The sequence below is a fragment of the Phocoena sinus genome, chromosome 7 (genome assembly GCF_008692025.1).
Source record: "Phocoena sinus isolate mPhoSin1 chromosome 7, mPhoSin1.pri, whole genome shotgun sequence".
Classification (NCBI taxonomy): Eukaryota; Metazoa; Chordata; class Mammalia; order Artiodactyla; family Phocoenidae; genus Phocoena; species Phocoena sinus.
In genome coordinates this window covers 62,505,001-62,577,089 of record NC_045769.1, presented here as the reverse complement: position 1 = coordinate 62,577,089, position 72,089 = coordinate 62,505,001, and the positions used below count along the sequence as shown (strand labels likewise).

At 39.8% G+C, this 72,089-nt stretch overlaps 1 protein-coding gene and 1 pseudogene across 6 annotated transcripts; one reads left to right on the top strand and one right to left on the bottom strand.

Annotated features, from left to right (window-relative positions):
• The first annotated feature begins 29,909 nt into the window (after positions 1 to 29,909).
• Positions 29,910 to 63,270, top strand: ERICH2 (glutamate rich 2). 6 transcript variants are annotated; one of them, XM_032636520.1, is made up of 8 exons: positions 29,910 to 30,224; positions 42,224 to 42,254; positions 42,463 to 42,511; positions 42,740 to 42,776; positions 52,153 to 52,340; positions 55,757 to 55,814; positions 62,349 to 62,420; positions 63,072 to 63,270. In XM_032636520.1, exons 4-8 carry the CDS (start codon positions 42,761 to 42,763, stop codon positions 63,191 to 63,193), a joined length of 456 nt encoding a protein of 151 aa, XP_032492411.1. In that variant the 5' UTR covers positions 29,910 to 30,224; positions 42,224 to 42,254; positions 42,463 to 42,511; positions 42,740 to 42,760; the 3' UTR covers positions 63,194 to 63,270. The 6 variants fall into 6 exon arrangements, with proteins under 6 accessions (XP_032492411.1, XP_032492412.1, XP_032492413.1 ...); XM_032636521.1 differs by having other exon boundaries at positions 42,740 to 42,786; XM_032636522.1 differs by lacking the exon at positions 42,740 to 42,776.
• Positions 63,271 to 69,131: 5,861 nt separating this feature from the next.
• Positions 69,132 to 71,800, bottom strand: LOC116756363 (annotated as a pseudogene).
• Between the last annotated feature and the right edge of the window lie 289 nt (positions 71,801 to 72,089).

Below are 72,089 nucleotides of genomic sequence, written 5' to 3'. Positions count from 1 at the left end.
CAATGTTAAGCCATTCAGTCACATGGATGCTTTCTAATGATTTTGTGTTTAGCATAATCTAAAACACGGATGAAAAACATCTGGCCCTTAGCTTAATTTCATCCAATTCACAAGGCAAGTATCAAAGCTAAATCCTCATTTATGCTTATGGTTGGGAAAATGTGTCTTAATTTGAAAAGTGTTTGATGGCAGTTTCCTAAAACTCTATGTAAGGTACCATGAAAGCTTATTTCTCTTATTTCTGTCTTTGTAAGTTTTATTCTTGTATCCTGTATGTCTCTTTACTTGTGGATGCCACGTCTTCGACATATTCGTGTTCATCTCTAGCATGGAAACTCGTTTTGTGTCGTGTGTCTCTCTTCCTTTTCTTGATGTATCTATGCCCATTATTTTATTTTGCTCCCTATAATGCAGGACTTGACAGGATTCTAAACTCCAATTATTTAAAACCTGTTGTATGTTTAACAGACACATATTCCTTGGTCTAAATTTTACCTGTGAGTGAGTTAAATTTAGAGTTCTATTTATAGATTCAAATCATGTTTTATTTATGCATTATATGACTGCTGTTTACTGTGGATTTCTGAACATCATTTTACTTTCAGTTGTCATGGAAAAAATATTTCCATGACAATTGAGAGTAAAACTGTAAAATATGGTTTGAGGTAATACCAGGTTGGATAGATTTTAATTAGTAGAAAGCATACAAAAGAAGTAGATTACCTAAATCTGTAAACATAGCCCTTTATTTATTGAGCTAAGGTTTTAATGAAGGGAATGTGAACTAAGACCTATAAGCATTTATCTATTTTTATTCCTTGTTACGGTTATTATATTTGATGGAGGTTTCTTTTTCTCTCAAAGCCTTTATTCTCCTCTGTTTGATCCTTGATGAAGTTCATGTCATCTCGCCATACCTCAGACAACTGCCAAGTAAGTCATTTTGGTAACAGATTTTGTACCGAGACTGGGTTTGGAGTAGAAAGTTGCTAAAGTTTTCTAAGGAGAAAGCACTCCCTTCATCGATCATGATTCAGGCTTGTCAATAGCAAGTCTGTGTGCCCTGAGTAGCTAGCAGCTGGAAGCTGCCCCCTTGCTTCTGTAGCACAGAGGTCTAGAAGTAGTGAAAAGGGAAACAGAACAGAAGGAATAACATGACCATGGGGAATAACAGACATTTGGAAGATCCTGTTTAGACAGGATGTTCCTAAAGGGGTGGAAATAGGGCCATTGGGTAGGAGCTGAAGGAAAAGGCTTGATCACTTTCTCAAGGTTAGAATGGACCCCTGGAAAGTGCCTCCCTCATCCCAGGTTGTTTTTTTCTTCCTTAAACCAAAGCTGAGTATGAGTAGGCTGTAGGGGAGATGCAGACCTTGACTGAGTTGGACTTGGAGGATCTTTATGGTCTCTTCAAAGCTGAAATGCTTCAAATCTAAAATCTGTAAATCAAAAAATCCAAATACATTTTATTAAAGCTACTAAAAATGCAACAGTTGTATGGATATTCCTGGCATTCTGGCATCTGATTTCAGAAATCCAGTTTGGGAAAATATAGTTTATTCTTAAATAGTTAAAGGTATTAAAGAGCAGCAGAGTAATGTGGGATAAATCAGCAGCCTCTCTGCAAGTAATATCAGAAGGTAGTCACATGATCTTAATATTGGTTTCTGAAAAGAACACTTCTGGGGGTGTCAGTCTTTGTAAATGCTGTACCATGATGCACATCACCAAGTCCTGTTTTTATGTATGGAAATTTCACAGTACAATGACAGGATGGAAAAGTATAGGTAACTTTTCAGTAGTTATATAGGTGTAATCATTTAGATTTACAAACTGTGGCCTAGCTAAATTTAAGGAAACCATTCTTTCCCCATACCCTCGAAGTCAGTCAAGTTGATATATATAATTAATACGTGAGCTGCATACTTAATTCAGTATTTGTTATTTATAATTATTAGATGCAGAAAACTCAGGCAAAGCAAATTCAAAACATGTATACATAACTAAATTCAATGCACCAAACATTTATTTGAGTTTACAAGATGTAAGGTGCATTGAGGATTCGAAGATGAACACGATGCAAAGAGCTCACAGTCATAAAGGAGTTAAGACGTATACACAAATGAATGTAATACAAGGCCTAACTTAAAACCCAGTAACGAAATTCCTATTATAACAAAAAGGAAAGAGAAATTACTTCAGGTAAAACAATGTTAAACTATTTTATGCCATAAATATTTCTGTCTTCAGAAACAACAGTCCACAGACTCCACCTGCAGCCTTCAGAATCCTTTTAGGTTTTTACATGGAGCTAAGAGTTCAAGACAGTGTGGTCCCTAGACCAGCAGCGTTAGCATCACTTGGGAACTTGTTAGAAATGCAGATTCTTGGGTCCAGTTCCAAGTTACTAAATCAGAAACTCTGGAAAGGGGCCCAGCAATCTGTGTTTTAATAAGCCCTGCAAGTGATTCTGATGCATACTAAGGTTTGAGAACCACTGGTCTAGGAAATTGTACCTTTTATAATGCATAAGATTAACCTATGGAAAATAAGCAAATTCAAGCCTAACACATTTCTCATAAGCTATTCTGGGGACATAGAGAATGGACAGGTCACTTGGCTGAAATCCCTCACCCAGTCAAGAGACCCAATTGAGAATCTTCTAACTCCTGATGAGAAGACAGCAATAGTCTTAATTACAGAGTGATTCTTCTGTGCATCGTCTACAATTATGTAGACAACTGTCCTTTTATAGTAGTATTTAATACACATAGAAGATTTACGTTTTTGAATCATCAATCATATTTTATGTTAGTGGAATTTTCCCAAGAAAGTGGAACAGTGACTTTTAACAACGTCTGTTTTCTTCAAAGGAGTGCTCAGCTAACTGAGCAGTTTGGATTTTTAGTGTCATTGGATGATTAATAACTGATTATCTTAGGGCATGTATAAACTCTACCACTAAGAGTGAGAAATACATGTACACTCAATGCTGCAGAAATACAATGATGGCACTTCTAAAACACAAGCACAGTTGCTTCAAGCCTTTGTTTTGCTAAAAAGAAAAGGACTTTTGAAACTGCTGATAGGGAAGTGCAGAGTCCTAGGGCTTCTTCGTAGAGGCCCAAACTTAGGAAGTTGTAGATATTTATCTAAACCCGGGGTCTTCAATTCCTCTAGTTTCACTGCTGTCCTCCTCAGCCCAACCCTCTCCTCCACCAAACCTTTCTTGCTCAAGGTGCATCTCAGGGCTGTTTCTCAAACCAGAGCATGATTTTGTAACATTTCTTTGAAAAACATTTTATTTCTGACCTTTGCAATTATAGAAGGGTGCTGGGAATTACCAGTACCAGGGAAACTTGTAACATAAATGAGAAGAGCTCCAAAATTTTTTCCAGTGAATGAACCTCTTCCTCTGCCTCCAAATCTAAACTATCCATCATTGATTTGGGGTACTTTAGGAGGACACTTAGTGAATGACAACAAAAATCTAGGTTGATGATGACTATGGCATATTCCCAAGGAGTTCCCCAGAGCCCTGAAAGATCAAGGGAGCTCTCTATGACCAGATAAATCTCCCCAACCAGGATTTATAGAAATAGAATTTAATAGGTTGGAGTTGGAGAAGACCTTTAAAATCATCCAGTTTGACCTTCTCATTTAACAGAGGAGACAACTGAGGGCATGCTTAATCAAATGAAGCAACCGTTATCTAATGTATCTATGATACATTAAAGAGTAAGTACACTCAGTAGAAACCCAGCAGCCTAGAAAAGGGAGTGATAGTTAAGGATCATGAACAGTGGGAGAAGACCCAGGGATCAAGACCAGGATCCCTTTCTACCCTTAGCTGTTTGGGTGGAGGTAGGGTGGTGGTCCTAGGAAGCTGCTAACTGGCTCCCTCTATCCCTCCCAGTATCCCGGGCCTCCTGCCTTCTCTGAGGCAATCTCAACTTCCCAATGCCTTAACAGTCATTCCCTTGCACGCCTAAGTCTCATTGCTTCAGCTTTTAAAGACATCCCCCCACCACAATCTTCCTATGTTATCAAAATGTAAACTCATTTAGAAGATTGTTAAGTGACCATTCAAAGGCCAAAAAAAAAAAAAAAAGCAAAGACCAGAAGGGCAGGGGGTAGAAGAAGCCAGAGCTAAGGAGAAAAAGAGAGCCTCTCTCATGGAAAAGAGCTGATAGTGGTATGCGTGTGTGTCATGTGATGGACAGATCTATCTGTCCATCAGATAGATCTGGGGACGTGGAAGGACCATACTTCAGAAGGAACAGGTTAAAAAGTTGTAAAAAAAGTCTAGATCCAGAGCTCTTGGCAACTGTCTCAGCAAAGATTCCTCTGTATTTGTTATCTTTTGTTGCATAACAAACACCACAAACTTAAAGGCTTAAAACAGCATATGTTTATTATCTCACAGATTCTGTGCATCAGGAGTCTAGGCAGAGCTTAGCTGTAGCCTCTGTTTAGGGACATTCATAGGGCTGCAATCAAGGTGATGGCCAGGACTGGGGTCTCATCTGAAGGCTTGACCAGTGAAGGATATTCTTCCAAACTTAAGTGGTTGTTGGCAGGACTTGGTTCTCTGTGGGCTGTTGAACTGAGGACCTCAGTTCTTTGTTGGCTGCAGTCTGGAGACCACCCACAGTTTCTTGATACATGGGTCTCTCCAACATGGCCACTTGCTTCATCAACATGCAAGCTGGGAAGGCAATAAAGTCTACTAAAAAGATGGAAGCTGGTGGCGCAGTGGTTAAGAATCCGCCTGCCAGTGCAGGGGACACGGGTTCCAGCCCTGGTCCGGGAAGATCCCACCTGCCTCAGGGCAACTAAGCCTGTGCGCCACAACTACTGAGCCTGTGCTCTAGAGCCCGTGAGCCACAACTACTGAGCCCACGCGCCTAGAGCCCGTTCTCCACAACAAGAGAAGCCACCGCAATGAGAAGCCCGTGCACCGCAACAAAGAGTAGCCCCCGCTCGCTGCAACTAGAGAAAGCTGCATACAGGAACAAAGAAACAAAGTAGCCAAAAATAAATAAAATAATTTATTTTTTTAAAAAAAAGAAAGATGGAAGTACATCTTTTGTAATCTATCCACAGAAGTGACAGCCTATCAACATGCTACTCACTTGAAGAAGGTTACTCAAGAGAAGATTACACAAGGATTCGAATACCAGGAGGTGGGAATCATTGGAGGCCATTTTAGAGGATGACTATCACACCTTGTGACACAGCTTGTCAAAAACAATAAAAATAATGGAGTCATGTTATGTAGACCATAAAGGTTTGGACAAAGAGTTTCTCAGCATCAGCTATGATGCTTTCTCACTCATGAGAGACTGTCCCCCAGCATCCATCTTTCCTTTCTTCCTTATTGTAATAGTAATCCCCAAATTTTAGGGAGGCATATGGCTGTCTATCTAGAGACTACATATGGCAGCCTCCCTTGTAGTTAGGTATAGCCATATGACTAAGTTCCCACCAATGGGCTGTGAGCCTGTGTGATATATGCCACTTCTGAGTGACATCCGTAAAAGAAAGTTGTATGCCCTCCCCTTCTTTTTTACCCCCCTTTCTGAGGCTGGAATGCATATATTGTGGTGGGCATCCAGTTCAATCATGTAGATAAGGCCAACACTCTGGAAGATCTTGGAAAAGTAAAACAGAAGGAATAGGAGTCCCCAGACCATCACTTGAAGCAGAGTAGCCCAACTTTCCTGGGCTGCCTACCAGCTGAACTTCTATCTAAGAGAGAACTAAACCATCTTGTTTAGGCCATTGTTATTTGCTATCTGTTACAGTAACTAAACCAGTATCCTAACTGGTGGATCACACAGTGCTTCCAGAGGCAGGTGTTAGCAGTGCTCCTGCTGAGTCTTCTTCCTGTGGCAGCTGTGAATTACATCGCTTTAAAAGATGTCACAATGTGTCACCTTTCCAGCTCCTCCTAGGCTATGTCTGCTGGAGTCCTCAAAATGAGTTCTCACCCCCAAAAGGGTATCCTTTTAGGATGCTGCTATGGAAAACTCTATCACTGCTTTCCAGCTTTGCCCATGCTCAGGTACCCAGAGGACTTCAGTGATTCATTTATTACACTATTTATGGGGATTTTCTCATGTGGCAGTCACATGAGCCTGGGGATACAGCAGTGAACAGGACAGACCAGTTTTTTGCTCTCAGGAGACTGACATTCTAGTAGGGCATTAAAGACACAATAAACAAATAAACCAACAAATAAGATAATTCAGGGAATCATAAAATAAGACAACAACTTGAGATTCATCTTCATTTACCCTACAAGATCACACAGGGAAACTGAGTCTCAGCCACATTGCTGGATAATTCACGGTCTCCAGCCTGAAGAATGGCCCCCAGTAATCCTTGTCTCATAACTGCCTCAGACTGAAGGAGACAAATTATTTCCACCTACCACCCTTTGGTGAGAATTAGTCCCATGAATACACCTATATGCATGGTGGATGGAAAATATAGAGATGCACATGGATGTCTGTTAAACACTAACAGTGTTCCACCAACATGCCCATCATAAAAATCCAAATAAATAAAAAACACATAAAGCAGAAAATAAAAGGGGCACTTTATCCTTTCCCTTCATAAATAACCACTGTTAACATTTTCATTCCTTCATTCAATCAACACATCTTTATTGATCTCCTGCACTGTTCCCGGCCCTGTCCTTGATGCTGAATATGCTGGAGATGGTTCCTAACCTCACGTGGCTTCTAGCTTGAGTGTGTGTGTACGTGTGTGTCTCCTCCTGGGTTTGTAAACTGCCTGTACCCTACCTAGCTATACGATTTCAGGCAAACCACTTAACTCCCGAAGGCTCGGTTTCCTCATGGGCAAAATGGGTATAAAAATAGTAGCTAATATATAGGGTTGTTGGAGGGGATTAAATTTGATAATATAGGTTAAATAACTTAGGGTAAGCACTCAGTAAAAAAAAAAAGCTGCTACTATTGCTATACGTATAATATAAATATTTGCTTTTATATAAACAGGATTATACTATTGATACTTATATACAACTACAGTCTACTCCTTGAACCCTTTCAGTGATGTTCCTTTTTCCATTTCAAAACATAGAAGGTGAAGTTCATCATTTTAACTGCTTTATGGTATTCTGTTGTCTGTATTTACATTTGTATATATATTTGGTGGAGAGATTGATGGACATGGAGTCCATGAATGGGCATTGTATGCCAAGTTCTTTCTTTCTTTTCTTTCTTGCCAAGTTCTTGATGTTCTTTTTCTTCTGGACAGTGGATACAAAACTTAGTTACGTGCTAAAATGGTTCATAATCCAAAAGCAGAGCTGTGATTTAAATGGGCCAGTGCTTGACTGGATCACATAATTTCACCTCTTTGTGCTCCAGTCCTTCCATCTGTGTGTTCAGTTTAATTACTCCTCTCTCTTTCCTAGAAATGTGAAAGCTTTCTAGAAAACAGGCAAAAACAGAAACATAGAGCCAAAACCAACAATTTTACTACGTTTAAACTTAATGATTTCATTTTACGTACCAGCTCCTCATTGGAGCAGAATTAATTGCCAACCTCTACACTTGGGTTTAGTTTAGACAACCCCAAATACCTTCCCAGCTCAGTCTTTAAAAATCTGAGTTTCTGTACTGTTTCTTCACAAGGCCTATTTCTTTTCCTCCATGAAATGTGTCCTCATTTATATTTTCCTCCCTTTGTATCCATCTAAAGTACGACTCTTGAGAAGATACATATGCTCCATTAGACCCTACAATTTAAAGCCGCTATCTATAAAGTCTAAATTTGTGATTTGAAAATGTACTCTTTGAATACCAGTGACTTTAATATTAAACTGCCACAGATAAGATCTTTAAGGGGAAAAATACAACTGCCCATTTTGATTTGGGGGGATTTTAGTCCTGAGATCCACACAGAGGCACCAAGACTTGTATGATCACAGACAAATCACTTCACTTCTCAGAGATCAGTTTCCTCATCTATTAATGGGAGGGAGCTTAAGGGGTTTCCAAATGTAATTCCTTAGCACCCCTGGTGACAGATGAGATGCTTCAGGAGTCTCGTAGATGAGATGTTCTCCTTCTGTTCCATTTTCTGAGCTCCTCTGATAACCACTAACCAGCTGGTTGATGATCTCTTCCACTCGTGTATGAGGCTGGACCGCATGAACTACAAGTATAACCATTCATTGATACACAAGGTTTCGATACATAGTGCTGAAAAAGGAAAATGGAAGAAAATAGTGGAGTGGGAGAAGCCAGGGGGAGGAGAGGGAAAGAGACCAGGGAAGATTGAGAAAGGAAGAAACAAGTTGGCCAGGCTAGTAATGTGACCCATGCAGAGGGCTGACTCCTTAGACAGGCCCTATGGGGAGCTTCAGCTGAAAGGTTTACCCAAAGCCAAGACCTTTTCCCTCCAGAGAGGTGGAACTTTCGTGAGGAGTAGCTGTTTCTGTCCCAGTCCATAGGTGACTGCACTGTATAATGGATTCATCTGTACTGCAGTGGAAGAGGAGTTCAGACTCTTGGTCTGCTGCTAACTAATGGCATGACTTTAGGCAAGTCATGTGATTCTGCGAGGGTCAATTTCTTTATCTGAAAATGGAAGGAGTAGGACTGGATGATATCTTGGGGTCCTTTCCTGCTTGAAAATGGTGTGATTCTTATGAACGCTTGTATATACAGCCAGGTATTCTGGTTTATCCATTGCCAAGTAGAACCACCTCGACATTTAATGCCATAAAATAACAACCATCATATTATGCTCACATATTTTGGGGGACAGGAATTCACCCAGGACGCAGTGGGGGTAGTTTGTCTCACAGTCTTGGGTCTCTTTTCTGAGAATGACTCGGTTGGCGGTAACTTGAATGCCTAGGAGTTAGAATCATCTGGATGCTTCACTGACATGTCTGGTCCCTGAGCTAGAATGACTTGAAGTCTGAGCTGAGTACTCCGTCAACCGGAGCACCTATTCGTGGCCTCCCCGTGTGACTTGGGTTTCACAAAACACAGCAGCTGGGTTCCCAGAAGGAATGTCTTGAGATTGATCATCCCAGTAGTGAGCCTTCCAGAACAGGCAGAAGCTACATGACCTTTTCAGACCTAGCTTTAGAAGTCACTTAGTGACAATTCTACCATATTTTGTTGGTTACAAGCAAATCACCAAGGCTAGCCTAGATTCGAGGGAAGAGATAGTAGACTCCAGATCAGCAAGTTCACGTTGCAAAAGAACCATCGTTGCTGCCATCTTTGGAAAAGTATGATCTGCTCCAGTCTGCACCCTGGTAATGACGGTTCACATGCCTCCCGAATACATTGCCTCATCCCTCCCTCGAGATCCCCAAAGTCTCATCCCCAAGGTCTTCAAAGTCTACATCAATTAAAATTCCAAGATCTTGGTATCTAGTCGGGTCCAATGCTGATGAGGTTTTTCAGTGCCTTTCTCAGGCACAGCCCCTTCACTGAAGTTCCTTGCAGTCTGAAGACTTGTGAACCAAAGAGACGAGTCTTCTAGTCTTAAGATACTTTAAAGGCCTATTATCTATCTGTCTGAAATGGTTCATGAGGCGCCATCTTAAATCTTTCTGAGGTCTTAAAAAAAGTATTTAAAATCACATCGTTGGCCTCCTCTTTACTCTGAGACCGTGTCTTCCTAATCAAACCCTTGATTCGACCTTTGCACTGAGTGCCTTTCTTACTTTGAGGATGCTTTGCTGATTGGAAAGACTGACTTGAGCTCGCTATACTTCTTCTAAATGTTACTGCAAAATTGAACATAGCCATATTTTGTCATCAGTAACTAAAAGAAACCAGTTGACACTTTCAGCTTTCTGTCAGGAAACCTCCTTAGGCAAATCCACTAGTTCACTTAGTATAGTTTCTATTTTTCATGTTACCACAGGTGACGGTGTTGCTAAACATTTTGCTGCAACTTAGCAAAGTCATCTTTTTTCCACCTTCCAACAATAATTTCCTCTTTGTCCCTCTAGCTTTCACTGACAGTCTTCTCAAGGTCCATCCAGGTTTCGCTAACTTCTAAGGCCATTTGACCTTGAGAAACTGAATATACAAACAGATAATGGCCAGATAATATATAAAAGTGGAACTCTCACCCACAGTCTGCAGCAGCCAGCCTAGGAGACTAACCTATTATCTACAGTAACCAGCCCAGAAAGCCAACCTACTATAAGACAGACTAGGAAATCAGACAGCTATCTCTAGCAACAATCTAGGAAACAAAACAATAGCTCCTGTAAAAATTGGCCCCAAATGACCAGGACTTAATTAATAACCAACTGCTTCCCTAATTTTTGTCCCCGTTCCCAACTTAGGACCAACCAGAGAAAGCCAAATATTCATTCTAACCAATCAGATAGGATTTCCCACTTCTAGTCAGTCTGCTTATAGTATCCCCATGCCAACAGCCTCCAACCAGGGCATATTTGAAGTCTTCCCCTTTTTTCCACTGTAAAACTGTCCCACTCCTCTGCCTGCCTTTGAGTGTCTGCCAAAACACAAGCGATGGTGGCTGACTCCCTTGCCATAGCAAGTTTTGAATAGATAGCCTTTGCTTATTCTCATTTGGTTGGTCTTCCTTTATTTCCACAAGCTTCTTCCTGCTTCCCAGTCAAAAGCTAATGGGTTATGGTTTGGGGTTTTGTTATGGGAGAATCCCATGTCCGGGTACCAAACTCTACTCTCGTTATCTATCATTGTGTAAAAACCACCCCAAAACTTAGTGGCATAAAACGACAGTCATCTTATTATGCTCACAGATTCTGTGGGTCAGGAATTCCGACAGGGTTAATAAGAATGGCTTGTCTCTGATCCACAACATCTGGGGCCTCAGCTGTGAAAACTTAATGGCTGAGGAAGGACCCACCAGGAGGCTACCTCATTCACACATCCTGATGCCTGAGCTGAGGTGACTTGAAGATTGGACTCAGGTGGGGATGGCAACCATTGGCTTAGGCTCTTCTCAGCTCTTCACAACCATTGGCTGAGCTCTGTGAGGGAGTGTCCTGAGATGCGCAGCCAGGCAGTGAGTGTTCTGAGAGAGACAGGTGGAAGCTACAAGCCTTTTCTGACCTGCCTTGGAAGTCACATGTGTTGGTTAAGTGAGTCACTCAGCCTGACCTAGATTCCAGGGGAGGGAATCAGGCTCAACTCTTTTTTTTTTTTTTTTTTTGCGGTACGCGGTCCTCTCACTGCTGTGGCCTCTCCCGTTGCGGAGCACGGGCTCCAGACGCGCAGGCCCAGCGGCCATGGCTCACAGGCCCAGCCGCTCCGCGGCATGTGGGATCCTCCCGGACCGCGACACGAACCCGTGTCTCCTGCATCGGCAGGCGGACTCTCAACCACTGGGCCACCAGGGAAGCCCCCAGGCTCAACTCTTAAAGGGGGAGTGACAAAGTCCCTCTGCACGAGGACACATGGGATAGGAGATACTGTTGCAGCCATCTTTGGTAACTCTAATTTGCCACTCCAGGCCACCCTCTTCCTGGCATCCCTCTACTCCTTCACTCCTACGTTACTTATTTTTACCCTGCTTCCTTTCAGAAAGAATTTGAAGACACTCAGAAGATGGATTGGTGGGCATGGAAACAAAACAAAGAAAGTTGGTTGATGTCAGGTGATCATCTCATACAGGTATTCATTTATTCATTCCATGAGTCTTTTTAAAGTGTTAACAATGGGTTCCACACTGGAAATATACGGAGGAGATGTGAGATGAGCAAAATGAACACACATCCTGTTCTCATGAAGTTTAAGCCCAGTGGGAGAGGCAGACATTTAAAAATAATTCCACTAGTACATAACCACAGGTGCTCTAAGTTCATAAGCATTATACAGCAATGGCCCAGGAGCTGTGTAAGTGCACAACACAGGAGCTTGGTCCTGTTAGGGAATGAGAGATTTCCCTGGGGAAAAAAAAAGGAATATTTAAACTTATAACTCAAAAATGAGAAAAAAGTCAGGTAACTAAACTAGGGTGTTGCAAAGCATGTTACATGGACCACTAGTGATACAGAGAGATATAGCATTGGCCAAAAAGTTCACTCGGGTTTTTCATAACGTCTTATGGAAAAACCCAAACGAACCTTTTGGCCAAGCCAGTATTATTATTGTCCTTGTTATGTATTTATTTTACAGTTTTGCAATTTATGACAGGTGATATTTGTTTTCCATTGCTGTTGGTAGGTAAAGTTTCCTTGTAAAGTGAAAGTTTTTAAGTTTAACAAAGCTATCAATTTAAGGTAAAATAATATGGTAAGCATTACATCTTGAGTTGGCAAATACCATGTAGGTGATATGTGGAACCTGAAGCTCAGTATAAAGACTGGAGTTGGTATGTTGAGAGATGGCATGGGGAGGGGGATCATGGGTAGTAAAGAGAGCATTCTGGTGCAAAAGCCCTGAGGTGGAAGAGTCGGGGGGTCCACGAAACAGAAAGGTGACCAATATGGCTTGAGCAGAAAGCAAGAGGGAATAGTTTACAGTGAGCCGGAGAGGCCTGCAGGCCCCTGAGAGTCAGGGACTTTAGTTCAAAACTGAAACTTCCAAAACTCAGCATGGGCAATTGCACTTTTTTCCTTTAAATATTGTACCTGTGTCAGGGTTAGTACAAAATCACTGGCATTTGAATAGTACATTTATAATAGAACAAATTTAGATGATACAGATATCAAGAATATTAATTGGCAGTATCTGAGAGCTAATGTTTCCTTTGGAAATACTTTGTTCAACATGTTTAACTATCCTACAAGCAATGGGGCGTCATTGAAGAATTTGGGAAAAGGGAGTGATAAAACCTAGTTTGTGAGGTTTTAAAAAATAATGTTTACAATGTAATTCATGCATTAATAAAATTGTCCAGAAGAGCTAATCATAATAAGCAACATTCTGCTCTCCAACCTCTTCCCCACCCCAGAGGGAACCACTTTAAATCTCTTCTGGTTTTATTCTTCTAATAGTTTCCTTCTTATCTCCAAAAAATGCTTATATCTGTGTCTCTTGATTTATGAGATTTGGGCATTATATCAGATATATCACATGTGCTTACTCAGATTTCCTCAGCCTTACCTTTCTCCCAGTCTCCCAGCTCACTCCACCCAGGCCATCCCAATGGTCACCAACTAAGTCTGAGCTTCTGTTTCCACTGCAGGAGGCCATCAGGCCACATGCCCAGATCTACTTCCCCAGTGGCTACTACAGGGCCCGAGTGACACAACCTGCATGCGTGGGAGAGTAAACTCTCCAGGCAGCAAATTTTGACCAGTGGAAGAGAGAAGGCAGAGACAGATGGGAGATATGTTTTCTCTTCCTTTTTCCCTCTGATGGATTGTTCTGGGCACAATATTTCCATCCAGCCTGTCCAAAGAGGTTCTTTGTGACTGAGTGGTCACCTGCTGAGGAACCAGCTCTGGTTATTCATGGCATTTTATGAAGCAATGACCAGTGCAGTAACTCATCACCTTGTACTCGCTGCCAGATCTTCTCTGCCTGTCTTCCTCCCTAACTCTCACAGAACTGGGGTTGTACCTCCTAATAAAGCATAAGCCCTTAAGCTTTGCCTCAAGCTCTATTTTCTAGGGAATTCAGGCCAAGATAGACATTGCCGATATTATCTGTTGACTTACAGCTGTGACTTAAGATCACCACTCGCATCTCTCTCTCATGTTCCTATAGTGAACTCATTGTTCTTAGTTCTTTTAGTTATGCTTCTAACTTTTGATTTTGTGCTTATAACTATACTTCTTTTTCCAACCACCAGAGAGAGTATCTCTTGGCTCTGATATTTTGCAGGATGGAGATACTGGCATCCCTTCCTTCTCTGTACTTCTCCTCTTCCTTCCATCCCTAAACCACTGCATCATACTTTCACATCCTTAAGGTTGACAGCACTTGCATTCTGTTCTGTAATCACGATTGTCTTCTGTTATCTTCCTAAGTGCTGATTCTATATTTGAAAATCAATGCATGTATATACTATGTATAGTATATACAGTGTGTATACTATGATGACTGTTCATTGAACAATAAGTTTCCTGAGAGTTTGCTGTGTCTCGGGCACTGTTCTCTAGGCTCTAGGGATAACACAGTGAACAAAACAGACAGAAATCCTTGCCCTCTCAGAACTTTCATGTCAGTGGAGGAGACAAACAATTAACAAGGTAAATATATAGAATGTATGGTATGACAGATAATGAAAAGTACTGCGAGGAAAGTAAAGCAAGGAAGGAGAATAGGAAGACTCAGGCCGGGGGTTGCAATTTTAGGTGTTCTGAGCAGGGAAGGCCTCACTGAGAAGGTAGCCTCCAGAAAACAAGGCAGCAAAACAAACAACCATCTAGGCAAAGGGAACAGCATTCTAGGCAAAGGGAACAGCATTCTAGGCAAAGGGGACAGAAAGTACAATAGCCCTAAGACATGAATGTGCTTACTGTGTTCGAACAAGAGCAAGGAAGCTCATGTGGCTGGAGCAGACTGACCAAGAGGGAGACTTAGGAACAAAGAAGTAATGGGGAGCAGATAGTGCAGGACTGTGTAAGTCATAGCAAGGACTTTGACTTTTATTATAGGAGAGATGGGAAACCTTGAGAGAATTTTGAGCAATGGAGTGACACAATTTAATGTACATTTTAACAGGACCACTCTGGATATTGTGTTGGAAAGAGACTGAAGGGGGCAAGGGAGGAAGCAGGGAAACTAGTTAGGAGATAATTGAAATAATCTAGGCAAGAGATGACAGTGGCTTGAAGTAGGGTTGTAGCAGTGAAGGATAGGAGAAGTGGTCAGAATCTGGATATATTTGGAAGGTAGAACCAACATGATTAGTGAATAGTTGGATGTGAGAGGGAAAAAATAGAGCCAAGAATGACTATAAAGGTTTTGAACTGAGCAACTGGAAGAAAGGAGCTGTCATATAAGTAGAAGGGAAGACTGGGAAGAATAGGTTTAAGGGGAAAGATCAGGGACCCAACTTAGGCAGTTTGAGTTGCTGTTTCAGTTCTCTATTACTGCATAACAAATCACCACAAAACTTAGTGGCTTAAAAAAAACAAGAATTAATTATGTCTCATGGTTTCTGTTGGTCAGGAATTCAAGGGGGGTTAACCAAACAGTGCTTGTTTAAGGTCTCTCATTGTAATAATCCCAGTTTTAGCACTGAAAGTCTTGTGTCCTGGGAAGCCCCTCCCAAGGATGCGAAAAGTTCTGGGTTTCAGTGATGGGTGAAGAATTGAGGAGTAGGGGTAGTACAACACCCGTACAGTGGCCAAAAATATAAGGACTGAAAGCAGGGCTGTTTTTAGTGTCAAATGGATACAGCATGAACTATCTGTCCAGTCGTTACCATCACTCACTGATTTTTCCCCTCACCACTGATGTTGGCAACCACGATTTCTAGTTCACAATAATGGGTCACCCATTGTTGCCTCATTTCCAGTGATGTGAGTTAGGTGTGCAACATAAGTGTGTGTGATCATGGCGTTAACAGTCCAAGTTTGACCTGGCCTGTGAATTAACTGTTGTGCTTTGAATTAAGACTATAGGGGCCACCTTGAATAATCAGGATAGATCCCCACCCCGAAATTTGGTTCGGACGTTACTGATGCACACGCCAAGAGGCTATGGAAAGATTTAATATTTACACCACTGAGGTCCCTGAGAAGGGCAGGGCAGGCCTCTCAAGCAGGTCCAGAATGCCTTGAGAGAGCTGAGGTAGGAGACATACTGGCTTGGGGTTTTTATTGTGGTGAGGGGATGGTGGGGGGTGAGGGTTCCCAGTACGAGTAGGGACTTGTGTGGCTTGAATCTCCGCCAGCACCAAAGGAGAGAGCGCTCAGGCTTTCTTAGCAGCTTGCCCAGATGTAGGGCTGTCGGGAAGATGAAGGGATAAGGTCTGAAGCTCTTGGCTGTCAAACATCAAAATGGAGCCACTCTCCTATTGCAGAGATAGTACTAGGTTAATTTTTCTTTTTTTCTTTTTTGGGGTATGCGGGCCTCTCACCGCTGTGGCCTCTCCCGTTGAGGAGCACAGGCTCTGGATGCGCAGGCCCAGCGGCCATGGCTCACCGGCCCAGCCGCTCCGCGGCATGTGGGATCTTCCCAGACCGGGGCACGAACCCGTGTCCCCTGCATCGGCAGGCGGACTCTCAACTACTGCGCCACCAGGGAAGCCCTAGGTTAATTTTTCTGTTGTTGTTAGTTTCTGCTTTATTACAAAGTGAATCAGTTATACATATGTTCCCATATCTCTTCCCTCTTGCATCTCCCTCCCTCCCACCCTCCCTATCCCACCCCTCCAGGCGGTCACAAAGCACCGAGCTGATCTCCCTGTGCTATGCGGCTGCTTCCTACTAGCTATCTACCTTACGTTTGGTAGTGTATATATGTCCATGCCTCTCTCTCGCTTTGTCACAGCTCACCCTTCCCCCTCCCCATAGCCTCAAGTCCATGCTCTAGTAGGTCTGTGTCTTTATTCCTAGGTTAATTTTTAATGTGAATATTGTGACAATGTTTTCTGAAAGTTCAGATCATGAAGATGGGAACTACTGTGACATCACAGGCATGACCCAGATATCACTGAAACAGGAGGCTAAATGGATTGAGTTTTTTTGTTTGTTTTTGCTTTTTGTTTTTTACATTTTGCCCATTCCGTGCAGCCTGTAGGATCCTTGTTCCTGACTAGGGGTGGAACCTGGGCCGCTGTGGTGGAAGCGCCCCTGTGGAGTCTTAACACTGGATGACCAGGGAAGTCCCAGACTGGGTTGTTTTAATGATAGAAAGAAGGACACATACAGCTGGATTAGGGAGGAAAAGAGCCGAACCAGAGCATGCTGTACAATATGCAGAAAATAATTTTGGATTGGACATGGCAGAGGAGGAGACTGTGAAGACACATATTTCACAAGTCTGGGATTAGACAGGGAAATACCTCTAAATTAATCAAACGGTTTTGTGGTCTCCCAAAGAAACACCAATGTTCAGTTGAAAATAGTGAGCACAGAATTAATTTGGGCTAACCACACGACCAACACGCATGATTGTATCACTCCCTTTGTGGCGCTGTGGAGCTGAGTAGAGTACCATATACTGATTCACAGGTTGGAACTAAAATGTCCTGTGGGGAAATTTGAGAACAGGTATGTCGGCCTCTGTATTAAGTTGCTAGGGCTGCCACAGCAATGTAATGCAAACCAGGTGGTTTAAAACAAACAAGCAAAAAATTAATCCTCACAGTTCTGGAGACTAGAAGTCCAAAATCAAGCTGTTAGCAGGGCCATGCTGCCTCTGAGGTTCTAGGGAAGAATCTGTTTTGAGCCTCTCTCCTAGTTTCTGGTGGCTCTGGCACTCCTTGGGACTCCCTGGCTTCTAGGTTCATCACTCCAATTTTTGCCCCCATCTCCCCATGGCCATCTTCCCTCTGGTGTGTGTGTGTGTGTGTGTGTGTGTATCTGTGTGCAAATTTCCTTCTTACAAGAATACCAGCCATATTGGATTGAGGGCCCACCCTATTCCAGTATGACCTCCTTTTAACTTGACCCTATTTCCAAATAAGGTCACATTCACAGGTTCCAGGTGGACATGACTTCTGGGGGGACACTGTTCAATCCAGTACAGCCCCTTATGGTGCAGAGCTCATTCTGTCAAATCTTACCTATGATCATGCTTTCTACAATATATAGAAATGAGTCAAATAACAGCAACAAAAAAATGTTTACCCACTCTTAGGTATTTTAATTTGAAAATGGAATTTCAAATCATTTTCTTGATTTTTATGAAGATTTTAATAAAACTGTAGAAAACACAAAATATTGTTGATATCTTGTCCAAATAAAAGCTAGAGTTTATCTGTCTGCAGATTCAGCAGTGAGTGCAAATGTAAATCTTGGCAAGTTCTATTCAGTCTATAAACTTCTATAATATGGACTTGATAATAGCAGAGCTGCAAGTCAAAAAAAATTTACATTTGACTGTATTCAGTTTTACCACTACATAAAAGGAAAAATGGATGTCTTAAAGGGTATAGGCAGTTCATAGAAATATTACTGGAAAAGAAAATAGAAAGATTAAGAATAACCTACTATAGGACTTCCCCGGTGATACAGTGGTTAAGAATCTGCCTGCCAATGCAGGGGACACAGGTTCGAGCCCTGGTCTGGGAAGATACCACATGGCACGGAGCAGCTAAGCCCGTGTGCCGCAACTACTGGAACCCGCGCGCCTACAGCCCGTGCTCCACAAGAGAAGCCCCCGCAATGAGAAGCCCGCGCACCGCAACGAAGAGTAGCCCCCACTCACCACAACTAGAGAAAAGCCAGTGCACAGCAACGAAGACCCAACACAGCCAAAAATAAATAAATAAATAAATGAATTTATAAAAAAAAAAAAAAATAACCTACTACATCATGAAACAGAAGAAAACATGTCATTGTTATTTTTTATTAAATACAGATAATATCTGTTTAATTAGTACTTTGTATTTATATTCTCCTTTTTTTTTTTTTTTTTTTTAAATTTATTTTTGCTGTGTTGGGTCTTCTTTTTATGTGCGTGGGCTTTCTCCTAATTGCGGCAAGTGGGGGCCACTCCTCATCGCGGTGCGCGGGCCTCTCACTATCGCGGCCTCTCTTGTTGCGGAGCACAGGCTCCAGACGCGCAGGCTCAGTAATTGTGGCTCACGGGGCTAGTTGCTCCGCAGCATGTGGGATCTTCCCGGACCAGGGCTCGAACCCGTGTCCCCTGCATTGGCAGGCAGATTCTCAACCACTGCGCCACCAGGGAAGCCCTATATTCTCCTTTTAAAATATGTTTATAGATCTTAAGAATATACAGTAACATAGCCTACAAAATTTAAATATCCAATATAGAGTATTTTAAAAAGATAAAATAAGTTGCTATATCAAAGGAGGACTATTAAAATATTGTTATATTTTTCTACATATATTTGTTTAATTATTCCTATTAATCACTTCTAATTGTCATTGCTAACTATCTTGTTATTGTTTATTTAAATAACAGCATTTATATTTATGTGCATATATTGATCTCTAACATTCTGTTTTTGAGAATAATTTAATTAAAATTTCAAATAAAAATTAGAAACAACTCCATTCATTTAATTAGACATCATAATTAGATTTTTCTATTTGTTTAACAAAATTGAAATGTATAGCCGGCTAGAAAAAAAAATTTTGAATCTAGCAACCATTATTTTAATAGGAGGTTAGACAATATTTAACACTTTAGAAGATGAGGATTAACTGTAATTGAAATAAATACTTCATGATATGATTTAATAAAATAGGTACTAACTACATTATTTAATAATATATACCCAATCTGGAGGAAATCACATAAAAGTTTTATCTGTAGCTTTTATCTAATGCATCTACTAAAAATTAGTAGTCCCAGAAATCATTCCAGTTACACTGTAAAGAATCAGTGTTATTAACTTACACTGATTTGCTGTTCAAATTCTTTCTAGCTAATGGCATGGCCCTAAGGATGAATACTGAGAAAAGCTAAAAAGATTTGTCAATACTAAATACATCTTAAAAGCCATTTTTAGCATTCAGTATTTTTCAGGAATCCTCTTTGTTCTCCTGAACTCCCCCCAAGAATGCTCTAGGATCTTGACAATAGTCCCAGGGGTGGAGGAGACTAGGTCTTTCAACAAAACCTGTCATCACTTCCACCACTCCACTCTGATATATTACACTGAAAACATATCAGTGTGGGCCAAAATACCCTATTTCTAACGCTAACCACCTTTAACTGAAATATACTTAGAACAGAGGAAGACAGACAATCCAACATGTTTATGACAACTTGCTCCATCATGAAAAATAACTGCCCTTTGGCTTGGCCCAGGAGGCATGTACAGCATGGGGGCCACCTCTGAGGTTTAAGGTGGTTGAGAGGTACGCCTTTCTTTTGTAAAGTGAGAGGAGAAGCAGAAACTTTTTAGGAAAGAGTCCAGACAGATGTTGAGCATCGGGGAGCCCATTCCCTTAACTATTCTCTTCTTGAAAGCAACCACAGTTTGAAGACCACTGGTGCAGGAGAGGGAGAGCAGATGGACATGTGGCATGTGGCATGATGGTAGGGCAGCATTGACCACCCCCTTGTGGTTAACCATAATGAATTTAAAGTGAATCTAGTCATGTGTTTTCCATTAGCCACAGTCGGCTGAGCTGATGCAGAGAGGAAGAAGGTAGAGAATTGGATTTAACCAGGGTTGTGGATTTAACCAAGCATGTAGTTTTGAGAATTTAAAGATGTGATACAGGCAGACAATGAACAACAGAAAAAAAAAAACAACAGAAAGACAAAAAAAAAAAAATTGTTCAAGAAAGAAAATGTAATCACAATGCACTACTAGATTCTGTAGCAGTACATTTTTCTATAGACTTTAGCTCCTGCCTCATCATACCCTCTAAGACCAGTCTGTCTACCCCCATTCTCTTTGTTGTGGATTTAGACCTTTTCTATTTTTATATGATCTTTATAAAGGTGTTGGCAAGAAGAGGTGATAAATATGTGTGTAGTTTGTCATCTTGAGCAAAAAGTTCTCAAATCACATTTTAAAAGATCACTCCGGCTCTTGGAGAATGGATTTGGTGGAGGAGACAAGAGTGGTTATAGTGACCTTAGGAGAATGTTGCAGTAATTCAAGTAAGGGGTGCTGGTAGTTTGGTCTAAAGTGGTAGAAGTAGACATGGATAAAAGCACATGGCGTGGAGAATTATTCAGGATGACATGACTTAACTCAGTTATGGACTAGAAATGGGAAATAAAAAAGAGGTATTTGGGGCTTCCCTGGTGGCGCAGTGGTTGAGAGTCCGCCTGCCCATGCAGGGGACGCGGGTTCGTGCCCCGTTGCGGGAAGATCCCACATGCCGCGGAGCGGCCGGGCCCGTGAGCCATGGCCGCTGAGCCTGCACGTCCAGAACCTGTGCTCCACAACGGGAGAGGCCACAACAGTGAGAGGCCCATGTACCGCAAAAAAATAAATAAATAAATAAAAGAGGTATTTGTCCAGGCTTCTTGCTGATGGTCATACTCACTAAGATAGTAAACACTGAAGTAGGATAACATTTCTGGAGGAAGATCACTACTATATTTTTAGAGCTGATGAGCTTGAAATATTATTGATATATCCAAGCGAAGAGGTTAAGGATGAACATGCTATATACGTTCAGAGGTAAGGTCTGGAAGGACACATATATTAGCGAGTTGTTGATGATGTTATCCATGGGTAATGAGCCAGATGAATGTACTAGCTCTGTTAGGAAATGAATACAGAGTAAGATTGTAATACACAGTAAGAAGGGGGTTGTAGTATAGTGTAAAAAAAAAAAAAAGGCCACATATTCCTCTCATCCTGGTTTGCATGACTCTTTACAATATGATTTTGTCTCCTATGAAGAGGTAGACTTTATTTCTCCAGATCTCTTAAAGCTGGACCAGCATTGTGACTTGCTTGGACCGATAGAAAACAGGGAAAGTAATGTTGGGGGAATCAGACCCTAGATATCAAGATGCCTTCAGCTTCCACTCTTCCCCTTGAGACTGCCATGTTTAGAAGCCTAGATGAGCCTTCTTAAGCACAAGTGACAATGAGAGGGAGGCTCAGCCAGCAGCCATCGCTAACCACCGCAAATGTTCGTAAGTTCATGTTCGATCAGCCAGGCCTCAATTTGCTATTAGATGACTTTTGCTGCCTGAGTGACCACAGGCAAGAGCAGCAGAACCCCCCAGCCAAGCCAGACCCAATTTGCTGACCCACAGAATCATGAACAAATAAAATATCTGCTAGGTTTATGCCACAAAATTTTGAGGTTATGCAGCAATAATAGATCACTCACTGATGCAGGAGCCCAGGAAAGAGTCAAGAAATTCTAATATTTAAATTTCAGGTAGAGAAACAAAAGCTGGTCAAAAGAAAAAAAGAGTGGTAGCTAGAGAGATAGGATGAAAATCAGGAAGGTATAGTGTCACAGCAACAAGGAATAGAACCACAGAAACCAAGAGGTGTTTTGTGAATAAGGGAGTATTAACAGTGTCAAATATGACCGAAAGGTCAAATAAGATGAAATGAAAAATTCCTGATGGATTTAATGACAGGAATATCGTGGTGACTCTGACATTTAGGGCAGAGGGAAAATTAATAAGTTCAGGTTTAGACAGTTTGAGATGCCTGTGGGATATTTAAGTGCGTCTGTCCAGCACATAGTTAGATTATATGAGCCTGAAGTCCAGTGGAAAGTTTTTTGTTTGTTTGTTTGTTTGTTTATTTAAAGTAGCCCTTGAGTTGATTCTTTTTTTTTTTTTTGAGTGCGTTGGGTGTTTGTTGCTGCGCGCAGACTTTGTCTAGCTGCGGCGAGCAGGGGCTACTCTTCGTTGTGGTGCGTGGGCTTCGCATGTGGTGGCTTCTCGTTGTGGAGCACGGGTTCTAGGCGCAAGGGCTTCAGTAGTTGTGGCATGCAGGCTCAGTAGTTGTGGCTCGGAGGCTCTAGAGCTCAGGCTCAGTAGTTGTGGTGCACACGGGCTTAGTTGCTCCTCAGCATGTGGGATCTTCCTGGACCAGGGTTCAAACCTGTGTCCCCTGCATTGGCAGGTGGATTCTTAACCAATGTACCACCAGGGAAGTCCCCAGTGGAAAGTTTAAGGCTAGTCAGCACGTAGGTGATAGAGCCATTAGTGTGGCTGAATCCCCAGGGAGATGATGTGGCGTGGGATCTTGGGGCACACCAAGGTTTTTAGAGGGTCCACACTGGCAGGAAACACTACAAAGAAGCCTATGAATTAGGAGAACTGAGAGAAAGATGTGTATGAAAGCTTAAAGATTAGAGTTTCAGAAAGTAGTGAGAAGTAACTGTGTCAAATGCAGCCTCTGCTCTAGTAAGGCAGGAACCAGAAGGTCCCTGCCCATTGAAGCTGGCACCTTTTACCAGAGCAGTTTCGGCAATGCTGGACAGTGACTGAAAATTAGAAGATGGATGCCGATGGGTAAGGAGACTCGCACAGAGAGGAGAGGGAAAGAGGGAACTTCCAAGGGCCAAGTGTCTTGGTTTTTATTTATTTTAGTTTGTTTTAAGGCTATTTGACTTAAGCTTGTTTATTGAGAGGAAAGAAGTAGTTTTAAAAAAAAAGAGGGTTACACTCTAACGGGATATTTTTTCCAACATCCACTTTTCCAGCTTTCATGAACAATTCTTCTACTTGTACTTAGTTTTTACAATATCACCCTTCCTCTTATAAATAGTTGGTTAAAATTCCCAGATTTGTTTGCTTTTTCCATTAGAATTTTAGGTTAGCTGACTCCTGATTGAGTTGGGGAGAGACAGGGCATTTTTCTCACTTGGAGCTATCTTCCAAATCACAAAGGAAGTATCTAGTATTCTAAGAATTCCCAAATGACACTAAGAAAAGAAGTGAAATTTCCTAGTAAAACTAATTTGAGAAAGGCTATACATTTGAAATCTCCCTCTGAGAGACTGACAAAGTATATTGGACTGACAAAGTCTTCCTCTGAGACTCCCTACATTAAGCAAAACAAACCAAAAAAACAAAAATAAAAAACAAAAAATCCCCACCCTGGTAAACAAACTATTTTCCTGGAGAATACTTTTTCTCTGGTTGTTATTAACACATCAAAAGAATTTCCCCTTAACACCAGTTAGGAAACCCTGCCACAGCAAATTGGTTCTATCTAAATTCTGTGGATTCCTGTAAGGTTTTTACAGTACAGCGGGTCTTCATCTTACCTCTAGATTTAGGGACTCATGTTACCTCAGGGACTTGGAGCCCTCTGTAGACTACCCACAGTGAAGAAGAGTGGTGTCACCACTAACTACCTTGGGGACCTTTTTGTAACAGCAGGGTAGGGTGTGGAATTAACAAAAGATTGGACTGAGGATAAAGATGGTCAAGGACAGGTCAGCAAGAGACAATGTCGTTAATTAAGGCTAATGAAGTTTCCCACTCTGTGAAAGGATTGGTCATTTATTACAAACCTTCCCAGAAGGATGTGAGTTGAAGACAGGATCAAAGTGCCTCCTTATATGTCTGGAGGAAACAGTCAACTAAACTACACTCACCTTAAATTAAGACACACAATTGGAGGTGATAACATATTTCGAAGTTCTGATGGAATAAAGAAGAATCAGGAGGGACTTCCCTGCTGGTCCAGTTGTTAGTACTCCGTGTTTCCACTGCAGCGGGCACGGGTTCCATCCCTGGTCTGGGAACTAAGATCCCGCATGCCTCACTGCGTGGCTAAACTGAAAAAAAAAAAAAAAAGACGAAGAAGAATCAGGACATAATGCCCATGGAAATGGGGTGATCCACCTTATGGGTTGAAAAAGGGAAATCTGTGGAGCACAAACTTGTCAGTGTGGCCACGTGCTGTCTTCAGCGTGACTCAGAGAAGAGCAGAGAACAATGGGGTTCAGGTTGGTTCCACTGTGAACTCTGATGGGGTCTAGCCTGAACTGGTGGCCAACCTTCCCCTTCCCATCTTATTGCAGTGATTAAGTACAACTAACCTTTAAAAAAGAAAAAGATTGCTATTTCACGTATATCCTAATATTTAAATTCATCCACACATCAAGAATTGGAAGACAATTATCATTTATACAAGACTTAAAATAACAACGTTTTGGCTCCAGGCTCCCTCTACTGTCTCTGCAATAATTAACAAACATTTTATGGCACTCTCCTGACTAGATTCCAACATTTATGAAAGTCAAAGCAAACATAATCTTGTACAATAATAAAGGATATCCTTAGTATCCTTAGTATGGTAAGCAGGAAGTTAACTATTTGGAGAAAGCTGAAAAATTACAAACTAGTTAATGAAATATTTATATAGACAGAACCATATGAAGTTGGTTGACAATTTTTCATTCACAAATGGCAATTTCATAGGGTTCAACCTTATATATGAACACTTAATCGTCAAAGAATAGTAGGATGTGTGTGTGTGTGTGTGTGTGTGTGTGTTTTGGGGGGGATTATTACCTTTAATAACCTCTACTATGAAATTCCCTAAATACATTGGTTAACTTACATGATGTTTCTTGGCCAAAATTAACTACAGAATATGTTAAATCTAGTGTCTTATAAGAATGTATATGTTATAACTTGGGTTTAGAAAAAAGAAGTCTGCCTTTAGGTTAAAAAGTGTAAAGATACAAAACGTTTCACACAGGAAGGTAAATGAAAGAAATGTAGAAAAGCCTTATGTTTACAAGAGGAAAGCTGGAAATAGTTAACATTTTAACTGTGAGAGGAGGAAGCAGGGCAATTTACATATACTTCAAACGATCTCACACTATTGAGAAAACCTGCAAATCCTGCAAAGAATTAGAGGGAAAAGCCAAAGTCAATACACTTCAAATACCCTTGATGTTTCACAGACACTAATGAGAAAGCATCTTCTGGGTAAGTTCACACTTTGCACAAAATAAATATTAATTTTGTTGTTGGTAATTTTCCAAAAAGTTAATATTTTACAGTTCAGAATTTTATTCCTTAAGTTTGCCTTTGAAGCTGGAAAATTGCTTTTTGAAGTTATGTTTTCATAATCCTAGGAATTCAGTCCAAGAATGAAAGATGCCATTAAAGATTTATTTACAAAGATGTCATCAAAACCTTTTTTTTTTTTTTTTTTTTTTTGCGGTACATGGGCCTCTGACTATTGTGGCCTCTCCCGTTGCAGAGCACAGGCTCCGGCCCAGCTGTTCCGCCGCATGTGGGATCTTCCCGGACCGGGGCACGAACCCGTGTCCCCTGCAACGGCAGGTGGACTCTCAACCACTGTGCCACCAGGGAAGCCCCCAAACCTTATTTTTATAGTTACTGTTCACCACTTAAATCTTATGCCTAGCATAGTGTGTAATATAAAATAAGCACTCAATAAATATTCTTGAAAGAAGGAAATACCGGAGAGGAGTTGGAAATTTCCGAATTGGAGACTGGTTGAATAAATTATGGATAAATTGTGGTTTATACATACTATATAATGTATAGCCACTAAAAATGTTTTTGAAAACTTATTAAAGACATTGGGGACGTATTAAGACATTGGAGAGAATGTTAAGCAAAGAGGGATGCTAACAACATGTACGCTATCTAATACAAGTTTTATAAAGTAAATATACACATGCACACAAAAAGGCTAGAAGGAAAAATAAAATTATTGACTAAGGTGGTTTTTTTTTTTTTTTTTTTTTTTTTTTTTTTTATGCGTTACGCGGGCCTCTCACTGTTGTGGCCTCTCCCGTTGCGGAGGACAGGCTCCGGACGCGCAGGCTCAGCGGCCATGGCTCACGGGCCCAGCCGCTCCGCGGCATGTGGGATCTTCCCAGACCGGGGCACGAACCCGCGTCCCCTGCATCGGCAGGCGGACTCCCAACCACTGCGCCACCAGGGAAGCCCCACTAAGGTGGTTTTTATTGTTTTCTTTGTTTCTCTTCATCTTGCAAACTGTCTGTCATGAGCATATACTACTTTTATAATCAGAAAAACACTAAATGTTATACATTTTTTATGATGCTCTGCTAACAATTAGGTCTGTGATAAAAAAAAATTAACCATTGGGCTTCCCTGGTGGCACAGTGGTTGAGAGTCCGCCTGCCGATGCAGGGGACACGGGTTCGTGCCCCGGTCCGGGAAGATCCCACATGCTGCGGAGCAGCTAGGCCCGTGAGCCATGGCCGCTGAGCCTGCGTGTCCGGAGCCTGTGCCCCGCAACGGGAGAAGCCACAACAGTGAGAGGCCCGCGTACCGCAAAAAAAAAAAATTAACCATTAAAAATTGTGAGTTTAAGATAGTTGTTGTGGGGTGATTCAACATTTTTATAAGTGTGTTTGGCTTTTCCCCTTCACTTTGTTAGAATAAACCCTCACTAGATACATACTTTGGTAATTTATTCAGCAGCCTGAATGCACCAGCCAGAGCTAAGTTGTGCTCTACATTTGAGTATAACACCAAAAATAACTTCTGTACAAAAGTTATAGAGATAGGTGAATTCTTTTTTTTTTTAAGCTTGCCATCCTTTTATTCACTATAAAATACACCACTTATGTCCACATTGCTTAGTCCTCTGCCTACAGGTGTAAAGCTCCAAAGCATCCAAAGGTCTAGGGCCCCAGAAGTGGCCAAATTCACTCAGTGTTTGAGGAACAGTGACATAGAAGCCCACAACTGATAGAAATTATACACCAGTGGTGACATCTAACCACAGAATATTGAGGGGCAGGGACATCTCCCCTTCTCATAATTTCTTTTTTTACTCTTCCAGTTTTATTGAGATATAACTGACATACAGCACTGTATAAGTTTAAGGTGTACAGCATAATGATTTGACTTACATACATCATGAAATGATTACCACAATAAGTTAGTGAACATCATCTCATGTATATACAAAATTTTTAAAAAACAAAAGAATAATGTTTTTTCATCAGAGAGAAATAAAATAACCAACATGAGTTTAAACAGGCCCTGGGCCAGGCACTTTACCTAATGATGTTTAATCCTTACAGCTACCCTGGATGCAGAGATTTTTATTCACATACATAATATTATAGTAAAAGTAATCATAATAGCTAAGCATTATTGATCAATTGTCATGTGCCAGGCTCTGTGTCAGGGGCTTATTTTCTCTCAGTTCATGTTCTGAGCAAGTAGTGTTATCATCCCCACTTTGCACTTGATGACCCTGGCCCAAAATGGAAGCCATATCTCTTTAACCACTTCTCCATGTGGAGAAAATATTTTTATTCTCCAAGGTCATTAAACCATTTTTGTCCCTTCTTTCAGGAACAATAAATAAATAATGAGGGCTTCCCTGGTGGCGCAGTGGTTAAGAATCCACCTTCCAATGCAGGGGACACGGGTTCGAGCCCTGGTCCAGGAAGATCCCACATGCCACGGAGCAACTAAGCCCGTGCACCACAACTACTGAGCCTGAGCTCTAGAGCCCATGCTCTGCAACAAGAGAAGCCACCGCAATGAAAAGCCCGCATACCACAACGAAGAGTAGACCCTGCTCACCGCAACTAGAGAAAGCCCACGCACAGCAACGAAGACCCAATGCAACCAAAAATAAATTAAATAATGAAATCACTACATTCTACAAATGGGCTTGAGCTCTTTGTTGCAGGAAAGAGGGGTGAAGAGGAAGTTTAATCAGTTAGATTTGGGGTTTCTTACGTTTCCTTGGAGCAGGACAATGGGAATTGTCAGACATTACCCGTTTATCAACAGTAAGCAAATTCATCAAAACGAATGTTTTAAAAGGTATTGATCAAGAAATATAATGAATTTTCCTTGGCCTTTATTGGACAAAAAGTCTTCAGTCAAACTTAAGATATAAGGGTGTTCCTATAACAGAGGAGGTAGTAGTTTGCTATGTCCTTATCAAGCTAGGGATGTATTTGTCAAGGATTTCACTGAGCGCTCTAAAAAACATCCATGCTGAAACTTCCATTCTGGCTTTTCCCCTTTGCCTCTTTCCTACCATCCAGGGCTCCAAGGAGATTTAGAGTGAATGGGAACAGATGATTAAGAGAATTTTTTTTTAATTTATTTATTTTTGGCTGCGTTGGGTCATCGCTGCTGGGCTCAGGCTTTCTCTAGTTGCCGCAAGAGGGGGCTACTCTTTGTTGCGGTGCACGGGCCTCTCACTGCGGTGGCTTCTCTTGTTGCGGAGCTCCGGCTGTAGGTGCGCGCGGGCTCAGCAGATTTGGCGCAGGGGCCCAGTTGCTCCGCTGCCGGACCAGGGATCAAACCCGTGTCCCCTGCCCTGGCAGGCAGATTCTTTAACCACTGTGCCACCAGGGAAATCCCAGGAGAATTTTAAAATAACAGAATCTCCGTATACCCTTGGTTCCTGAAATGGTCCACCTGGTTCCATTTTATTAAAATATAATTATAAAATTCACCATTTTTTTAAGCATCTCTACATGTCAGAACTTTATATACTTTATGTCATTTGAGTCTGACAACCATCTACCAAAGTTCATATTCCCAGAGGGCACCTAAGAGGTTAAAGAGCGATTATACCTCATATAGCTATTTAGTGAAATTCGCATCCAGATTTGATTCCAGAAAGTGGGCTTCCTTCAAAACACGGTGCCTAGCAACAAATCGACCCTGGTGACTCCCTGCGTCCAAAGTGGAGAAAACCAATTCCTTTCTAGAAGCCAAGCTTGAGGGACAATTAGAGTTTTCTAATAGAAATGCTCTCCACCCTCTTCTGTGACCAAACCACTTATTTAAGCAGTAAAACCTTCCATTGGCCAATGTCAATTTCATATCCCCCGCTAGTGGGAGAGGAAGGTCCCTGGTTCTAATCATTTGAATCTGATCTGTGGGGAAACACGTCCAGAGCCCTCCAGGAAACCCATAATCTTTTCAGGGCGACCTAAGGTGGAACAAGTCCTGCAGGGGACATCGGCTCATCCACATCCACGGACAACCCTCTCTCCCAACTCAAGACATCTTTTACTCCATAGGTTAGGTTTAAAACACCAACGAATCCGCCCTGCCTTTTCCCCTCTCCCCGCCATGAATAAGATCAGGTATGCACAACGAAATTCCAATCCCCCTCCATTCTGCCCTTTTCAGAGTAACTGGTGCACATGCGCACTCAAGTGAGTGTGTCCGACGGTGTATGCAGTCAATTCTCTGCACGGTAGGACTCCAACCGCCGACCTCTATTGGCCACGGGTCTCTGGGGGCGTACCTTCCTAGACTCCCGGATCATGCTCCGCCCCCGCCCTGCCCCGCCCCTCAGCCCTGCCCCGCCCCCTCAGCCCTGCCCCAGGCTCGCCCCGCCCCTTCCCCCTCGCCCCTACGCAGCTTCCTAGTCTCTTGGCGCGCGCAGTCTCGTCTCCATGGCGACGCGGCGCCTATGGCTCCTAGCTCCCAACACCAAGCCGACCAGGAGCTGGGCTAGCTTTCTGTGTCAAACCTTAAAAGCTGGTCGGCGTGAGAGGGCCAAAGGCGAGTAACAGGCGCCTATTCGACCACGGTCGCCCTCTCACCATCCCACAGAGCAGCCTGACCCAGTCCTCACCTCGGACTCCCCCAAGCCCGGCGCCTGAGCTCGCAAACTTCTCTGCCTACTCCAGGTTCAGGCTCTGGCGCCCCAACGCAGCCGAGGCAGCGCGCGAGGAGGTAGGTTCCGCGCGGCCGGAGGTGCAGCTCGTAATTGGCTTCCTCCTCTGGCTGCAGTCGGGCACTGAGAAAGGGATATTTGTGTTTGGATGGGTGTGATAACTGGGCAGTTTTGACAGAGGTGTCTACACCACCATTCTCTGACCTGCCGAGTCGCACGCGCCAACTCCTACACCCCCCCCCCCAAAAAAACAATGAAAATAGCCACGTTCTTCCATCCAAGGGCTTCCGGCTACTTCCCTCTGTCCGCAGGCACCACCACCCCCCTTTTCTTACTTTTTTTTTTGAAACTTCTTAATGGCCAATAGGAGCGAGCACTCAGCTGGCTGTAGTTAACACGTCATTACTCCCTAGTCGACTTGCCATAAAAAATTTCTGTGGAATTTGAACAAATCATTTAACCTCCCCGGGCCTTGTTTTCATCTTCTGTAAAATGAGGGGCTTGGACAGCGGATCACTTCTAAGGTCTAGTCTCAGCCTTCTGTGAGATAACGAAATTGACTTGAGATTTCTAAAATCAAGATCCTGGGGTCTTTTGACTACTCAAACTACTCTACACAGTGCCCCTATAGCATTTTAGTTAACACATAGCATCACTATAAATTTATCGTCTGACTTCCCAGAGGGCATAGGTGAATTGGAGGAATCTGTTATGACCCCCAAGAGACCCTGGAAGTTGCTTTTTAAAAATAAATCTGAAAAAGACACTGAAAGTGTCTTTTGATTTGTTTTATTCTCCTAAAAACCAAATACAATGATCACCAAGTCCACCTTGTTAAATTTTTTTTTCTAGTTGAAGTTTTGTTTTTTTAAATCTCAGGAAAACAATAGCACACTGCTCTTTAAGTGTTAAGAGTTTACCCAAGCTGAACACCTTTGTAGGATTCCACTGCGCCACTCCAGAATTCCAGAGCTTCCTACCTCACCACCACACACATTCAGCACCACCATTTGAGCTCAGTCTTCAATGTTTTCTCCCCCTTCATTGCCCAAGCCAGGCCCAATTATGCACTTAGAACGGACTTCCTTAGTCAGAGTTCAGCTTCCACACTGTCCTTGCTAGGCTGTAGGTAATAATAACAATAGGAATAGGAATAGGAAGAGTTGGAGTGATTATCATTGTAGTAGGAGATAGGTGCTACTGTTATTATTAGCTATTTATATTAACCCTCACAGTAACTCTGTAAGGCAGGTAGTATTGAAACCACTAGGTGGCGTTTGGGGGGCTCCAAGGAGCTCTGGCGCTTTGTCTCCATGAAGAAAGAATTTAGCGAGAGGCAAAGTGATAGATAAGAAGTGATTTATTAGAACAGGACGCCCGTGAGGCTTACAGGAGGGCAGGCGAGAGGGTGCTGTGCCCAGAACTAAGTGAGCTACAGTTTTGTAATCAAAGGAAAAGTGGGGAAGGGGGAGCCCCCCTTCTTCCTCATTCTTGAGTAGGCATTATGCTTCCATCATCAGTTCCTCCTCCATGTTGGGCGGGGGAGTTTTCTTATCCCTGCATGGTCAAACTGAGACTCTCATGGTGCAATGGAAATGAACAAAAAGGTGGTAACATATACTAAAATATGGCAAATCATCTCAAGTTTCAGTATAATGTCACCTTTTCCTTATATGTTTGTTCTTTATGCACGCAGAAGAGTGTGTCCTAAGAATCATTAACTTACTGAGCTCACTGGGCAGGATGTGGGTCTCATTCCACTATTGTTTTATTGTTTTGGGGTTTGTCTCAGGCTTCTGTCGCATGGTTTTGTTAAGCAAACTTGCCTTCTTGAGTGATCATTAACTTACAGGGGTCTCGCATACTTTTTTCTTTACTTGCAGTCCCCTAGGAGGATTAACTATTTAATCACTCTGTCCCTATTTAATCACTCTGTCCCGATCAGTATTTTTATCTTCATTTTACACTTTAGGAAAGTGAATCATAGAGGGATTAAGGAACTTGCTCAAGATCACACAGTTTGCTGGGATTTGAACATAGGCAGTCAGACTCCAGAGTCTGAGCTCCTTGCACTATATTCTGCTGTAAAGGAAATATATAAAATTTACAGATAGTCATTTTTAATTATGAATGTAACTGATAGATGATCACTGAAACCATTTTATACACATTTGAGACTATACAATGAAGTATTGCCCTCTGCCTGTCCTATTATGTTTCCCCACTAAGCTCCTCTAGGATGGAGGATGGTGCTTAATCATCTCTGTCTCTCCTCACCACAATTTCAGGGCCTGAGCATGTAGCTGCCTACTTATTAAATCATTCTTTGCCTATTAGAATAAAAAGTAGCTTATAAAAACAAATAGCACAAAAGGATAAAATAATTGCACATGTGGGATGAAAAAATATATCGTTCAGTGTTATAAGAGAAACCTAAAATGAGAATTTTGTGAAATCTGAATTTTAAATATTGGTAACTCATTTTATAAATCAGTTTTCTGAAGCTTTATAGAATCCAAATAAAACCTATTTGGCCCTATTGGGTGCTGGTTAGTGAACACTTACCTGAAGAGTGGGAATATGAGATGTTTTACATTCTTTTTTTGGTACCAAGTCTTTATAATCTGGTGTGCATATCTCAAATTGAACTAATCATGTTTCAAGTGCTCAATTGCCACACATGGCGTGTGGCTACCATGTTGGACAGCAAAACTCTAGTTTAATGTGTACTTTTCCCTTTGCTTTCTTGTTGCCTTCCTTCCTGTTCCATTCATTTAACAGGTATTTATTGAGCACCAGTTTGTGTGACATGGAGTGGATTAGGTACTAGAGTTTTTTGGGTTTTTTTAATGGCTTGAATTTATCTGTTCTTTGTAGCCAAAAAAACTAGCTGAACTAACTAACCCCTCTTCCCTGGGGTTTTGGTTTTTGAGAGAGGCAATTTTTCCTTAAAAGCTAGAGCCCTATCACATAAAACTTAAGAATTGCTGGGAGCCATGTTTTGCATTACTTATGGAAAATCTGTCTGCAGTGAGAGAGAAGAATGAGACCCAGGTGGGGAGAAGCGGAGGTGAACAAGGGAAAGCCCCCACCTAAGCCCTGTCCCCACCTAAGCCCCACCCTCTCCTTGAACACAGCTGTAGCCACTGTGTCCTGACTTCTATGCAGCTTGGGTATTCAACTCATGGATTCTATGAGCCAGGGCATCCCGTTTTGTGCCTGAGCTACCTTGAGCATGGTTTCTGTAACTTGCAACCAAGAGTCCAGGCTCACACAGCTAAGAAGCTAAGAAGCAAGACCTTTCTTTTAGAAATGAGCCCATGATGACCCCCCACCCTGCTGTGACCTGAACCCCAAAGTACATTTTTATTTACATAATACACAGAATTTTTCAAACACGTAATCACATAATTATGCCTTTTCAAATCATTTTGTCATGTACATTTTTATACTTATCTAATATGTAAATACACTCATCTTCTGATTAATACTACCCATCTTTCTATGTAAGTCTTTCAGTACTTTTTTTCTTAAAATAAATCTGTATCTGCTTTTCCATAGCTCTTTTCTTAGAATTATCCCCCCAATTCTATGGGCCTTTTTTTAAAATTATAAGAGCATTCTAAAGCCAATTAAATTACTTTGTATCATTCCAATGGTTTTATTCAATCAGTGAATAGCTGAGTACCTTTAAAGTGGTGTAGCACCCACACTCATGGGTAACAGCCAGTTTCTGCTCTCCAGAAACTTCTGGCCTGGTGGTGCATTCATTCCACCTCTCTGTGCAAGGAAATGCACATATTGTATATGTGCATTTCCTTAACGGATTCTTTTCCTCTACCAGGATTCTATGCTTGGCCTTTTCTTCTACATAGGTCATGCCATCCATCCCCACTTTCTCACAGTTATCCCATACATCGTCTTTTCTCTTGAGTTCTAACTCTCTTTTCAATAGAACACTTGATTTCAGTTGACCTCCAGGCACCTTCAACTCAGAATTTCCAAAAACAAACTCATTATCCCCCAGAGTGTGCTTCTCTTCTGGTCCTTATCCTGGTCATCCAAGCTGGAAGCATCAAGCTCTTGTTCTCCCTCACTTCTATGTCCACTGAGTCTCAGTTTCACCTCTCTTTTTGTTCCAAGTGTACCTTCCTGGCTTTGTGCATCATCATTTTTCCCTAGACTAGAGTTTGACAGACTTTTTCTGTAAAGGGCCAAATAATAAGTATTTTAGGCTTTGCAGGTCATACAGTCTTTGTTGAAACTTTTCAAGTCTGCCACTGTAGCTTGAAAGCTCCCATGACAATGTACAAACAAATGAGCATGCCTGTGTTCCCATAGTTTCATTTATAAGGGTAGGCAGAGAGTCATATTTGGCCCATAGGTGATAGTTTGCCAACCCCTGCTCTGGGCTGTTGTAATAGCCTCTTAACTGGTCTCTCCAACTCCCATTCTCTCTCGGGTTTACCCTCCACAGAATTTCTTTTCTAAGATAGATCTAATCATATGATTGTTATTCAGAGCCTGGTTTGCTTTCCATTGCCTACTGGTTAAAATATTTAGCACATGGCAATAACTTTTAAAATTTGATCCCACATACAAGAAGCAGGTAAAGGAAAAGAATCTATCAAGGAGATTCGCATAAGCAATATGTAGACAGATAACTACAGAGTGGCGGAATGACTTACCACCAGGGGAGGCTACATCTACTGCCATTCTCTAACACATGGCAGGAGTACTCTTCCCATCTACTGACTTGATCTTGACTTGGTTAAATAAATGCCACCTTCATTGTGAAGCCTGACTCAGTCTTGCCCCATTGCAGGTAGAACTGATCACTTCTCACTCTGTGCTCCCGTGGTCTATGTTAATTCTAGTGTTGTAGCTCTTATTACATGACAGCAGGTATGTTAGCTTCTTTTGGTTTCAAGGAGTAGGAGCTGTATTAGTCAAGGTCTCTTGGTTTCAGATGACAAAACTCCAGCTTATTTGGCAAAAAGAGAAATAAATCAGTTGGCCCATGGTAAAGGCAGAGGTTGATCTGGAAACAGGAACTCACATACCATCAGGAATGTGTCTGTGTCTGTCTCTGCCCCCCACACACACTCCACCCCTCCTCCGTCCCTGTCCTTCTCTCTACCTCATCTCTTCATCTCTCATCTCTGATTCTCTTGTATATTCTGCTTCACTCAGGCCACTTTCTTCCTGAAGCCTACAACCGTAGCAGTTGAAAGCTCTACTCGCATATTCTCTTACCTTTGTGACAGTTCCACTTGGAAAAGCCTCAGAAAAAGGTGTGGTGAACTTAGCTTGGATCACAGGCTCAATCCTTGGTTCAGTCACTGTGTTAGCTTACGAATTACCATGATGGGTCTGTGCTAGGACAGCACTGCTCTTGTGTTCAAGGGGGCTGGATCTGTCAACCACATAAGGGGGGATGAGCTATAGGCAGACAATACCTTATTCTAGGGATATTTGTAGAAATTACAATACGTGGCGGAATATAGCAAACCCAGAGAATAGGCCTCAGAACTGGATTCTGGAACTTGAAGGTTGTTCAGGGATAGTTCTGTTGACTGGACTCTCTCCCTCTATCTTTCCAATTCTGCCTCCAATGCCTTCTGACTCTCCTTGGGTATCTTCAGTCCATGAGCTCAAAAAAGAAGGAATTTGAGGGACTTCCCTGGCGGCGCAGTGGTTGAGAGTCCGCCTGCTGATGCAGGGGACAGGGGTTCGTGCCCCGGTCCTGGAAGATCCCACATGCCGTGGAGCGGCTAGGCCCCTGAGCCAGGGCCACTGAGCCTGCGCGTCCGGAGCCTGTGCTCTGCAATGGGAGAGGCCACACGGTGAGAGGCCCGCGTACCGGAAAAAAAAAAAAAAAAAAAGAAGGGATTTGACTGATCCTGTTTGGGCAGTATGGAAAATTACATTGGAGCCCCTAGAGGGAAGCATTTAGTATATTACTTTGAAGCTTGGTCTGTCCCATATATATAGGAAGTTAGTACTTTGTTTCCCCTGTAAAATTCTGAGCTTCTCTTGTATCCCCAGAGCTTATCACAGACATATCTGATACATACTAGGTGCTCATCAAACGTTTGTTTTAAATAGACATTGAATACTACATGAAAGTTAGGAGTTACCTAACTGTGTTGTTCCTATTACCACCCGGATTGTTGAAAGACATAAGGAGAGTCTGCCCATGTTCCAAAAGGCAGAGGGTGTATTTGGTAGAGAGTCGAAGTGCTGATTAAATGAATGTTGTGATGTTAACATTAACCATAATCAGTAGTTATGAATCTACAAGGTGTGCACTTACATACTGTTCTTTCTGGAAACCATGACTCCAATTTGAACAGGTACCACTGGGTGGAGAAGAGAATTGAAGTAGCACAAGGCCAACATAACAGCTCACATGCCTGTAAGAGGTGGATACAAACGATATTGCAAATTTTACATCGTATTTTTTAAATAGATAATACATTTATTTTATTTGAAGTTCAAGAGGTACAATGGACGTAAAGTAAAAGAACTCCGTCCTACCCCAGTCCTGCAGCTATCTCTATTTCCTCCCCAGTCAACCAATATTATCAGTTTCTTTTATGAAAACATTTCCTTTCAGAGAGATTTTTTTGCTATTAATACTCATTTGAAAAATACATAGTTGTACAATGGCCATACCTATTTCTGACCAGTTATCAGTCTCTGCTTTAACTGTACCTGTGTTCTCAATTACTCTCCTTTTTCCCTGGAGTCAGTGATCTTTCTAAGCAAGTATCATTACTTTAGGGCTTATGTGATTAATTAATTAATTAAAGGTCCTTAGAGCTAGTTTGCTTGTCTCAATTGCAGTAAAGCCTCCTTTTTGTTTCCCTAAGCAATCTTAATCAGCCCCATAGGGCAACGTCCCAGTTTTTCGTTTGGATAAAACATCAAGCTGTTTCTACCATGTCCCTCCTATGTGCCGGGCACTGTGCTAAACTCTTTACCCAGATCATCCTATTTAATCCTTATAATGATCCAATGAAGTTGGCACCATTGTGATCCCTGATTTACAGACAGAGGAACTGAGGCCTACAGAAATTAACTTACCCAAGCTTACATGGGAAGTGGCAGAACTGGGATGTGAACCCAGTGTCTTTACTCAAGAGCACAGCTCTTTTCTTTCTTTTTTTAAATTGAAATATAGTTGATTTACAATGTTGTGTTAGTTTCTGGTGTACAGCAAAGTGATTCAAATGTATATATATGTGTATATATATGTATATGCACATACATACATATTTGTATTCTTTTTCATATTCTTTTCCATTATGGCTTATTACAAGTTATTGAATGTAGTTCCCTATGCTCTAGAGTAGGATCTTATTGTTTTTCTATTTTATATATAGTAGTTTGTATCTGCTAATCCCAAACTCCTAATTTATTCCTTTTCCTACTTTCCCCTTTGATAACCATAAATTTGTTTTCTGTATCTGTGAGTCTGTTTCTGTTTTGTAAATGAGTTCATTTATATCATGTTTTTAGATTCCACATATAAGTGATATCATATGATGTTTGTCTTTCTCTGACTGACTTAGTATGATAATCTCTAGGTCCATCCATGTTGCTTCAAATGGCATTATTTCATTCTTTTTTATGGCTGAGTCATAGTATCCCATCATATATATATGATGGAATATTATATATTTATGTTATATATATATTATATGTAAATATACATATATATATAATATATATATACCACATCTTTTTTATCCATTCATCTGTTGATGGACATTTAGGCTGTTTCCATGTCTTGGCTGTTGTAAATAGTGCTGCTATGAACATTGAGGTGCATGTACCTTTTTTGAATTAGAGTTTTCTCAAGGTATATGCCCAGGAGTGGGATTAGCTGGATCATATGGTAGTTCTATTTATAGTTTTTTTAAGGAACCTCCATACTGTTCTCCATAGTGCCTGCACCAACTTACATTCCCACCAACAGTGTAGGAGAGTTCCCTTTTCTCCACACCCTCTCCAGCATTTATTATTTGTAGACTTTTTCATGATAGCCATTCTGACCAGTGTGAGGTGATACCTCATTGTGGTTTTGATTTGCATTTCTCTAATAATTAGTGATGCTGAGCATCTTTTCATGTGCCCGTTGGCCATCTGTATGTCTTCTTTGGAGAAATGTCTATTTAGGTCTTCTGCCCATTTTTGGATTGGGTTGTTTATTTGTATTTGTTTTTGTTTTTGGGCCATGCCTCACAGATTGCGGGATCTTAGTTCCCCAACCAGGGATTGAACCAGGCCCTTGGCAGTGAGAGTGCAGAGTCCTAACCACTGGACCACCAGGGAATTCCCAGGTTGTTTGGTTTTTTTTTAATATTGAGTTGTACAAGCTGTCGTATGTTTTGGAAATTAATCCCTTGTTGGTTGCATTGTTTGCAAATATTTTCTCCCATTCCGTAGGTTGTCTTTTTGTTTTGTTTATGATTTCCTTCGCTGTGCAAAAGCTTTTAAGTTTGATTAGGTCCCATTTGTTTATTTTTGCTTTTATTTCTTTTTCTTTGGGAGACTGACCTTAGAAAACACTGCTATGATTTATGTCCGAGAATATTTTGCCTATGTTCTCTTTCAGGAGTTATTGGTGTCATGTCTTAACTTTAGGTCTTTAAACCAGTTTGAGTTTCTTTTTGTATATGGTGTGAGGAAGTGTTCTAGTGTCATTGATTTACATGCAGCTCTCCAGCTTTCCCATCACCACTTGCTGAAAAGACTGTCTTTTCTCCATGATATATTCTTGCCTCCTTTGTCGTAGATTAATTTACCTTAGGTGTGTGGATTTATTTCTGAAGAGCCCCAGCGCTTGAGTATTACTCCGTACCTGCTCCCAAAGAATTCAATTTTATGAAAGGAGATTAAATGAACATTTCCTAGGTAATGATAAAACTAGACCTAGCAGAGACTGGGTTTCCATCAAGGGCTGGGATCTGCTCATCCTAGGTTTTTCTTTACCAGGTAAAAATGGGAGGAGAATTTTATGCACTGATGTTTCATCCAGGTAAAGAGTAGAATGTATCAATCCATAAAGACCCTAGAGCTAGAACGGAAAGGAAATCTCTAAATATAGGAAAACATAGGAAGAACACTCTATGATATAAATCACAGCAAGATCCTTTCTGACCCACCTCCTAGAGTAATGGAAATAAAAACAAAAATAAACAAATGGGACCTAATGAAACTTCAAAGCTTTTGCACAGCAAAGGAAACCATAATCAAGACCAAAAGACAACCCTCAGAATGGGAGAAAACATTTGCAAATGAAGCAACTGACAAAGGATTAATCTCCAAAATTTACAAGCAGCTCATGCAGCTCAATAACAAAAAAACAACCCCATCCAAAAGTGGGCAGAAGACCTAAACAGACATTTCTGCAAAGAAGATATACAGAATGCCAACAAACACATGAAAGAATGCTCAACATCATTAATCATTAGAGAAATGCAAATCAAAACTACAATGAGATATCATCTCACACCAGTCAGAATGGCCATCATCAAAAAATCTAGAAACAATAAATGCTGGAGAGGGTGTGGAGAAAAGGGGACACTCTTGCACTGCTGGTGGGAATGTGAATTGGTTCAGCCACTGTGGAGAACAGTATGGAGGTTCCTTAAAAAACTACAAATAGAATTACCATATGACCCAGCAATCCCACTACTGGGCATATACCCTGAGAAAACCAAAATTCAAAAAGAGTCATGTACCAAAAGGTTCATTGCAGCTCTATTTACAATAGCCAGGACATGGAAACAACCTAAGCGCCCATCATCGGATGAATGGATAAAGAAGATGTGGCACATATACACAATGGAATATTACTCAGCCTTAAAAAGAAATGAAATTGAGTTATTTGTAATGAGATGGATAGACCTAGAGTCTGTCATACAGAGTGAAGTAAGTCAGAAAGAAAAAGACAAATACCGTATGCTAACACATATATATGGAATTTAAGGAAAAAAAATGTCATGAAGAACCTAGGGATAAGACAGGAATAGAGGCGCAGACCTACTGGAGAACGGACTTGAGGATATGGGGAGGGGGAAGGGTGAGTTTTGACAGGGCGAGAGAGAGTCATGGACATATACACACTAACAAACGTAGTAAGGTAGATAGCTAGGGGGAAGCAGCCGCAAGGCACAGGGATATTAGCTCGGGGCTTTGGGACAGCCTGGAGGGGTGGGATGGGGAGAGTGGGAGGGAGGGAGACGCAAGAGGGAAGACATGGGAGCATATGTATATGTATAGCTGATTCACTTTGTTATAAAGCAGAAACTAACACACCATTGTAAAGCAATTATACCCCAATAAAGATGTTAAAAAAAAAAAATTAAAAATAAAATTTTGTGGGCTTCCCTGGTGGCACAATGGTTGAGAGTCCACCTGCCAATGCAGGGGACACAGGTTCGTGCCCTGGTCTGGGAAGATCCCACATGCCGCGGAGCGGCTAGGCCCGTAAGCCATGGCCGCTGAGCCTGCGCGTCCGGAGCCTGTGCTCCGCAACAGGAGAGGCCACAACAGTGAGAGGCCCGCGTAATGCAAAAAAATAAAAATATAAAATAATAAATATAAAGGGGAGACCCAGACATACGGGTACCCACAGAATGTGGGCATCTGTGGTATGTAAGTACCTCTCAGGAGAGGCCATCTTAGATTTCTTCTGTTAAGATCTTATTTGGTTCATTACTGCATTGTTTCGGTTTCTGAGCTCCACTGCTGTAGAGAATCAGGAGTAAAATCTTTTATATATCCTAGAGTTTGGTCTTCTACAACTGTTTTTCCCAAAAATATGCCTTGTTTTTCTGATGGACTTTAGCTCTCTGTGAGCTTCTCAGAGGGATAATCAAATTAATACATATATAATGTCTGGCTTGATCAGGGTTCCCCAGAAAACAAAGCCTAAGGCAAATGTTTGTGCACTACTGCTTTATTCCAGAGTGCAAATCAGTGTGAGGGAGACACATTTAAAAAGAGAAAAACTTAATGCAAATAAATGAAGCTTCTCTTTTATTGTCTACAGTTTTGGTCCTGAATTTTATATTCCAGAAATCCCTAGGTATTACTACTTATAATTTTTAAAGCCTGGCTTGTGATATGGGGATAAGTGTTAAGGGAGGAGAGGCAAGTGAATTATTACTTATGAAAAATTTAAGTGTGGCGTCTCTCATACATTAAAAAAAACCCTTAAAAGTTGATTTTTCTCTTTACAATTAGAATAAAATTTATCCAGGTATATAAAGGGCTAAGTTATAGGAAAATCAGTCTATATAGACTAACTTTAAAAAGGGACACATTCAAAGAGAAAACATTGTAAGTATTAATAAACTCATAAGGGAACTTATAAGGTAAGAATTATATTTTTAAATGCATCTTTGGAGAAAAAGGTTAATTTCTAAATGCATTTGTTGAAATAATATTTTATTAAAAATACTATCTTGAAATATCATGGAAAAACTTCTAGTTCTGGCTAATATATACTCTGTAAAGGTGTTTTTAATAACACGGATGAACTGGAATGTGGCAGGTAGTTTGGTTTATGTGTTGTTTTACTTTGTTAAAGTGGGAGGGAAAAGCAGTGTTGTAAACATGCACCACACTGAACTTATGGTTTCTGGGGGTCAGCTCGGTAGGAAAAGGGGCACCTCAACCTGCTGTACTGTATTTGGATCCAGATCTCAGGTCCAAGTTACATAAACCCAAAAAGGTAACAGAGAACTAGAGGCTAATTTAATACATCACTTTTCTAACATGCAAAATTTTTCCAATAGCTCTTTTTACGTAAACTCCAAGGTGAACGGGGAAAAGGGGAAGCATTAATTTCTCTAGGCTTTTTTAAAATCTCATTTCATAAACCAGAAGAATGATGTTTTTCACTTAGTATGAAAGTAATGATACTAAAAACAAAGCCAAAATACATGCTTACTACCCTGCTGACAGAGTTCTGCGTTCTATTTTATTTATATTCTAAATTTATACAAGTGTTTAAAGAAGTAAATATTTTGGTTTCTTGCAGGAATCATCTAGACAAGACAGAAGCTGTAAAGGTAATAGTATATAAACTAGTTTTTAGAATGCTTTAGTTCTATTTTACCATCAGTTTATATAGTTTTGGAACAATTGGCTTTAGTATAAAATTACATTTTAGCCTAGATAATAGAAATGTTCATATAAAGGGTATGAATAAATTATTTCAAATACCTCAAACTAAAATAATACTGATAATACTAGTGTTTATTTCTGCTTCTCTTTTAGGCACCAAAATAAGGACAGAATGGCCAATGGCTAGTGTTTGATCCAAAGGGTAAATGATTTATTACTTAAAAAGAATAAGTTTGACCACCCTTTTGTCCTAAATATTAAGAAGATAGTCTACAGGAATGGTTGAGTGTGGTTGAAAGACTTAGCAATTAAATCCTTTATTATACTGTCTGTCACTCAAACAATGCCTAAATATTTGCCAGTCAGGAATTTCTATTAAGCACATCACTACTGATAAAATACTGGGTTGATTTTTTTTCTTTTCTTTCAGAAAAAGTGATGATTGAACCAAATGGAGCAATGTCAGAGTAAGAAGAGGTCTCTGGTTGTTCATCTGATCTATCACATGCCTTTTAAGCAATTAGAACTAGATAATGCAATCATTTGTCACCCAATTAAATTTGAAAGTCCAGAAATGCATGGATTAGCACTTAGCTTTTGCTTCAGTCAAAGCAATTGTTACTTAGATAAGAGGACATTTAAAATGAAAACTGAATTTTGATAAAAATGTAGGGGTATAGATAATATTCAAACCTACTTTTTAAATGCTTAAACAGCAAGTATTCTGTATTTTACTTATATAACTTTCATCGCTCATTCCTGTTTCACTTTGATACTTGCTCTCTTCTTTGAGAATATCATTTTAAAGGAATACTTACCTTAAAATCAAACAGATTCTTTGTTTACTATGAGAAGAACCATTACTACTAAATTAGGAAAATAATCGCCCTAACTAGTTGAAGAGATTGATATTAAAAAAAGAATCATAGTCCAGTTTCAATTTGGTAGCTAAATATTAAGTACCTGCTTTGTTCAAGGCACTGATTCTGATAATTCATCAGAGCCCTTCCTGATACGATCATCTCCTCTCCCCTGAAAAAAAATTCAATTATTTATTCCATGAAAAATTACACTTTGAAAGTTGCTTGTAAAACACATTCATAGGGATCAATTATTGATAAATTGGCAGGTGCCATTCTAGTGGGATTCTATTCAAATTGATACTATTTTGAATTATTCTGAATATTATTGGCTGGGAAAAATTATACCTTATGCAACATATATTTCAATTTTCATACGGTCAAAGCTAAAAATTAAAATTAGGGTCCACCTTGACTTTTGTTGTAAATTATATATTAAAGATGTATTTTTATACTAAAGAGAAGGTAATGTATTACAGATCAATGACAGAGACTCTGTGCTTATTTCAGATTAAATGTTACAGACAACCAGAAAAAACTAAATGCCCCATTAAGTATATTAATCTGGATGTAATTATATATTATATATCCTATTACATGGTTGAATATCTTTAAATTAAAAATCTAAGAAAATTTTAGTAGTCTTTGAGGGAAATAGGATATAACTTTCAGTAATACTAATGGGAGTTAGTAGCCATTAGTGAAAATACATTCTATCATGTCTATGAACCCCAATGTTCATAGGCTGTGATAAGCAGTGTTGGAACTGGAGCAAGGGGTAACCCACATCCTGAGGTAGTTAAAACCCAGGGGTAAATCAAATGCAGTCTGGGCCGAAATAGAAAAGCAGAGTGATGGCCTGTTCTCTTGACCTCATTAATAATTGCATCTGTTTATGAAACTGCTTTTTGCAAGGGCAGTATGATCATGTTCCCTTCACTTGCAGAGAAGAGTTTAGGTTTGGGTTTGGTTTGGTGGTTGTTTGGAGTGAGGGACAGAGGGATAGGTAGGTAGCCAGTAAGCTTCGCAGGTGCATGGCTTTGTTACCTCAGGTACTCCACCCAGAGGTGAAGGTAAACAGATCCAGTCCTGGAAAAAAAAAAGATCAAGTAGGAAAACAGAAAATCATGGGGGACCTTTGAGGAACAGTGTGACTGACCTACAGAGCTGATGGATTTTCTCAGTATAGCTTTACATTCCTCTCTCCACCCCGCTTCTGGCTCCATAGTCTGACAGGCAAGGGGAATTTCCCAAAAGGTCCTATCCAGGTTGGATTAGGGAAAACTAGAAATTTTCTTTCCCCACCAGTTCTTTGCTTTAATCTTCTGATTGATTCTTCATTCTAATCCGAGCCACAAGGAGTGTGTGAACTTTATAAACCAGGAGTTTCAAACTTCTCTGTACACAAAGCCCAAATAATTCATTTCCGTTTTTCCTCATGGATCCTCTCTGTCAAAGATTTTGTCTACCCAGAAAATGGCACTTAATTAACAAACTATTTTCAGCAGTAAAAGTAAAGTATGTCTTTAATGCTGGACAAAGTGTTATAGATCTTGGACCTTTGATCTGTTGGTTTTTCGTCAGGCTTTCAAGTACACATAAAGATGTGAGGGGAAAATGGGTAAAGCAAACCCACAGCACTCAACTCTTGGAGTTTGAAAAAATTGCATCTATCGGTTATTCCATAATCGTATATTTTATCTTTTCTAAAATGTATGACACATTATTTTTTACTCCCATTTTTACACTTTAAGTAAATGCCTCTTTAGATGCAGACCAACACTGGCAAGCAAACTTTATACCTCACCAACACAGGTCTCTCTAAATGTAGCGAAGACAGTCTCAGAAAAGTAAGTTTTAATTAATTTTGTTTTTAGGCTCATGGTTTTTGTTTTTGTTTTTGTTTTGACCGCGCCTCGCGGCATGAGGGATCTTAGTTCCCTGACCAGGGATCGAACCCGTGTCCCCTGCAGTGGAAGTGCGGAGTCTTAACCACTGGACTGCCAGGGAAGTCCCTCATGTTTGATAAATGTAAATCATTTTAAAACAAAGTTTAAAATGTAAACTTTAAAAAATTATTAATGCCAATAGAAATTTGGGGACATTTCATAAATATGCCTAGTGTGCTTAACATACTAATTAATTCTAAAACCTAGGTTATCCACCCTCTGGTGTAAATATGTTCCAATGGGATATCTAACTTGACTAACTCTCTAACCTTAGTAGATACTAAAGTAAATACTTCCCATCTTCCAAAGTAAAAATTTGAATTTTTCCTCAATTGTAGTTGTATTTAAAGAAAATATATTTTAGAGTATGCTGGTCGTCTATTTTTGTTAAATGGTTAGAAGCATTGTTATAAGTAATGTCACTTTCTCAAATGAAGTCAACAGATGATACTTGAAGAGCAGGTTGGAGTTTGGTCCTCTGCTTCTTTGAGACTGTATAAAAGACAGACTTTATATCAGAAAGTGAGCAGAAAAGGAATTTTACTGTTAAACATTTTACTGTTGAAATGATGATTTGGTCACTTCTCATATGTATTTTTATGGCATGTTCACTGCTTCTCAAATAGTAATATCCTATTTATCTTCAGGTCATTGAGTATGTTGGCTTCCTCCATGTTAGGACATTAAGATTATTAAAGGCATTTCAAATTATTCAAATATCCAGAACTAGACTAGTTAAATTCCCTTCTTTAGGGATATAACTTAGTGAATATATCAGTACCATATTTCATAGATTCTGAAGCATGCATATTTTAACATTTCTACTTGACAATGCTTTTTCTTTCTTAATGTCTTATAATATGTCTTATAATGTGTAATATAATATGTCAGTATGTCTTATAATAAATAGGTGACAAATGTCTTATAATAAATAGGTGATATCTTTGGATGGACCTAGAGATTATCATACTAAGTGAAGTAAGTCAGACAGAGAAAGACAAATATTATATGACATCACTTATATGTGGAATCTAAAAAATAATACAAATAAACTTATTTACAAAACAGCGACAGACTCACAAGCCTAGAAGACAAATTTATGATCACCAAAGGGGAAAAGTGGGGAGGGATAAATTAGGAATATGGAATTAACAGATACACACTACTATATATAAAATAGATAAACAACAAGGTCCTACTGTATAGCGCAGGGAACTATATTCAATATCTTATAATAACCTATAAAGGAAAAGAATCTGAAAAAGATACATATATATGTGTGTGTGTATATATATGTATCTGAATCACTTTGCTGTACACCTGAAACTAACACAACATTGTAAATCAACTATAGTTCAATATTAAAAAAAAAAAAGAAAAAATGGTATCTTAGATTCAATGAAATACTGTAATTCGTGGCTGGGAAAAGGCAGTGAAGTCCTCCTTTTATCTAGATTAGATATTAGAGCGTATGAATTCTAGTAATTACTTGTGGTGACCTTTGGCATAATAGGACTCTGACCATGCTAGAAACTGGATACTTAAGTGACTTCTCAACTTTTCATGTGTAGGGTTTCTTCTTGGATGCTCTCCTTCACAATTAGAAAATCAAGGAGGGCAGAGGTAGAAATGTAAATCATCTTTGCTTTGTATTTTTCATCAACAGAGTGGGATTTTGCTTTAGCAGCATATACTGGGGAAGTGAAGATTCATATTCCCTCCCATAGTATTAAGAATATAACAAGGTGTTCAGCATACTTGCTAAAGCACTGTGCAAAGCACTAGCTTAACTACTAATGTTCTAGATTCACATTTCAATAGGGATAAAACAGAGCTACTATAACTTAGGGGAAAAATAATAACATTTTACATCTTTTTATATCTTTCCATGAAAACTAAAAGTTGAATTTTTTAAACTCAGTAAAGGAGACACATTAAAAGAATCACATTAAAGGAGATACAAAAAACGAAATTGGGGTTATTTTTCCACCAGCATGGGTGCCTGTCTTTGTAAACAGAGTGCACCACACAAGACTCCTCTGTCTCAGTGTGTTATCTGTTGACAAGAGGTATCAGGTTTGAAGGCTAAAAGAGAAAATTAACCCATTTTTATCTCAGCCATTTAATGAAAAAGCAGGCTACTTTGTATTACGACCAGGGGTTAATATTAGTGTTGGACTCCATAAGCATAGCATTTATTTTTTTTAATTTAAATTTATTTATTTATGGCTACGTTGGGTCTTCGTTGCTGCACGTGGGCTTTCTCTAATTGTGACAAGGGGGTCTACTCTTCGTTGTGGTGCACAGGCTTCTCATTGCAGTGGCTTCTCGTTGTGGAGCACGGGCTCTAGACACGCGGGCTTCAATAGTTGTGGCACACGGGCTCAGTAGTTGTGGTGCATGGGCTTAGTTACTCCACAGCATGTAGGATCTTTTCAGATGAGGGATCGAACCCTCGTTCCCTGCATTGGCAGGCGGATTCTTAACCACTGTGCCACCAGGGAAGTCCCAAGCATAGCATTTAGCAATGGTAAAAACTGACTTACAAACTTAAAAAAAAAAAAGAAAAAAAGAAAACCTGAAGGCTAGTATTCCTTAAATAGTTTTATTCCATCATATCACAATGATATGCCAGGAACATTCAGGTAATGGATTGCTTATATACTCTATGTTAACTCTGAAAAGATTCTAAGAATCATTACACAATGACAAATGCCCAATAGAAATAGAATTTTAATCATTAGTAAAACTTATTTTTAATGCTTTTCCACAAAGAAGATATTGCATTTTAGCTATTTATTGTTGGTGTATTATATTGTGTGTTTATATTAAATGTGTGTATGAACCCATATAGAACCTTAAACGGAATTGTGACCTAGAAAAGTATTTTTTCACTATCTACTTTAACATTTAGTAAGGAAGTCTCTTCAAAAAATATTGAAAGTGAAGTCTCTTTAAAGAATTTAGAGTGAGTATCTCCAAAGAGTATTGAAAATAAAGATATAGAAACAAATCTACAGTCTAAGATATGGTCATCTTCCTTCTTAAAAGAAAGCACAGGTAATAATATTTGTTTTATTTGAGTAACCGTAGCTTCTAATTCAGCCCTCCTTCTCTAGGACCTTTAGGATGTTGACAACTCGTAGGTCTGGAGTGGGTTGTGGGAATCAGTAATTTTTCAGACTCAGGTACCGGATGATTCTGATATGCAGTCAGGTGGGATCCATGGGTATACATTACATAAAATGATAATGATAGGGTATTCAATTTTAGAATGAATTGAAATACCTGTGAAAGCATGAACAAGTTCCACCCATTCAACAATGGTTTACTTAGTGCCAGGCACTTGTTTAGAAGCTGTGGATATAATAGTTAGCAAATGGCCAAGATCCTTGCCCTTATGGAGTTCACATAGATAGCCAACTATTAAACACTAATAATAAACACAAATAAGACAGCCATATATAAATAAATGGCACCTGGAAGAGGGAGAACTATCTTAGATCTAGGCATCAGGAAACCTCTCTCGTGATGCTCAGTGTTTGTGAATTGAATGAGTTCCTGTGACATCACATAAAGTTATTAATTCCCTATTATGACCACCCCTGATGACACCAGTGTGATGAGCCGGTGAACAGGCTGGGTAAACACTGGAAGATTAGAGTGGTTATGAGCCAATGGAGACTGTAAAGGAAACAGGTAGATAGACTGAATAGCCCAGGCATCCCACTCTTGGAAGGACTTGTTATCCCTTTTGAGGATAGTACCTTTTGCTTAGAGTGAGGAGTTTTCCCAACTTTTTCTTTTTTTGGCCTGCTTTTTCTTAACATTGTCTTCTCTCAACCTTTCCTAGATTTCCTCATTTTCTTCTTTCTAACACCAGTATTTCCACACTATTTAGAGTAGCTCATGGCCACACTCCCATCAAAGAAGACATCTCAAGACTTCCCAGACACTCAAAGTCTTACAAGAAGGGGATGATGTAGCACAAGTTAAGGTTGAAACTGTGAAATTCATCTGTAGAGCCAAAAAACTGGGCAAGCTCAGTAGTGTTTCCCAAAGAGATAATTTTAGGAAACAGAGGGTAAATTTTTTTTAAATTACTTTAATAGTAGTATATTTTAATGTGTATTAGAAAAAAATAATATAAGACCTGGTTAAGAATATGGATTCCAGAGCCAAAATGACTCCCAGATCTACCTTAATTAGTGGTGTGAAGTTGGACAAGTTATTTAACCTAACCTTTCTGTCTCTCAGTTTCATCTATGAATGGGATAAAAATAGGACACACCTCATTGAGATGGTGAGAGAATTAAATGAGTTAATATATGTAGTATTCAGAAGAGTAATGGCATATAATATTTGCTATGATTATTATATCTTTTATTAGTACCTCCATCAGTTTTGTGGATGATAATATTTATAATCTGGCAAAATTTCTAAGTTAAAAAAGTAAATTAAAAAAAATTAAGTAAATAGTATAAGTGAAAGCTTTTGCACAGCAAAGGAAACCATAACCAAGACCAAAAGACAACCCTCAGAATGGGAGAAAACATTTGCAAATGAAGCAACTGACAAAGGATTAATCTCCAAAATTTACAAGCAGCTCATGCAGCTCAATAACAAAAAAACAAACAACCCCATCCAAAAATGGGCAGAAGACCTAAATAGACATTTCTCCAAAGAAGATATACAGAATGCCAACAAACACATGAAAGAATGCTCAACATCATTAATCATTAGAGAAATGCAAATCAAAACTACAATGAGATATCATCTCACACCAGTCAGAATGGCCATCATCAAAAAATCTAGAAACAATAAATGCTGGAGAGGGTGTGGAGAAAAGGGGACACTCTTGCACTGCTGGTGGGAATGTGAATTGGTTCAGCCACTGTGGAGAACAGTATGGAGGTTCCTTAAAAAACTACAAATAGAATTACCATATGACCCAGCAATCCCACTACTTGGCATATACCCTGAGAAAACCAAAATTCAAAAAGAGTCATGTACCAAAATGTTCATTGCAGCTCTATTTACAATAGCCAGGACATGGAAACAACCTAAGCGCCCATCATCGGATGAATGGATAAAGAAGATGTGGCACATATACACAATGGAATATTACTCAGCCTTAAAAAGAAATGAAATTGAGCTATTTGTAATGAGATGGATAGACCTAGAGTCTGTCATACAGAGTGAAGTAAGTCAGAAAGAAAAAGACAAATACCGTATGCTAACACATATATATGGAATTTAAGGGAAAAAAATGTCATGAAGAACCTAGGGGTAAGATAGGAATAAAGACGCAGACCTACTGGAGAACGGACTTGAGGGTATGGGGAGGGGGAGGGGTGAGTTTTGACAGGGCGAGAGAGAGTCATGGACATATACACACTAACAAACGTAGTAAGGTAGATAGCTGGGGGGAAGCAGCCGCAAGGCACAGGGATATTAGCTCGGTGCTTTGTGACAGCCTGGAAGGGTGGGATGGGGAGAGTGGGAGGGAGGGAGACGCAAGAGGGAAGACATCTGGGAACATATGTATATGTATAGCTGATTCACTTTGTTATAAAGCAGAAACTAACACACCATTGTAAAGCAATTATACCCCAATAAAGATGTTAAAAAAAAAATAGTATAAGTGGTACTCTCATATGGCAAAATGGATGAAGATAGTATATTACTGAAATTTGGAAAATGTTTCAATAGCTTGTGCCATGGAGGTTTTACCTCTTAAATATTTCTCTGATATATCTCCTCCTCTCAATCCCTATTTTAACAATGCCCTGTCATCCATCTCCTTCACCTGGACTTTTTAAAGACACCTCTAACCACCTCTCTCCCTGCTCTTTTTTTTTTTTTTTTTCTGTCTGCCTTCAAATACATTTTCCACCCTGGTATCCAGGTATTCCTTCAGAAATTCAGAATTGATCATACTTGTTTCCCTACTTAAATCTTTCATGACTACTTTGTTTCCCTACTTTTAAATCCTTTATTCCTTAGGATAAAGTTCTAACTCCAAGGCCCACAAGACTCCATTATCCAGCTTGTACCCCTCTGACTACATCTGTCACCATTTCAGCCTCAATTTTGACCCATACGCAACAACGAAGTGCTTGTAGCTCCACACACATTCTTTTTTCACTGGTTCATGCTGTCCCCTCTCCTTGGAAAAACTGATCCACTCAGACCAGGATGGGGCTCTCCTTTGGTCTCCCATGTACCTAGTACACATCTTTATCACTTACTGCCGTACTGTTTTATAATTATCCATTATGTCTCCGACTCCCCAGTTAGAGTGTGAGCACCCTGAGGTCAGTGACTGTTCATTTTTGTGTGCCTAGGGTGCAGCATAGCGCTGGGCACTGAATGGGTAGTCAGAGTAGTGCTCACTTTTTTTTTTTTCAGTCATCTATGTTTGGTCATAGGTACTGTGACTTGACATTAAGAAAAATCATTAATAATGTTATGTAACTTCTGGTTATATCTGGAATACTTCGCATGTATCTCTTCCTAATTTGTGTGTGTGTGTGTGTGTGTATGTGTGTATACAGAGAGAGAGAGAACTTTATTCTCAAGTATCCAAGCAGTGACTACTTGCCTAAGAAGAATTACTTTTCAACCTCTATAGTCTTACTTTTACTTTCCAAGCTCTTTATTTTGCATTTACATTCCTATAAGAAAAATTTAAGAAAAGTATTTCTGTGGATAGAATAGCATTAATTTCTTTTTTTCTGGAAGTTATTATATTCTTTATAAACAAAACCGTTTTCCATTTATTACAATTTCAAGCACCAAACAACACTAACATCAGCTCAGGATTATCGGTTAGCAGTTTTATTACCTTTTTTGGAAATGGAAATCAGGTAAATTTATTGCAGTGCTGTTTAGTCATGAAAAAAAATCCAGAACAGGAGGACATGTAGTGAACATGTATGTACACTTGCTACATTATAATTTAGAAGTGACCATTTAAAATTTTTGAATACGTTTCAATATTTATTGATTAAATTATTTGTATTCTTTTCTAGGTGAAATGAGCAAAAATGTAGTCATTACAGAGCAGAAGAAAAATAATGAATGTTCCCCTGAGGATACTGATGATAAGTTGTCTGAATCAGCAGATGATGATGGTGAGGATGATACCAATGATGAAGATAATGAGGAAGACAGTAACCCTAATAAGGATACTCATGCCCCATTAGAGTTAATGACAGAAGTAAGTTTTACTCGTATGTTATAACTCAAGAAACTTAAAAATATTAAAGTAGCTGAATAGTATATAGTCTTGCAGACTAAAAAAAATGGTCAAAATATCCTTGCCCACACTCAGATGCTTACCTCGTTACTCATCTTTCTTACTACTTTCACCAGGGTAGAGGTGAGAGAAGATTCTAGAAGTGACTCAAAGTATTCTGGTAAAGGCAGAAGCAGGAATAAGAGAAGTTTGGGCATAAGACTCTTCAAGGACTACTTTAAGGAAAACTTTTTACTTACTGGGTACCATGCTAGTTACTTGGGATATTTAGAGATAAATAAGAAAGACATGACCTTACCCTTGAGAACTAACAGGCACATATTATGTATATAATGCAATTTATAATAAAAGGAAATATGTGCTAGTAGAGGTGTTTGTAAAGTTCTCTGGGAACTGGGAGGATTAAGTGACTAATTGAGAAAAGAAGCAGGAGAAATGGGTAAAGGAAGGATTTTTAGAGGAAGAGACATGAATGGAATCTTAGAAACTTGAAGAGGGACGTGTAGGAATTCATCTGGTAAACATCAAGGAGGTGTTCCTGGCATAGGAAACAGCATTGGCAAAGGCATTGAAGCCTGAAACGTCACATGTGAAAATTGTACATAAACGTTTTACTGATAATTCTATGGAGAACAAAACAGTTTTACCTCACTTGTTGTGGTGTCACAGTCTACCTTTAATTAATATTACACAACTTCATGTATATCATAAGAACTTCATAACAGTACATTTTCATTTCCCCCTTCTCATCCTTTGTATTTTTGTTGTCATATGTTTTACTTGTACATGTGTTATAAGCCCCATAATACATTGTTCTTTTTGTTTTAGATGGTTAGCTATCTTTTAAGAGATTTTTTTAATGGAAAATATCTTTTCTTGGAAGGCATTCGTGGAGTTCTTCATAGCTCTGTGTAGATCCACATTTCTACCTGATATTATTTTCCTTTTACCTGAAAAGCTTCCCTTACTATTTCTTATAATGCAGTTCTGCTGGAAATGAATTCTCTCGGCTTTTGTTTGTCTGAAGTCTTAATTTCACCTTTATTTTTAAAGGATTTGATAGCTGGAGATTCTAGGGTGGGGGGCCAGGTTTCTTTCAGTACTTTGAAAGGTTGCTCCACTCTCACACATTTTGCATAGCTTTAGACAGGATGTCTGCTGTTATTTTTATTTACATGTATATGTCTTTTTTACCATCTTTCAAATTTTCTTCATATGTATTATTTTTGGCAATTTGATTATGATATGCCTTGATGTGACCTATTTCTTCTGTTCATTGAGATTCTTGGACCTATGAGTTTATAGTTTTCACCAGGTTTGGAAAATGTTCAGTTATTAAGTCTTCAAATTTTTTTTCTGATCTCTGCCCTCCCTCTCTTCATCTGGGCTACAATTGTACATATGTCAGACCACCCAATATCATCCCAAAAGTCACTGATGTTCCCTTTTTTTCATGTTTTTTTCTATATATTTAAAAAAAGATTTATTTATTTTTGGCTACACTGGGTCTTAGTTGTGGCACATGGGCTCTCTAATTGTGGTGTGCAGGCTTAGTTGCCCCACAGCAACTATGTGGGATCATAGTTCCCTAACCAGGGATTGAACCCATGTCCCCTACATTGGAAGGCAGATTCTTTACCACTGGACCACCAGGGAAGTCCCTCTATGTATTTTATTTTAGAAATTTCTAATGCTCTGTGTTCAAGTTCATGATCTTTTCTTGCAGTTATAATCTGCTGTTAAGTCCATTTCCCTCCTTCTCTCCCTCTCCCTCCCTAGCCCCATATATATGCATATATATATATATATATATATATATTCATTTTACGTATCCTGTTTATCATCTCTAGAAGCTTTCTTTAAATATTTTTGTAACCATCATTTCTCACTTCATCATGTTCAGATTTTCTCTACTTTTGAGCATATGGCATATATTTATAATGGCTATTTTAACATGTTTCTCTGCTATGCTATCACCTCTGTCAACTCTAGGTCAGTTTCTGTTGATTAAGTTTTCTCCTGCTTATAGCTCATATTTTCCTGCATCTTTGCATGCCTGGTAATTTTTTACCAAATCCTAGATGTTGTAAATTTTATGCTCTTGGATACAAACTTTTGTTGTTGGACTTTGATCTGGGACAGTTGAGTTACTTGGAAATAGGTTTCTCCTTTTGAGTTTTGGTTTTTAACTCTGTTGGGAAGATCCAGGGCAACCTTTATAGTGTATGGACACTACTAAGGCCCCTTAAGTCCCCTTATGAGGACTCTTCCCAGTGTTCTCTGTATTAAGAGGACCTTCCACTCTGGCTGGAGAGAACATGAGTTCTTCTCAGCCCTGTGTGAGGTCCAGTGAGTATTCCATCTGCTCATTCTAGTGATTCTTTCTCCAGCCTCAGTTTCTTGATACTCATATGCAGATCAATACCAGCCAAAGACTCTTTAATATTACTTCATGTCCCTATCTCTTGCAGAGTAAACCTAGTATACCTGCAAATGGTTCAGAATATGTGACACACAAGCAAGAATAATTATCTAAGTGTAGGCTTCTTTTTTTAATGGAAGGTGTCTAAATAACTAATAATAGAAGATCAGTAAATTGTGGAGCCTAAGTAAGTAAAAAAAATAAACAAGAATATTTAATTCCATGGGGAGAAAATGACCATGATATGTGGTGTATTTTTTAAAAGTTACTGAATAATCCTAGTTTTTGTAAATATATATGTGTTCATTTATGGAAAAAATACTAAAATGATGTTCATGGAGATGTTAAAAATAAACATTTCTAAATGGTAAAAATGCTATTTAATGCTATTAAATTGGGGACAGAATGTGTTTATTTAGCATTTAAATTTCCTACCTACAAAAATATACATACAAATATGCATACAAATATTACTTTGTAGTAAAAAAACGACAATAAAAATAGTAGAAGCAAAACTAGATGGTATAAGGGCAATCAATACTGGAAAATATTGAATATACATAATTGTAAATCTATATTTTTACTAAGTATTGTCATGTAATTATGGATTAAGTTCACAAATAAAAGCTGTATCTGAACCAAAGGGACATTAAAGTGATTAAAGTCTTCAGAGTCTATGCCAGTTGAATCAACCTACATATTCTCAAATTGTTCAGTAGTGTGTACACTGTGTGGCTGCAGCAAAGCAGAGGTATCATACTTATTCTGTGTGGCCTTAAATAGTCCTTAAATAGTCCTCATTAACTGACTGATTACAGACTCAGCCCTGGAAAAACAAGTAAAAGTTAAAAGCAAAATAGTTAATCATTAATGGAAAATTTTCTAGGGAGTTTATAATTGACATTTAAATTCTCTGTGAAACTACGTAGCTGAAGAATTTCTGAATGTTTTCCAGTTCCTGAGATCAGAAATGGGCCAAGACTACCATTTGGCAAAAAAATTATGTCAGAAAAGTAAGTACAAAATTCTTTTCCTTTTTCCAATCTTCTCTGTTTCCAAATACATTCCATAATATGTAAGATGGTTTGATTATCATACATCTAATGAATTCTCTGATAGTGTATCAGTGAATCCTTGATAGTAAAAATTGGTATAAGGACTAATTTAGACTTCTAGAGTAACTTTGAGTGGGATAAAATGACAGAGACTAATTACACCATTAAAAGATAAGTCAAAATCCTTAGCTTCACGATAACGGGTTGGTAGCATTGTGCCTTTAGATTCAGAGAAGTGTTGTGTAGTGCAGAAAGCCTTACTTAACATGCAATTATTCCACAAATATTTGAGTACCTACGTGTGCCAGGCACTGTTCTAGGCACTGGACAGATAACGATCCCACATTTATATCCAGTTTCAGACAGATAACAAATTTATCTGTAACTAGTGTGTCACAGATGATAGGTGCTATGGAGAAAAATAAAGCGGGGAAGGAGTAGAAAATACTGGGAGGGAGGCAAAGCAGTTTTAAGTAGGATGGTCTAGGAAGGCCTCACTGGAAGACTAGAGCAAACACCTGAAGGAGTTGAGGAAGTGAGTCCGGTCATCTGGAGGAAGTGTGTTCCAGGCAGGACTAATAGCAAATGTGTTGAGAATAAGCCAGGGAAAGTATGATAGGAGATGAGGTCAGAGAGCTTACCGCTTACAGGGGTTGTGCAGATTGCATAACACCTTTCGCAGCTTAAGGACCTTGGCTTTTTCTCTGAGTGAGGTGGGAAACCACTGGACACTTTTGAGTAGAGGAATGATGTGAACTACCTTATTTTTCTGTCTTTGGGTTTTAGTGGTTTGACTTGATGTTCAAAATGGTGGTGGTTTTCTTTGTATTTAAGCAAAGAAACGTTTGGGAGGTTTGCTGAGTTTCTTAACTCTGTGGGTTGATGTTTTCATCAACTTTGAGGATTTCTTGGCCACTAACCTTCAAAGATTGCCTCTGCCATATTCTCTCTCTTCTCTTCCTGGGTCTCCAATTAAACATAAATTAGACTTTTTTTCATGGTGTCCCACATGTATCTTATACTCAGCTCTGTTTTTTCCATTTCTTTCTATTTCTATCCTTCAGTTTGGATATCTTCTATTGACCTGTTTTTGAGTTAATTTATCCTATCTTTTGCTGTGTCCAATCTGCTGTTAAAACTATCTAGTGAATTCTTAATTTCAAGGATTGTATTTTCCAATTTTAGAAAGTCTATCTAATGATTTTGAAAGATTCTAGCTCTCTGTCAAAATCCATAATCTTTTCAACTATTTTGCCCATCTTTTTCTCTTACTTCATTAGTCTTAGTTATTTTAAAGGAGAAAATGGCAACTCTACAATTAAACTTTATTAATAATGGACTTGAAATATTAACTATTGTAGACCTGTCTTATGGTTAAAATCTTTTAGTGAAAATGTAGTGTAGGGACATGGGGTCTACTCTACCTTGCCTCACAGAGTCTCCACTGTGGATACAGAACTTCTTAAATCATTGGCTAATTTTTAAAATGGGTTTTTTGAATGCTTTAACACTACCTATTTTATATCCAAAATAATTTGCCTTGTTTAATCCTTTTAAGCATTTTTGACCTTTAGAGCCATCGAATAAAATATTTCAATCAAAACTGTTTCTGGTGGCCCGCAAACAGAATTTCCAATCAGAAAGAATCCTTAGAGAATCATGTCCAATCCTCTGTTTTTATAAATAGTGAAACTGAAGCAGAGAGAGTTTAAGCAGCTTGTGTAGCCCTGCTCAGGGAGCAAGTGACACAGCCAGAACTGGAACCCCAGCCTCCTTTTCCCTCAACTACTTTTCTTCTCTGTGTGGCTGGTATAGAAGGGAGTGATTTTGTAGCTCTAGCTCCCAGTTCTCTTGAGTTTTTCTTGTGGAGCCTAATTGTAGGAAATTTTACATATTATATTATATTTATATATTCATCAATCATTTTAGAAAAGCCTCTGGCTAAAGCTTACAAAATATAGACACTGATATCACCACATCTGTCAGTAAGTTTTGGCTGTTAGCCCAAACTGTAAACAGCAGGTGCTCAGTATAATGCTTATGGACCTGACATACCAGTGCACATGCATTAAGGGCCAGGTCAATGGGGATGAAAAAGTTCAAACTGATATATCTTAATGGGGTTACATTCCTTTAAAAACTCACTCCCTTCTTTCCAACCAATAAATATTGAGCACTAACTCTGTACCAGACATTATGCTGGGAGCTGGAGAGAAAGCAGAACTCAGAGCACACATGCTCTAAACCCTTTTGGGGTTGATATCAGACATGGTTTGCACTCTTACTGGCTTATCCAGTAATGCTTTACTCTTTTCTGTCCATGGCAAATAGTGGTGCCTCTAAAACTAAGGACTACACTCTAGGAAAAGAAGCTATGGAGTGCCCTAAGACAGGCACCATGATCCAGGGAGCCAAATGGGAAAGACCTGCTCCCAAGAGGAAGAAGAGGCTGATGGGAAATGTGGGCAAAAAGGCCCAGAGAACGGGCATAGAGAGCAGGGGTGTGCAAAGTAAGATTGGCTACCCCTGAGGCAGATTGCCAGCCAAGGATGTGAAAATTAGGGAGGCCCCGGTTTTGCAAAGCCAGGCAAGTTCAAGGAAGAACAGAGAGTTGTAGACAGACTGTTCCAGGGAGAAGGAAGTGCTAGTTCTTTGATGCCAATAGGAACACTTTGCTTAGGGCTTACCCAAAGTCCCTCTCTGTGTTCAGAGCAACAGACAAAACAATTTTTTTTCATCTAGCATGGACCCCAAAATATTATATGTAAATTCTTACAGCATAGATATTCTTTTTCTAAAATTTTTTTTGAAGGATAGTTGATTTACAATGTTGTGTTAATTTCTATTATACAGCAAAGTGATTCAGTTATATGTATATATATACATTCTTTTTCATATTCTTTTCCATTATAGTTTATCACAGGATATTGAATATAGTTCCCTATGCTATACAGTAGGATCTTGTTGTTTATCCACTCTATATATAATAGCTTGCATCTACTAACCCCAAACTCCCAACCCGTCCCTCCCTCATCCCCCCCACTTGGCAACCACAAGTCTGTTCTCTCCAGTATAGATATTCTTTTGTCTCTTTCTTCCCCCCCATCTTCTAGCTCTTCCATGAAACACTCCACCTTTCTCTATATATATATTTATAAAGTTATGCATGTAAACATAGATTGTGTATTTACATTTTTATGTATTTATATATGTATATATTGAACACCTACTATGGGAACATTAAACATACATTGTTTAATTCTTACAGCAATTCCATGAGACAGATATGATTAACCCCATTTTACAGATGAGCAAAGTGAGGCTAGCAAGGAGAACTAATTCACCCAAAGTCACACAGCTACCCAGTGGTAAAGCTAAGATTAGATCCCAGGTCTGGCTTGAGAGCCTATGATTTCTTGCTCTATTTCCATTTCCTCATTTGACTAATAAGCTTATATTTCTGGTTAAGTAGGCAGAGACTTGGAAAAGAGATGCTTTTATGAATCAATCAGATTGAAATGGCTCCTATAAGTTGACTAATATATTTTTTATTTGTATCTAAGGCAACTAGTTTATATGAAATACTGCATCTTTGTCCCTGCAGAAATGTTTTACAAATCCATTCTCTTGAATAAAGTCGCCAGTTCCTGGTGTGTTTTCTTGCCATCCAATCACGGTATAATCATTTGTATCTTCACTTGGCCGCAGGGCTTCCCATCCTGCATCCCAGGTGCAAGTGGGTTCTTTTCTTTTCATCCTGCCTTCTAAAAAAGTTGTTGGTGAAGCCTTGGAAAAGTGGTTTTTAAATGAGACTGCAAGTCAAGAGTCCCAAGTACTTTTCTTCATTTATCTCGTGATTGACTGTGAGATTTTCTGTCAGTCTTCCCATTTCTTGGTCTCTTTACCTGCAGCCCAGTCATCTCAGGGTGCCAACACTTCTGCTCACAGGCAGCCCAAGATTCTACAAAAATAACTTTTAAGCCTTGAAGACCTACTCTGTCAATTATAATAATTGTAAATGTTTAAGAATAATGGCCTGAAAACCAAAATGGTTCTCATCATTATGGGTCTAACAGAAATACAGATGTATCTTCAGAAAAGAAAGTTCCTATAAAGTTTTCTATTTATTTTTTTGCGGTACGTGGGCCTCTCACTGTTGTGGCTTCTCCCATTGCGGGGCACAGGCTCCGGACACGCAGGCTCAGCGGCCATGGCTCACGGGCCTAGCCGCTCCGCGGCATGTGGGATCTTGCCAGACCAGGGCACGAACCCTTGTCCCCTGCATTGGCAGGCAGACTCTCAACCACTGTGCCACCAGGGAAGCCCTCTATTTATTTTTGAGTAAAATAAATCACCCTTTCTTATTAGCCTAGAGTATAATTTTATCAGGGCATAAAAGGACTGCTTCCTATTCAGTTGTCTATATTCATTTATTCCTTTTTTTTTTTTTTTAATGTTTTAAAGGCTCCATCTCTGTGTCAGGTACTCTCTTAGGGCTGCAACAGTGAACAAGACCAACAGTCTGTCTACCCTAGCATAGCCTCCTGTCTGAGGGCCTTAGAGCTCCATGGGCAGCAGAATCCCCAGCTCCCTGCCCCAGCCCTTCAACCAGAAGGAGGCATCTACTGCACACTTAGGAGGGAACCAAGCCTTTCTTCAGGCCCAGAACCACTCCAGGAAAACTAATAATCAATATTTATTCAGCACCTACCATGCACCAAGGACTAAACTAAGTATTTATCTTTATCCATATTATCTGTTTGATTCATCAGAACAGCCTGATGTGGTCAATAGTATTATTACAGATAAGGGAACTGAGGTACAGAGGCATTAAATGCTTTCCCCAAGGTGACCCAGCTAGACAGTGGCAGAGCCAGGGTTCACATCTGACAGTCTTTCTTCAGGGTCCATACCGGCCTCTGCTTATGGGCCCCGGTTGGGAAACAACTCCCAGAACATCAACTGCATGTGCTAAGGGCTTCTCTTGCCTTTTCACAAACCCTACTAGCCTGTCAAAGCGTTTTTTATTTATCACCCAGGATGGATATTGCAGGGCTAAGCTTCAAAGCAGATACCTTTCCGTCACTCTGACAATTGCCAGCATTTTTTGTTAAACGCTGAGAATAGCTGATGCCATGCTCCACTCCCATGGAATAATCCTAGCTCCAACATGAAACTTTCTAAGCTGTGTTCCAAGGAATATTAGTTCAAGATCTCTTAGTAAGTGTTCCACCAGAAAAGGATTCCATGGGGATAATAAATTGGGGAAACCACACTCTCCTCTCTGTAAGATCCATCATAGTTCTGAGCATATTAATGGCTATGTAAAATCCTGCAGTTACTCCTTACTATAAGCTTTACCTGATTAACTTCATTAGCCTAGTTTCCCAAATGCATATTAACATCTTAAGAAACTAGTATCTCAAGGAGCAAGTTGGAGAAACTCTGCTCTAGAAAGAGGCTTAGCCTCAGAGAAAGATTTAGACTGCTAAATTATTTTAGTCGAAGTGAAAATGTACAAACAGTCCCTTTTATCAGAAGCCTTAAAAGATGTATAAATACCCCTAGAAGCCTTAAAAGCATGTTCTGAGCAGGTGCACATTCATGCTAACCCAGATTGATGGTACATTGTTATATATTAGGAATTAGGAACTAAAGACCTTGGTTTAGTGTGTCAGGATGAAAGCCATATGGAGTGAGGCCCTCTGAGCCATTGGGGCCTAAGTGAACCATCCACAATTCTCTGTCTCACTGTTAGCCAGGCAAATAGCACACTTGATGTTTCAGTGCCCCCTGGGGGCCATCAAGATATTACACAGGAGTCACAACATTTAAATGGATGATGCAGAATTATGAATACACCTCAAGGCAGGTAGGAAGAAGGCAGAGAGAGATCTGTAGAGCAAGATCTGAAAAAATCAATAAACTAGCCTAGAAAACTCTGAAACAAAAGGTGTAAATCTTTCTGGGCTCTAGGACATTGGTAACATACTAACAGGCCTAAAAAGAAATCTATTGATATGATCCAAAGGAAAGATGACACATTCACATAAAGGATCAGCAAAAAGGAATAAATAGCACTTAAAAACAATGGGTCTGATGAAGAGGTGAGAGTGCTGTTAAGTAGGCAATGACTAGGGTGTCATTAATAAAGTCTCCATGTTTTGCGGGATTTGCACCTTGTCTGGGGAATGCTTATAGTCAAGAAACACTTTGGCTACAGGCCCATGAGGGAAGCCTCATAGTGATAGAGATTTCCTTCTTTGGACAGGAGGTAGAAACTAGAATGAGGATTATTTCCCTTACAAAGCACCTAAGATAAGTAGAACAGTTTCTCTATTTGCGCTTAGATATACCCATGGTATAATTGTTGGTGGTTTTGCTTTGTGCATTTTCACTTACTCTCATTGACAGTTTCAGTCTCATTCTGAAGAGGCTGTTTGCTGAAACACTTCAAACACTAGTAATATGCATTCTGTTGTCCATTTTCAGTCCTAATCTATGAACCAGAAAATCCTGAGGCCAAGGAGTTTTCCTCACTTATTGAAGAAATGCTACTGATGGGTAAATTTAAAAATTGAAATTACTTCTTTCTCATAGAACTATGAGCAGTCACTATTTAAAAATCCATTGCCCCAGGAGATTGGCAAAGTACATCCTCATGAAGTGGTTAAGAAAAGGCTAAAATGATCATCTTGGATGGTTTCATGAAACCGGCTTGTCCTCTGTGGATGGTCAAGATGACTCCCTTTCTTTCCTCTGTGGGGTGGAACTGCCCAAGCAAAGCAGGCTCCCTGGGCACAAGGTATTGGGCACTGAAAGAGTCCTCAGAGGGAACAGAACCTGCTAATTGCGCCAGGCACTAAAGGGATTATCCCACAGTTCCAAGCAAAGCCAGTACCCTCTAAATCACCCTGAATCTCACTTTACTCTTATTCTATTTAAGTAAGAATTAAGTTGACAGTAGTAAAAAATATTTTTATAGACCAATGTTTTAAATTTATTTCAAATCCAGAAAGATCTTTATGCCAGTAAGAATATGTTCTTCTTTGTACTACTGCTTTGACCCTACATGCAGTTAGCAAACTTCAGCTCAGTTCTCACATTCCAAAAATATGTATTTCTTAGTGGCGGGGAAAACAAGGAGAATTGTGATTTTTTGAGGGTAGAAATACTAAGAAACATTTAAAGCAAGTCTTTTCCTTTCTGTGGCAGAGAAAGCTCAAAATCTGGAGGAAGATGATGAAGAGAGTGAAGAGGACAGTAGTGGTGAGAGTGAAGGGGAGAGCAGTGAGGATCCAAGTGAAGAAAGCTCTGATGAATGTGAAGATGGGTGATGACAGTTGCTGCTATAGTTTAATCTTCATGTATGTTCATTGCTGTATACTATGGAAATATAAAGAAGAGAGCTGCATTTCAGTCTAACTGTTCTTTATTTGGTACAGAGTTCTTTTAATTTATTCATATTAGTTTGAGCTCCTTCTTAATATTTAGATTTTAGCTCAAGGTGAGCTACTCAGAGAGGGAAGTAATCATTGAAAACACATAGCACTAACTATGTGCCGGGTGCTGTTCTATATGCATTAATTTGTTGAATCCAACAAACCTATGAGGTTAGCACTATTATCATCCCCATTCAACAGATGGAAAACTGAGGCCCAGAGAGGGTGAGTCATTTGCCCAGCATCATATACCTGTTGATCGGTAGAGCCTAGATTTGCATATGGACATTATGGCTCCGGAATCCATACTCCAAGCCCCTCCCATGTCCACTACTTTAGGCATTTTATATCATTTGTTTCATGTTCTTTATAGCACATATCAGTACCTGAAGTTCTTATTTAATTATTTGTTCTTTTTTTTAAGGTTTTATTTTATTTTGGAGTATAGTTGATTTACAATGTTGTGTTAGTTTCAGGTGTACAGCAAAGTGATTCAGTTATACATATACCTATTCTTTTTCAAATTCTTTTCCCATTTATATTATTACAGGATGTTGAGTAGAGTTCCCTGTGCTGTACGGTAGATCCTTGTTGGTTATCTATTTTAAATATAGCAGTGTGTATATATGTCAATCCCAAACTCCCAATTTATCCCTCCCCTAATTTATTTGTTCTTTTTATCTTCTCCCTTCTTGTCAGAAAATGTAACCTCCATAAGCAGGACTTTGTCTTTTCACTGTTATATCCCTAGCAACTGGACAAGTGCCTGGAAAATAACGGGATGTGTATACCAAGTGAATGAATGAGGTGAAAGTTAATGACAATGTTTATATTCTTTCATAAAATATTTATAAGACTTTATTATACTATTTATGTATCAATCTACATTATTTTGCTGATTCTGTATTCCTTGATGAATTTCCACCACCTTCAAATTAGGTTTTAAGGTAACTGATGTAAAAATGAGAAAAATATTCCTAAATAATTTGTTTTGAGTGTGCCAATCTGATTTGGGGTTAGGCAGTTTGAAATTTTTATTCTTATATCAGCACAGTATCATGTCATATCCAAAATGCTTAAAGCATAATTCATTCTTTGGGCATTTTGTAGCGTGCTAACATTCAGAGGGAGGAATTAGGCCACACCATTTTATAGGAGTATGAAGTGAAGACAGGTATGTATAATCATCTAGTTACATAAATAGTCGGATAGCACTGAAGGGCTGGCTGATGGAGACCGCAAGAACCACTTGTTCTTTTCATTTGTGGGGTGTTTGTTATTCCTTCCTACCATAGGAAAACCATCGTATGTCAATCTGATGTCACTTACCTGATTTTGGAGCCCTCCCCATAAGAAGGTCATTAAATGCCCTAAAACTGATATTGCAGGCTAAATTAGTTACACTAGTGAAACTTTAGTTTTCTTTTAAAGGAACAGGCAAGTTCTGAAGAAAAAGCTCTGAACAAAAGACCATGACATCACAGACCATATTATAGCTACATCTAAGTATTTGCGAGGTTTGATCATGCAGGATAATCCATATTTATGGATATGTACCCTTTATCCGTATTCTTCATCCTACTTGCACTCCTTTTGTTTTTTTAAGTTTTTTTTATTTGATGTGGACCATTTTTAAAGTCTTTATTGAATTTGTTACAATATTGCTTCTGTTTTATGTTTTGTTTTTTTTGGCCGTGAGGCATGTGGGATCTTAGCTCCTCGACCAGGGATCAAACCTGCACCCCCTGCATTGGAAGGCGAGGTCTTAACCACTGGACTGCCAGGGAAGTACCCTACTTGCACTCCTTAATCAGTGTAATTTAGGGTGTTGGCATAACCTGACATAGGCATGCGTGTCTGTATGTGGTAGCTAAATATAAAATCTAATAGCTAAACATAATCTGCAAAGTATTTTTATATTGTTTTATGTAAGTATTTTATATGATTTAACTCACCGGCTTCTCAGTCCTATGAGCAAGCTATCATATTGTCCCCATCAGTTACACAAATTGAATTTGGGATGCTGGGCATATCGAAGGGTACATATTGACTGGGGTAGTGGAATTCAGATGAGGAAATTAAGACTGCGAGATGCTAGGTTATGTTTCAGTATGAGAGATCTAGTGAATCTTGAACCCGTGTTCTGTGCTGCTTCACACGTAGCTAAACTGTAGAAACTGTTTAATGAATCAGCAAACAAGTATCTATATAGACAGTTCAGTTCCAGACCTTTGCCTTCTTCAGAACGTTACAGTGGTGGGAAAGAATCCAAAAATTCAACTGTTTGCAAATGTACAAAATGTCCACTCAATGGACTTAAGATGGGAACCCACCAAAATAGTTTCATTTATTCAATCAATATTTACTGAAGGCCTACCAAGTATACCTGCTCTTAAAAACACTGGCACAGTTGAAATGCAGGGTGATGGGAAGTCCAGGGTGTTAAGGGAGCATGCAGGAGGGGTACCTAACCTGGGCCAGGTGTCCAGGGAAAGCATTCAGAGGGAAGTGGAGTCTAAGCTGAGAAGGTAGAATGGGGGGGAATTAGCTACAAGAAGAGGATGTGGGGAAGAGCATTCTATCAGTAGATACATTCTGAGTCCAGAAAGTAAATAGGTATGGTTGGATCGCAAAATGAAAATGAACCAGTTAGAGCCGAGACAGATGAAGCTGTGTTCATAAAGGCGCTGGGAAATGGTGGATCTTACAAGCTGTGTTAAAGTTTGAACTTTATCCTTAAAGTAGTGGGAGGCCATTGAGAGATTTTAAGGAAAATAATGATTGTATTTTAGAAAGAGCATGCTAGTAGCCAGGTAGAAAAATATGTTCTCAAACTACAGGTCATGATCCATTGGTCAGATATGAAATCACTGTAGTGAGTCACCAATAGCTGGAGTTTTTTTTAATTTAAATACATAGAATAGAAAATAGCACACATTGCAAAAGAGTATATGGGAATCATGGTTTTGTGAAACTTTTCATTCAGAGTGTGTGTGTGTGTGTCCTAGATCTTGATGTGAAATGTATTTCTTCCTATGGATCTCCATTTTTAAATATATGAAAGTATAGAGAACAGACTGGAGTGGAATACAAAACTCCACTGTTACATAATTCTAGCAGTTCAGTACTGTAGCCTGAAAGAGGTAGTAGCAGAGACGCAGTGGAACAAAGATGTTATTTTAGAGGTAGAAAGAACAGACAGAAATTGGTGATGAATTAAATGTGGGGAGAGGTAGAGGTCAAGGATGACTCCCAGCTGGATAACTGGATGCATGATAGTGGTGATATCACCTGAAAAAGGAGCACAGAAAGAAAAGCAGATTTGCTGGAGAATATGGTGGTTCACTTACACAGGTTGAATATAGGAAGTATATTGTTTTCTATGCTGTAACAAATTAAAGCAACTTGGTGGCTTAAAACAGTACAAATTGATTATCTTACAGTTCTGGAGGTCAGAAATCCAAAATGGATCTCACTTGGTGAAAACCAAGGTATCAGCAAGGCTCCATTCTTTCTGGAGGCGCTAGGAGGGAATGTTTCCTTGCCTTTTTTTTCCAACTTCTAGAGCCCTCCTGCATTCCTTGGCTCAGGGCCCCATTCTTCCGTGTCCAAAACCAGCACTGTCTGACTGATGCCTTTTCGCATTGCCATCTCTCTAGCCCTCTCTCCCCTGTTGTGATTTTCGTGAAATTAGCATTTGTTAAGTAGACCACAAGGGAAAGTGAAATAGAGAAATTTATTACTCATGGGTCCTAGAGGAGGTACATGGCACAGGTCAAAGGGGCCACGGGGTGGGGGGTGTCAAGGTGCAGGAGAGAGTGGGCAGCAGGACCCTGGGTACATATCTTACTTAGGGTCTACAATTGAGTGCTTTTGGGGTTCCTAGGCTAAGTCCAGATTGGTGGATTCAAACTAAAAAGAGCAGAGTTTTGGTAACCTCTGTGGAGGTCTTATCTAAGTGGGGTGCACAGGGGACGGAGCTGGGAAGCAGGAGAGACTATTTATCACCAGGGGCACTGGGAAAGTCATATCTGGGATTTATACTTACTTGTGAATCTGCAGGCTATTGTCTAGTACATGGGCCGTTATCTGGGCATGCACTTGAGGGAGAGGCTAGTGTCAGTTCAAGGCCCCTGTAGGCCACTTAGCCACTCAAAATGTGGCCAGCAATATTATGAAATAGTTTAGCTAAATTCTCAACACCCTTCCTCCCTCTTCTACCTTAAAGGCTTGTAATTACTTTGGGTCCATCTGGAGAGTCCAGGGTAATCTTCCCTATCTTAATGTCAGCTGATTAGCAACCTTAATGACATCTGCAGCCCTAATTGTCCCTTGCCACGTAACCTAACATATTTATGGGTACTGGGGATTAAGACATAGACATCTTTGGGAGGTGGGGGGATTATTCTGCTGGCCATAGGTAATATTGTGTGTTAGTTGTTTTGGAATTTATGGTATGGAGCTTGGAAGAGACACTTTGGCTGATGATATACACCTTATTTAGGAGTCTTAGGAGCTTAGACTCAGCGAGATAACACATAACAGAGATATCTCTTTAATTCAAGATAGTAATCAAAGGTAAGGCATTGGTAGCCCACAGAGAAAGTGTAGTCTGAATAGAAGAGGACTGAAAGTAGAATTATCTTAAATGATAAACAACATTTAAGTGGTAGTCCAGAAAAGAAAAATGCACAAAAGAGAAACTGAGAAGAAGAATAGCCAAGAGGAGAATCAGGAAAGCGAATATAGTAGATACCATTGGTCGCCTGCTTAGCATCATCCCTCCCTGCTTCTTTGCTAAGAGACCCCTGATTCTGTTCAGATATTCACTCCACACACACATAGCCCTGGGACTCAGAAAAGATACCCTCAGCCAATCAGTGTATGGCATTTCTCTGGTGACTATTATGGTTCCAAAAGTGGACATGTGGCCTCCATTGGCCCAGTCAGATCAAGGACTTTATTTCATGATTGGGAGGAGAGGTTCCTCCATTCCTCTGGTTGGGAACCAGGAAGCATGCTGCGCTACTTACTGTTGGCAGCCATTTTGTGATCATGAGAGGAACTAATCTTAGGATGTTGTGGACAGTAAAGCAAAAAGAACCTAGATTCCTGGTGATGTTCAATCATGGTATCCATTGCTCTGGAGCCAGCCCTCTATTTGAGCTTACTGTTAAGTGAGATAAACTTTCTTATTGTTTAAACCAGTTTGGATTGAGGTTTCTTGTACCTCCTGCCAAAAGCATCCTAACTGACATCTGAGTACAGAAATCCAGAAAAGAGTTTCAAGATCTGGGAAGATCTACTTGGCCAGAAGTTATAGAGAGGACAAGTAAGGTAAGAACTAAAAAGTGTGATTGGACGGCAACAAAGAGGTGGTTGGTGACATTAGGGAGAGCAGTGTCAGTTGACTGGGGGAGGAAGGAGAGCCATATTTCAGTGAGTTTGAGTGAATTGGAGTGAGGAAAACAAAAATAAGGAGTTTGACATTGAAGGTAAGAAAAAAGACTAAGTGTTGTGGAGGACATAAGGCAAAAGGAGTATTATTTTTTAAATATTTAAGATGAGCATGTTTAGTAGGAAGGATGATAGTCATATATACTGATAGCCTATTATGTGTTAGGCACTGTACCATATGTTAATTCCACATGTTAATATTTTTAGTCTTCATAACACCTGCATGGGGGTAGATGTTATTATCCCCATTTACGTGTGAAGATATTGAGACCTAGGAAAGATTGAGAGTAACTTTCTAAAGATCATAAACCTGGGAATTGGCAGATTCAAATCCAGATCATTTGTTTTTGATGGTTTTATAACTGTCAATCAGAGGTCAGTTCTCATCCACACCGACTGAATGTAGATTTTTGGAAGTGGTGACAGATACATAGGTGACCAATGTATAGAGCTTGTTTGGTGAATCTTCATCCTCATTACATTTTCTGGACAGTCACACATGGATACAGTATGGGACATTCCTTATTCCTTCAGCCCAGACAGCTTTGCTGAGCCTGGCGTCAATGGGCATATCTGGAATTCGCATCTCCTCCGTGGCAAATTTCCGAACCTCTATGAGTGCCCACGGGGTGTGCTTCTCGAAACCCACTCCATGGATGTGCTTGTGAATGGAGATGGTGTATTCTCTGGTCGCTACCTTATGGTTGGCAGAACGGCCCTTGTCCTTCTCACCACGCTTCTTTCAGAGCCATTCACAGGGGCCGGGTTAGAAAGGAAGAGCATAAGGTATTCCAAATCCAGATCATTTTACTCTAATGCCCTGCCCTTCACTGTACTTACCTCCCTAAGATTCCAGTAGAGAGGAGCAGATTGAAGAAAGGGGAGTGATTTATTAAGTAAAGACCATCTAATACCTTAGAGAATGTATATAACATAACCTTAGTGAGTGGCAGTTGGTTCCATCTGGACCACGCTCCAGCAGTCCAAACGTGGAATCAGAACTGCCTCTCTTTTGTGCTCCTCATATAGCCTTCAGTTACCCTTCATTTCTTTATATAGTTGACCCTTGAACAACGCTGATTTGAACTGTGCGGGCCCACTATACGTGAACTTTTCTCAGTAGTAAATACTACAGTACTATACGGTCCACAGTTGGTTGAATTCACGGATGCCAAACCACAGATGCCGAACGGTGGTTACTGAGGGCCAACTATAAGCTATACTCAGATTTTCGATGGCACGGAGGATTAGCACCGCTAACCCCCATGATGTTCAAGGGTCAACTGTATATTAAGCAAGGTGATAACCTACATTCCCTTTAATTGAAGTGTGTTTTTTCCCTTTAATTATACCCTTGGTTAATTACATGTAAGGTATATGTAATTTTGGCATCTTGCCTGGAATATTGATGCTGGACAAGCAGGAGAGGGGGGTGGGAAGCACTTGACCAGAGCGCATGGTGCCAGATGTGAAGAAAAACCTGGATCCACTGGAAATGCTTTGCAGTTCTGGGCAAGTGTCCTATATTGTGCAGTATTGAGAATTCACAAGAGGCAAGTAAGATGTAGCCTCCAAGGCCACACTAAGGAGGACAAAGGTCTCTCTGATTGGCTTTCCTAATAAACTACCCAGCTGACTTGGGATATGTTACAGTGCGGGGTGGGGCTGTGTGTGTGCAGAAGTTGGAGAGGCTTGTTAAGTAAAGCACTGGGAGATGAGATGGACTTGCATAGCCTTGTTCGTAACGCACCCTCCTGAACCAGGAGACAGCCTATAGCAGACACTGGTTGATTCCCCCTCCAGCCTTTTCAACCTAGGTGATAAGTCTAAGCTAATCACGGTACTCCCATCCCACTTGCTACTAGTTTGTTTGTTTGTAACAGCTTTTAAATGTCATTGACATAAAAATTATATTTTTATATATATTTAGGGTGAACAACTTGATACACATATACATTGTGAAATGACCACCACAATCAAGCGAATTAACATATCCATCACCTCTACATAGTGACCTGTGTGTGTGTGTGTGTGTGTGTGTGTGTGTGTGTTGAGAAGATTTAAGATCTATCCCCTTAGCAAATTTCAAGTACAGGCATACCTCAGAGATATTTCGGGTTCAGTTCCAGACCACCACAAAAATGCTAGTATCACATTAAAGTGAGGCACATGAAGTTTGTGGTTTCCCAGTGCATATGAAAGTTATGTTTACACTATATTGTAATCTATTAAATGTGCAGTAACGTCTAAAAAAATAATATGCATACCTTAATTTAAAATACTTTATTGCTAAAAAATGCTAACCATCATCTGAGCCTTCAGCAAGTCATAATCTTTTTGCTGGTGGAGTTCGAAATATTGCAAAAATTATCAAAATGTGACACAGAGACACAAAGTGAGCAAATGCTATTGGAAAAATGGCCCCAATAGACTTGCTTGACCCAGGGTTGCCACAAACCTCCAATTTGTAAAAAAACGCAGTATCTGTGAAATGCAATAAAAATGAGGTAGGCTTGTGTATACAATAAGTATGTTAACTATCATTACCATGCTGTACTTTAGATCTCCAGAACTTATTCACCTTACATAATTGAAACTTTGTACCCTTAGACCAATATCCCTTTACTACTAGTTATTACTAGACATGGACAGAACTCAGCCAGTCTCAGCTAATAAAACATGAGACAAGAAAGCATAGAGCCCTCATGCATACTTGCAGCATCTTAGAACCATGGGAAGCTTTATGCTGAAGCCAATGCTAAGGACAGCAGAGGAGAGAAAAGAAGAACCTGGTCCTTGATGACATTTTTATTGACAGTCATCTCTGGTTTAGTGCCTGCCCTACCTCTGAATATCCTACGTAAGACAATAAATTTTCTTACTGTTTAAGCCAGTTTGTTTCTGATTTTCTATTACTTTGCAGCTGAGAGCATCCTACTGTATGTATCTGCTACAGCATAGCAAGCATAATGACACCAATAACATCCTCTAAGACTGTAAGCCTAACTGGACTCTTCAGGGTACCGTCAGGTCCCCAAGGGTCATGGCCACTCAAAGCCAAGGAAGAGGAATTGGCGGATCCTTGTGCCAGTTACAGGTGCAGGTATGTCAAAAGTAGAAATATGAAACTGGCTAGAATGTTTATCTCTGGGTTGTGCAAGTGAGGAGGGGAGGTAGGTAAGAAAAGCTTTACTTTTCAATGTATGCATTTTAATTTTTTTATCATAGGCATGTGTCACTTTTATAACTAAAAGCTTTTTATTGTGCTAAAATATACAATTTACCATTTAACCATTTTTAAGTACACAGTTCAGTAACACTTAGCACATTCATA

Bases quoted from the DNA above. Each gene is read 5' to 3' on its own strand.
- ERICH2 (XM_032636520.1), top strand. The intron at 52,341-55,756 runs GTAAGTTTTACT...AATGTTTTCCAG, and splicing joins CATTAGAGTTAATGACAGAA to TTCCTGAGATCAGAAATGGG. The intron at 62,421-63,071 runs GTAAATTTAAAA...TTTCTGTGGCAG, and splicing joins TGAAGAAATGCTACTGATGG to AGAAAGCTCAAAATCTGGAG.